Below are 60,948 nucleotides of genomic sequence, written 5' to 3'. Positions count from 1 at the left end.
GATGGATTAGGGTACGTGGTTTGTGTGTTGGGTTTAGCTGGCGTATTCGAACTTGAGTTAAGAAACCAACAGTGATGAAGAAAATTAAGTATTGATCACCTACGGATGGATGCTGATATCAGAAGGTCTAGGGCTGAAGACGAGTAAGACGATGATATTGATCATGATTCCAAGGAGTACGTGAGTTCGAGAAGGAAGAAGTTGAGTGTTGTCATTGTGTTTAGAGAAGAAGATTGTTAATCGCGTGGTTTGATTGATTGGTTGCGAAGATTGGCTTGTTTAGAAGATCCGAACAACACGAGACTTGATGGTTTGTTACAGAGGCCGAGTAGTAAGAGGCAAGACGAGAGTTGTTGTTGCTGCGTTATGGTGCGTATGGAGATGGGAGTGTGCTGATGGCCATTTGCAGTCGATCTAGAGAAGAAAACAGAGATGTTGATCGGTATTTAGAAGTTGATGGATATGAGTTATGGAGGCGACGTTTGCTGGAGATTTGGGGTTTCACAATCCTAAGATCAGCCGATATTATTGCTTGCCGGAAAAAAAAAAAAAGAAAAAAAAATGAACAATCACAGTAATGAACAGTTACAGAAGCGTAACTAAAGAACTGTTACAGTTGAACAATAACAGAAGTGTGAGAGAAGAAAAGGTCACAGTTGTGACAGTAGGTGTGACAAAAGAATCGTGACGGTGCAGAAAATTGTGACAGTTTTGTGGCAGAGGTATTGCAGAAAGCTGTTAAACATGTTAGAAGAAGTGAAGTGTGGTTGAAGAGTTTGTGAGAGAAACTTGGAAAACTTACAAAGTGTGACATACTTTGTGTTAGTTATTGCTTGTGGCAGAAGCGTAACAAGAAAAAGATTGTGAGAGAATCTTTAAGAACAAAGAAGTGTGAAGGTTTCGCAACAATAGCGTGACTGGAATAAGAGAAGAAGAAACAACAACAATGTTGTGAAGAAAGAGAATCGATCATCAAGAGGTGATGAGAGAAAGAACAACAATAGTAGGTTAAAATCCTATGAGTTGTCGAGAGAGTACACAAAGTATTCTATCGAAGAAACCAAGAGTACAAGAAGTATTCTACCAAACTACGAAGAGGACCGAAATGTCCCTAAACTACAACAATGGAACCTGTATGTTCTAAAACTACTATTGGGACCGTAATGTCCTTAAACTACGAAGATGGGACCGAAACGTCCTTAAACTACGAAGAGGACCGAAACGTCCTTAAACTACGAAGAGGACCGAAATGTCCTTAAACTACGAAGATGGGACCATAATGTCCTTAAACTACGAAGAGGACCGTAATGTCCTTAAACTACAAAGAGGGGACCGTAATGTCCTTAAACTACGAAGAGGACCGTAATGTCCTTAAACTACGAAGAGGACCGAAATATCCTTAAACTACGAAGATGGGACCGAAATGTCCTTAAACTACGAAGGGGACCGAAAGTCCTTAAACTATGATTGTGACCGAAACGTCATTAAACTACGGTCTGAAGATTATTTTTTTTCGCAAAAGCGTTGAAAAAAAAGAAAAAAAAAAAAAAAAATGAAGTTAAATTTCTTTTGTCCAAGATGGGCATTCGTGATCTACATGCTCCATCTTGAGGGAGGGTATTAGGAAATAATATATGAGAGTCTATATTTAGGAGATATGCACATTAAGTTGTGAGAGTTATATTAGGAAAGTGTTCTATGTTTAGAGTTTGATTTTATTAGGTAAGTACCTTGAGTGGTCGTCAAGTTTGTGAACAATATAAATAGGCTATTAAGCCATGAGAATTGATACACCGAATTATTATCAATGTAGTCTTTTATGCTTCCGCGTTTATGCTCTCCTCTTTCTTGCTCGATCCTTAACAAAGGGGCTGATTTACCAGCGCACTAGTATGCTTCACTATTAAGAGCGAGCAAAGATGCCTTTGCATAAAATTTTACTGAGATACCAATGATAGTTTTTTCTAATATAGCTAAACATTGATGATAATCTTTCTCATTTTCGCCCAAAAGTTCAAAACGTGAGGCTAAACAAGAAAGCTAGAATAATAAAAGAAGTCAGAAAAGTTATTCGAGCGTTCCAGTATCCATGTTGATTATCCAACATTCGGGACGTACCGAGATGGAACAAAAAAATTCATCTAAGGATCGATTTTGCCGACATGATTAAGGCTCGCTCGATGCAACTACCAGATACAATTATTCATAGATGGCTTATTCTGGGTACACTCAAACACCATATTACTGATTAGGAAGGAACTGGTTCACGACATCTCATTTCCCGTTGGGAACTAGTCAATTGTGCCAAACTACGATTGGTAACACTACGAGGTGGTCATCAATCTAGAGTTGGGGCAGTGGATCGGAAGAATCATTTACTTTCAAATGGTGGAATGGAAGGTTTGATTGTTAACAGCGATGTAAGAATCAGGACATTGTTGAACATACAGAAAGTGGTCGCCATCATCAGGACAACAAGAAAGTGGTGGAAATGACAACCGTCAGCTGCTGCTTCCAATTCTCCTACTCAATGGTTTCGCAGGCTGGACTGCTGCGGTTAGAGCCTTAACTTGCTTGCTTCTGGTGGAGGTGCAGCTGATGGAAGTATTATATTCTGGAATACCCACACTGGAGCTTGCCTGGATTTCATCCATACCGGTCGTTATTGTGGAACAGAAATGAGAGAAAACGTCCGAGTTCCCATGGATAGATTGCTGATCTCACTGGTCATAAATCTATTCATGGCACACAGTCCGGATGGATATAATGTGGAATGTGGATGAATCAAGGCACTGCTCGTTGGAATTGCAGTATCTTTCTACCCTTACCAGTATTTGTGAACCCAGGAGTTGTTGGCATATTTTGGTTCAGTTATCATGATGGAAAACTTAATCTCCTTTCATTCGACTTACAGCCAATGGAAATCAACGTTGACAATGAGGCGATAGAACCATTGCCGAACAGCCATGGTATTGTAGCTCCGCGGTAGAGATTAAACCACGAGGCAGTTCTACCGCCATAAAACCAATCAAAAATTCAAATTCAGATTAAACTGTTTAACTAAGTGGAGGTTCAAATTCAAGAGAAGCCTACATGCTGTCTGCCGAAGACACAGTCTGGTAGTGACCATTACATATCAAGTTAGACATAAATACAACATATCAAGTTAGACATAAATACAGACATAAATATAAGATAAAAACTGCTCAGTATAATGACCATACACTAATCCCACCATTTAAGCACCACTGGTGCATAGACCTGCTCTACAGCATCGCTCCTCATCCAATTATGTCCATTATCACCGTAGTATGTACCATGAGAGTTTAAAAATTCAAACTCTAGAAAGTTTCCAACAGTCCTCCAACCCACCAGTACGACGGCATGAGCTAAATCTCTTCGGTTTTTACCACTCCTCCGTTTAGCTCCCTTCACCTTTGTTCCAGCAGTAGTTAGCACCAGCATCATTGAACAGGGAAGTCTTTATGAATTCAGCTAGCACCCCGCCCAACCTAATAATACACTCTTTCACAGCTGTGTGGAATAAAGTGTGCATATCTGCCTCTGTACCAGCCGCTTCCTCCCTAAAGCTTTCAACGTTGATCCCATAGCTCCAGTGTAGATACAACTTTTCAGCGCCCTGAAAAAAGACGAGATCACGACATCAATGCATGTTAGGAAAATATGATGTACCTAATGTGAAATGTCATAATAGCATGAAACACATAGAATTTGCTGTCCATTATGTGCGAGAATTGGTTGCTGCCAAGGCCCTAGCTCAGTGTCACTAGCTCTCTCTAGACCCTGAACTTGCAGGGGGTGTTAGGAAAATATGATGTACCTATATATGTGAAATGTCTTTGTGCCAATACATGTGCAATGTTGTGAGTGTAGTAACCGGCACCTGACAGTTAGTGTTAGTTAACCACCTGCTGTTCCTATCACAGTTTAGGTGTGCTTAAATATCTGTGTCCGGTATACTGAGTGAGTTTGTAACAAGAAGATTGTCTAACGACATTTAATCTTCTCAACAATGCACAAAACAAGCAGGGGAAGAGTTTGAATTGAAGTTGGAGAACTTAAGCATATAAATTAAAGTTGGATAACTTACCGGATCTGGTATCCCATTATTTGCATTAAACTGTACACCATCAGCAAGGAAACCATTGTCGTTCAAATGATTAAGGAAATTTTCCATAGTCTTATCCCTCAGAAGTCTGCGGCGTGTAGTCAAGTATGGGAGGGAGATCCCCGGTACATTATGAGGCTGTGCTACAACTTCTCCATTCTCATCTAGTCGAACATGAATGTTCATTTGGATTTCGATGATGGCCTTTACCGAGAAAGGTATGCAGTTAGCTATTGAGATAACAAACATATCAAATATTTTCACGTGATCCTCTCTGATCAGCGGCGCGCGCACACACACACACAAAAAAAAAAAGAAACAACTTACGGCCTTCCTGATCTACGGCTATTGGGAATGGACTACCACCAGGTAGTGGCAGACCACTCAATGCCGGGTCTCTCCATGAAAATGTAGGAGAATCGACATCTAAATAGTCATTTTCTTCATCTTCTTCTGCCCTTTCAACCAATCTATCGAGCTTTCTGCAGAGAGATGTTCGCTCATATGACCACTCGTCAGTGTGTGCCAAAGCGGTCCTCCAGGGTTCAGCTCTAGATGGGTCAAGTAAGGGTTCTTCATTGCCTGCCATTGGATATATGTCGCAAGCAGACTAACAGGAAGACATATTAGAGACAGTCCAAATGGCCACTGAGTCAAAAACAACACACAAAATGGAAGATAAATAATGAGACTCCATTAATGGCCGACATTGTTTCTTCTCATTTCTTACAGACACAGGACTTTCATTACAGATTAAATGAGCTGAAGCTCAAGTATTTAAGCAACATTAAAGACCGACTTAACAGTCACTATCAAAAGGCACACGTACAGAAAATATGTGTGAGAACAAGTCACACTTAATACACATGACAGCAGAGAGGGAAAAGTTATTTGAAAAGCTTAACCTGCACTGCAACCTTTGTTATCCTGCACTGCTTCATATCTTGAGCTAATATCCCCCCTCAAGCTCATGGGTGGTGCAACCACTGTGAGCTTGTCACGAAGCATCTTGAAACGAGGACCATGTAACCCTTTGGTAAAAATATCCGCCAGCTGATCAAGAGTATGCACATAAAAGACATCCAAAGCTTTGGCTTGCACAAGTTCCCTGAAAAAGTGATACTCTAGATGGACATGCTTCATTTTTAAGTGCATAACTGGATTTGAGGCCAGATTGATAGAGCTGATGTTGCCACAACCCAGTTTAGGAGCACCAATGAGAGCAAAGTGTAAATCTCTGAGAATAAAGCAAATCCAGACAACTTCAGCTGCACTGTTTGCTAATGTTCTGTACTCAGCTTCAGTACTGGACCTAGCAACTGTAGTTTATTTCTTGGAGGACCAAGATATAGCATTAGAACCTAGGAATATGCAATATCCTCCAGTAGAGCGCCTGTCATCAGGGAAGCCATCCCAATCTGCATCAGAAAAGCCTAGAAGAAAAGAATCTCCTTTGGTGAAATGAAGACCATAACCAACAGTGCCTTTAATGTATCTCAATATTCTTTTTGCTGCAATCAGATGTGGAATTCTTGGATGTTGCACATGCTGACAGACAACATTGACAGCAAAAGAGATTTCTGGCCTTGTCCAGGTGAAATAGTGTAGAGCAACTAAGGACCTAAATTCAGTAGGATTATCCAATAAGTCACCATCAATTTTATTGAGTTTCTCAGAGGCAGCAATAGGTTTCTAACATGGTTTGGCACCCTCCATGTGATATTTGTGAAGTAGATCAACTGCATATTTGGTTTGAGATAGAAAAATTGAATTGGAATTGCTCTTGACTTCAAGTCCTAAGAAATAATGCAGATCTCGTTGGAGATGAGAAATGACAGATTGAAGAAACTTAGTAGAGATGCCTGTCAGTAATATATCATCAACATACACCAATGCAACTGTGAGATGATTTCCCACCTTGTGAACAAAGAGAGAAGGATCTGATGGAGAGTTGACAAACTGTAAAGAAATTAGAGCAGCACTAAGCTTGTCATATCAGGCTCTGGGTGCCTGCTTAAGTCCATAGATGGACTTGTGTAAAAGACAGACATGATTGGGTTTTGATTCATCAATAAATCCTGGTGGTTGTGACATATACACCACTTCCTTCAAATCCCCATGAAGAAATGCATTGCTGACATCAAGTTGGTGGATTTTCCAATTGAACTGCACTGCCATTGAGAGAATGACTCTAATAGTTGTAGGTTTAGCAACAGGACTGAAAGTTTCTTCAAAGTCAACACCTTGTTGTTGATGATAACCCTTGGCCACTAACCTTGCTTTGTGTTTATCAATGAAACCATCTGGTTTGTATTTGATTCTGAAGACCCACTTGCATCCAATGATATTATCAATACCAGTAGGATCAACCAAAGAAAATGTACCTGCATCAACTAAAGCTTTGTATTCTGCAGCAGAAGCAATTCTACAGACTTCTTCCTTGTGAGTTGTACTTATACAAGATGGTATTTTTGGTGGCTTGAGCAAGTAATGCAACATCCAGAGGATGGTAAGTGTGATAATATGATTTATGAGTCTTAATACCATTCTTTCCTCTAGTAATCATTGAATGATCATTCACAGTGATTGAGGATGGAGAATTGGAAGGAATAGATATAGATGGATAAGTGAGTGGAGGAACAGACTCAGAAGAAGATGCAACTGGTAAGATTGAGTCAAGAGAGGGAGGAAATATCTCACTGGAAGACTGAGTGGATGGTAACAGTTTGTAAGGAAAAGAAGTTTCATCAAATGAAACATGCCTGGAGACATAAATTGTACCTGTAAGAGGGCCCAAACATCTATAACCCTTATGTTGAAGGTTGTAGCCTAGAAATATGCATTGTTTACTTCTAGGTTCTAGTTTGTTAGATGTATAAGGTTTAAGCCATGGGTAGCAAGCACAACCAAAAACCTTCAAGAAAGAATAATCAGGCACTTTGTGAAAGAGGTGATAAAATGGAGTAGAAAAAGTTAAGGACTTAGTTGATAGTTTGTTTATAAGAAAATTGGCAGTTTGTAAAGCCTCAACCCAATAAGCATGAGGTAAGCCGATTGAGATAAAAGAGTTGTAGTAATGCCTAATAAATGCTTGTGCTTAACGTCAGCTACACCAATCTGTTCTGGTGTATGAGAGCAAGTAAACTGATGAGTAATTCCTTTTTGAGCACAAAAATGTTCTAGATAATTGTTTAAAAATTCACCTCCATTATCAGTTCTTATGGTGATTACTGAGTGAGAAAGAAGCTTTTCAATTCTAGTGACAAAAGAAGTGAAGGCAAGTTTAAAATCAGATTTAGAATGCAAAGGAAGAATCTAACAGTACTTAGTATAATCATCAATAATATTTGCATAGTACAAACTACCAGAAACTGATTCAATTGAACAGGGCCCCCAAAGATCCATATGTAACAACTCTAGAGGTTGTTTAGATTCATTACAAGAAAGATTAAAAGGCAATTTCTGACTTCTACATAGTTTGCAATCAACACAAGTAAATGGTTTATTGGATATATTTGAGAAATTTAGCAGCCTACAAAGTTTTTGTAATGTTTGAAAAGATGGATGACCAAATCTTCTATGCAGCAGAACATTGTCAGTTATTGTTGAAGTGAGAGCATGAGGTGATGATGTGAATTTGATTGGATATAGGCCATCCCTATGTGGACCTTGGAAGAGAGTCTTCCCAGAGTTCAGAGCCTTCACATTAAAACCATGAGAATCAAGAGTTAAAGAGCAATTGTTATCAGTTGTAAATTTGTGAATGGATAGGAGATTGTGGGATGACTGAGGAACAACAAGAACATCACTAAGTTGAAATGAATGATCATTAACAATTTTACTAGAGTGTCATGTTTGAGAAATAGTCATACCTACACCATTTGTTGTTTGTATAAGTTCAGAACCATCATATGTTGTAGACTCCTGAAGTAGCTGAGGCTGAGAAGTAATGTGACAATTAGCTCCACTACCAGCAATCCATTCTTCTTCATCAAAGATATCAGCAGCAACCAACATAACACTGAGATTTGGTGGAGGAGATCTTCCTTGATAAGAAAAATTGAGCCTCTGAGTACAGTTAGGAGCCAAATGATTTGGAGAATCACAAATTTGGCAAGGTGGTGGTTTATCTTGAACTGAATAGCCTCTACCAGTGGAGTTTCTAAAGAGAGCTGGATTTGGATAACGACCACCATTGTAACTTCTTCCACTATTGTAGCTTCTTCCTCTGTAAGATCCTCTAAAGTGAGAAGATGATCCCCTGTAGTGTTGTCTATTGTTGCTAGCTAGAAAGGCTTTGGCATTAGATTCATTTTGTAGAGTAAGAGCTCTCTCACTAACTACAGTCTCTTTACTGAGCAGGTTGTTATGTAACTCAATACAAGATATAGGAGGATTTTTGTGTCTCATAGAGGTAGCAAATAGAATGTAATCAGAGTTTAAGGCCTTCAAAATGATGACTACTAATTCCTTGTCTGAAACAATTTCTCCAGAAGCAGCTAATTGATATGACAAAAGTTTGATCTCATTAATCAAAGCACCAATTGATTTCTTGTGTTATGGAGAGAAGCTTCGTACGCAATTGAATTGAGTAAGTTGAAGAAGCTCTTTCAAATCTTGCTTCAATACTGCTCCATAGCTCATGAGATGTGGTGGCCTGAGAGAAGTAAGGAATCACTGAGTCTGAATCGTTGAATTGATCCACATAATGATGGTTGAGTCTTCATCTAACCAATCTGTGTACAACGGATTCTCGATTCCATTAAGCTGATTTCTCTGATTTGTATATTGTGGAGGACATGGATGAGAGTCATCAAGAAAACGCAGCAGCTTGAATTTGTGAATCACTGGAGTCATAAGATGCGTCCATGTGATGTAATTATCTTCTTTGAGTTTCAGATGAACAAAGTTATTGAGTTGATTGAGGGGAATGTTCGAAAACGAGTTGGAAGTAGGATTTTCCATTAATCAAATCTTGAAACAAATCACAGATCTGAAATGTAAAAGGTAACAGGAGAAGATTATCAAAGAAGATTTTGAGTAAGACAACTCAAGATCGAAGAATAATGATGATGAAAAGATGAAAATCCTGATGAAAGATTAAGAAAAAACAGTAGATCTGAGAGAGCAATTTCTGAATCTACTGAACTGAAATTTGAGTGATAATTTCAGATTACTAGAAGAAGAAATGAAAAGAAGATGAAATTTAAAAGCAGGATCGAAAAATATTAAACTAACTCAACCGTGTCTGATACCATAATGAGACTCCATTAATGGCCGACATTGTTTCTTCTCATTTCTTACAGACACATGACTTTCATTACAGATTAAATGAGCTGAAGCTCAAGTATTTAAGCAGCATTAAAGACCGACTTAACAGTCACTATCAAAAGGCACACATACAGAAAATATGTGTGAGAACAGGTCACACTTAATACACGTGACAGCAGAGAGGGAAAAGTTATTTGAAAAGCTTAACCTGCACTGCAACCTTTGTTATCCTGCACTGCTTCATATCTTGAGCTAATAATAAAGAGCCAACCATACAAGCATACCATCCAAAAATACAATCATGTCACCAAGTAATATGAGTTATCCACATATATCAACATACTACAAAGGAGAGGGAAGCACCAAAAACACACATTTGCAAATAAATCAATACATGTAGGTCCTTCTTCCGCAACAACAACACTAAAAGGCGCCGATAAAACTACAAGAACATGGATTCAGTCCCAACAATTATAACCTCAACCTTAAAATATAACTATTCAATATCAATTAAGCACCAATAATGAACCAATTCTATCTATATGATAAAATAACTATATTAGCTGGGACGCCTCAGAATTATCCATTGATTTCATGTGAAATGCAATTTCCCTAAAGGATTCTCCCTGTAAACAGGGTCTTAGTTCCACTACATCTCAGGTGATTGGGGGTCATCATCAGCTTTGGCAGTAAACACGAGTAAATAAGAAAGTTATTATAAAGCGTATACCAGCGCCTCAGACAGCCAAGTGTGAAGTGTCCCAATCAGAAACTCTAGTCCACAATAGTGTCATCACTGAGCTTTCAAGCCACTAAAAATAGTATTAGAGTTGTGAAAACTCTGCATAATAAATTCATCAACTCTAAAATTGTAATCAATCAACACTAACTAAACAAACAATCATTTGTTTATAGAATTTGTAAGTGGAGGAGCCTGATAGGACATTTGGGGCAAGTTGATTGATTTACCAAAAGCACACATGATTCTCCCGCACAGCGACGAAATTGGCCTAGACTTTACATTGAAAATGACCTGTCTTTTGGCCTAGACTCTACAATAGTACTTAGAAAATAACCAGAAACAGAAACAAGCTATTGGCATTAACCAGGAACTGCATATAATCTTCAAGATGTTAGTCTTTTGAGCTCATCAGAAAGACTGGAAAGATTTTGCACAACTTTTGAGCTCATCAGGTCTTATGAAAATATTATCCTTATTCTTCATTTATACAACTCCCAGAAAGAAACATAAACAAACAGAACCCAACCTAAGCACCATTTACACTGTACTGTACCAGATGAAGTACATAACAAAAAAAAAATCCAATACATCAACCCTAATCAACCTTTAATAACAACAATGAGACAACGTAGACAACTTACCAGGGGAGATTCCTTTTTTCCCCTTTGTTGCTACTAGTGATTTGGTCCTAGGATGAAGGAATCTCGGTGGGAAAGATTTAGGGTTTTGATTTAAATATATGATCTGATTACTAAATTACCCCTTCGACAATTTTCAATTAACAAGATTACCCTCGTAGAAAGTTGGGCTCAAAATATAGTGTCATAACTTATAAGGGAAGATTGCCAGAGGCCCATAGCAATCCGACGATAGGGTGGGTATGTTATCCGGCTTGTTAAAATATTGAACTTCTGGCTACAATGATTTTGAGAAGGCTAGTTTTGTTTATATCAGTTATGAAATATTAGATTCACATTGGCAAAAAATTATTCATTAGAAAGAGGAGACGTACACATCAAAAGAAGTTTCGTCTGAAATTACTTTAAAAGGAAACACACACCATTCCTTAGTTACATGGTTTTTCCGTGCTAGTCTCGTTAAGAGACCTGCCTGCCGGTTACGTTTACTATTTACAAACACATAACAAGATGTTACAAGAGAAGCTAAGACTACTTTACAGTTATGAACAAAAGAAAATTTCGTCAAATGCAATGATGAAGATGCTCCATTGATTGCATTGACTAGGGATAGATTATCAGACACATATATATATATAACCTTTTACAACTGGATTTGTGAAGACCGGAGAATATCCGAGTACAACGTTTGAGCCTCAGCATTGATTACTGAGTCTGCATAGGATGTCCAGCATCTTGCTGCTCCAAATTGTCGATTGGCTTTGTACCAGATGACCCCGTACCCTGCAATATTAGAGTGGTTAGACATAGAAGCATCCACATACATAACATCACAGTCTGCATAAGTATGCAACGTCTCTGTTGTCAAAACAGAAGATGACTATGGAGGCGTTGAAACAATTGAAGTCCGTTTAAGAGTATCAAACAAAGTCCGAGTTTAATGCAGAGATTTAATTTGGGAGCTTATTCTTTGGATAACTTTCTCAAGGAGTTGTTGCAGGTTCTTTATGTTCGCTTTCCATTTAGCGTTTTGCACCTTCCAAAGAACAATAATACAGTTCTTTCGTTCCCCAAACGAAGCAGTAGTGCATTTATTTGCTAACCAGTTGAAAATCCAATCTTTAATGCTATTAAAAGTTCCAATCACAGAAAGAGCTAGTGGAAAACTGCCAAACCATACCGATCTAGTAAAAGCACAATGAAAACAAAAGATGTTCCATAATTTCATCAACAATGCTACAAAATAGACATTAAAAAATTATCAGTAATTCCTAGGTGAAAAAAATGGCTTTAAAGGTAAAAAATTATGCACACACTTCCACAAAATAATTTAAAATTAGGCAAAATATCTAGATGCCACAATCGCAACCATTGCTTTTGTTCTTGCTCAGAAGCGATGCATTGATCCTTTATGAGCTGAGTATATTACTACAAAACAGGGGCCTTTTGGCGACGGTTTATAAACCGTCACAAATAAAAAATAACCGACACAAATGTTAAAACCGTCACAAAAACACATTTATGACGGTCCATAATTCGTCGTGCTACTGGGCCCCAAATTTCTTTTGTGGCGGTTTGATACCATTTGTGACGTTTAGTTAACCGTCACAAATAGTTATTCTATTTGTGGCGTTTGACCAAACCGTCAAAAAGTGTTTTCTGTCGCCGTCGGAAATTTTCCGACCACCGTCGCCGTTGCCGGTTTTTTCGCCGGTTACTGTTCTCCGGCCCGGATTTTAGATACACAGAATTCTCAGAAATCTTAAGCATTCACACAAAAATAAAAAAGCTTATGCCAGTCGCACTGAACCAGAAACTCGCATCATTCACACTGAGCCAAAAACTTATACCATTCATAATAAAGTTCTACATTGATGCACCATATAAACTTACATATCTGACAGTAAGATGTTTAACTGTTTAAAAAACATAAATCTGGGCAACAGAACAAGACCCAGAGAGTTCAAAAAGCTGGTAAGATTATCAACATCCAAAATGCCTGTGGAAAATTTGGGACATGATAAGAACACACCTGATGGCATGAAAAAAAAAAAGGACCATCCCATTCCCTTATATCCAAAAAAACAAGCACCTGAATTGCCAGGGTTAATATCTATGTGCACCAAGATCTTCCATTCGTGGACTATTCCTGATCTCTGCATCAGTCGACGGGGTAACAGTCTTGTATTTCCTGTAACATATAAATCCATTAAGCATTAGTGTCACAAAAATTTACATGGCATGTTCAAAGCTTTAAAGAAATAACTTAGTGAAGCAACTCAGTTTACCTTAGTTCTGCCTCCAATTCTGCAATCCTAATCAAGGCAGCCTGATAAGCTGTGTTGGCAGTTCCCAGTTCATCATGCGCACGAAGTGCCTCCAAATCAGATATCTGTCGCACTGCTGCTTGATGTTCTGCAACAGAATTCTCCAGTCGTTGTCTAAGGTTCAAAACTTCAGCATTTGGGTCAGTGGTAGGATTGGTGGATGATTCTTCACTCCAATATTTCTTTGGCTTTATACCATTGCCTAGACAGCAAACACGATTCCCTTTATCTCTTCCTCGCACTTGGGAAAAAGCATTATGTCGTCCTTGTAGCACAATATCAGAACCTGGTTGGCCAGCTTGGATCTCTACTCAGCTTGGATCTCTACTCCCTCCATTTCCTTTTACAGAAATATCAAAAAGAATAAGTGGTATTGCAAAAAAACGAAAAGAAACATTTTCCTGATACTGAGAAAAAAAGAATAAATCACATTCAGATTTGTATCAGTCACAGTCCCTACCTAATTCATTATGTAGACAAAATATCTGTGTCAACACATTGTGTGGCCGAGAAAAAAACCCACGGATTGAATTTGTGGTGTTCAAATCAACAACCAATAAGAACCTAGCAGAAGATATTCATGGATAGATATATCTGTGTCAACATACATTGCGGGGCCGAGAAAAAAACCCACAGATCCTATTCGTAATACCACATTGTCCTGAAACGGACCCAATTTGTTAAGCAAGTCATAAGCCACCGTCTCATTTAGATACCATTCAACCCAAGTAAATACGAGTTTTTAAATCTTAAATGGAGGTCTGACAGATTTATTGTGCCCGCTACCACCAAGACACTAAAAAGACTAGCAAAGATCACCACTAGTTAGGCACTATACAAATCTTAGACTTACAAACTCATATACCAAGAGAGTTCTTTTAAATTGTAATTACAGGTATTGACAGCACAAATTAAGGTAATCCATATACCAAGTGACCGACGATCTTCTGAAAAAGGGCAAGCTTATGAGTTTGTTATTATGTAAATGAAAATGAGATTTCCTTCAACTAATTGGACATAATCATAACAAAAGCAATGAAGCATTCAATGGAAATTTAGTTCCTAACTTCTCATGTGCTGCTATCTAATGACCTTCGCATACAATGTCTGGCACAATTGGAACTTTATAATAAAACATTTCGGCAGTTTATCTAAGAAACAAATGGATATCCCCAGTAGCTAGATTGCAACAGTGCATCCCTAATTCACACATCCGTTAGGTATATTGCATTTTATCATATTTAACATACAACCACATGGATGAGTGGGTACAAAAAAACCTTAAAATATCGAATCCAGTGTTTCATCGCTAAAACTAAAGGATAATACTTAATACTACTCATCTAGTCAGTACAACCAATGAAATGCCATCTTTCATCAACACCAGACACAATATACACAGGCATACATTTGAGATTAGACCAAAACCCTTCGTGTACTTCCTTCACTGTGTCTCATTTCCAAGCATACTCCGACACAGGCCAGTTTCAAAACATGATGCATACAGAGCTCAGACAAGCCTCATGAATTCATTTTCATTTCTAGCAAGATCTATATGCTCGCACACTGGCATAAAATACCCACCGACTGCATACAAACAAAATCTAGCACATATAACCCTAGTCCATATTAAATGGCATAATTTTGAGCTTAATATAGATGGTTTCGTACAAAATAAAACTACTTACCACTAGATACACACAAAAAAAAAGAACTTTATTGCACACGATCCATATTTATCTTCTGGCATAAAAAATTTTGGAATTCCAATTTAGTGATAGTGTTTTACCAGTAAAAGGATTAAACAACACGTCCAAGTCCAATTGCCTTCTTCTTTACATCTTCCAGTAAAGGATGATGACCTTTCAAGGATCCAAGCTCCACTGCTCAAGCCACAACAAAAAAAAAAAGCATACATAGTTCAGAAAACTTGGTAAGAATCTAATCAACGTTAAATGGCAAGGTACCAACTGGTAGAGAATCTAGTGGGCATATCAAACATGCTTAAAGCGACAGAGGTAAAGGGAATTAAGGGTGTTATCAACATATACAGCAAGAGAGACTAAAACAAGCTGAGTAATCCGAGCCAGATGAACAAAATTGACATTAAAGAAAAGAATTAAGATTACATACAGCATGTTCATCCACTTCATTTAAGGGCATTACCCTTTTAAAGCATCACTAAGGAGTTGGCGCCCACACTACAGTAAGATATAATGTTTCACAAACTTAATATTTAGATTATTAAAAGTTTATTACCTCGAGCATGACCATGAGACCATGACAGTGCAGCTTTCTCGCTAATAATGCTAGACGAAAACAAAAGCAGGAAGCAGGTTTAACAGTGTGATGTCCCATCGTCAGTCTTACAACCAATAAGACCAGAATATGACATAGTAAACTTCCCATCCAGTCCATTATAAAGGCCTTTCAAAACATTCTTTCCTCCCCCATGAACTGCCTGAAAAGGGAAACAAAGTACAGAACTAAATTGGTATTAGGGCAGTGGGATTGCGCTTTGATAGATGATAATGTCAACTGAACAGGTTACATCTAGTCTACTAATAAACAAGATATAAATATTGAGAGAATTAAATAACTAAATCAGAATGGACCAAAGCTTACTCCTAAATCGACGATCAACGCCAAGAAATCTAACCCAAATACGTTTTTGGGAACCATTAAATCATCAACAAAAATAAGTTTAATCAATCTATGAGTTCGCAAATACATGAGAAACCAAGCTCATTACCGTCACTGAATACATATTAAGTAATTTTGTAACAAACCCATCCAAGTGTTTAACACGAATCAGCCATTGCTAGCACAGAATCATGACAATCCATATCTATTCAATCATGCACAGAATCAGGACAACCCATATCTTATATCCTAACAGAGAAATTTGGGTAGAACATTTTTGCAATCATAAGAAAAAAAATTCCAATAAGGCATTACAGAAACTCAATTATGAACTCTAGTATAGTATGTTGTCATATCAGCCTTTTCTCATGCTTTCCCATTCAATAGAAATCAGAAACTAAGAAATTTCGCAAAACCCCAATATTGGTACAAAACAGATAAAACTCAAACCTAAATCAGAAATTCTTAGCTCAAATCTAAGAAATTGAAAGCTCAAACCACAATATCAAGTTCCATCAACAGAAACCCATATTTAGATTTCGTTTCTAGACCACAAATCCATAACACAAACCCTAAGAAATTAAACAACATGAAATCCATAACACAAACCCTCAGAAATTAAAGAAAATAAAATTTTCCAGTAAACCCTAAGAAATTGAAAATAAAAAAAAAACAAAATCATTTTTTTAAATCACAGAATCAAACCCTAAAACAGCAAGCCAGTCCTTAAACAAAGAATGAAAATTAAAAATAATATTAAGCAAAAATCACCATCGATTGAGTCCTTCAGATCCTGCAAAACAAAGAAACAAATAATGAAAAGTAATAGTAAGCAAAAGAAGAAGACAACCCCATTAATGGATGAGAGTAAGCTCAAGAACGGTGATGGTTACAGACAAGAGAGAAAGAGAAGCAAACCTCTCAGCAAACATCTTCGGCGGAGAAGACAAGAAGGTAAGAGAAGAAGAAAACCAGATCTGGTAAGAAGATAAGAGAAAGAAAGTGATGGAGTTTTGAGAACCGCAGCGGCAAACTTCTTCGGCGGAGAAGACAAGAAGGTAAGAGAAGAAGAAAACCGGATCTGGTAAGAAGATAAGAGAAAGAAAGTGATGGAGTTTAGCGATTGAAAAAAAAAAAATCTTTCTGTCGGACTCATAAAACTGATGGAATTTGTGGTGTCGGATTCTTAAAACTGACAAAGAATATGTTGGACTTTGACTGACTCAAGTACTTGTGACGGTTGGTCCAAAAACCCTCGCAAACTATTCTGTCGGACCCTTTGAAACTAACGAAATTTGAGTTGACTTTGACTAATTTAAGTATTTGTGACGCTTGGCCATAAACCCTCTCAAATAACTCTTATTTGTGACGCCCCTCCGAGAAAAACCCTCACGAATAAGACCTATTATTTTTGTAGTGATAGGTGGATTTGGCAGTAAACTTACCTGAGTTTGTCAAGGACCACCTAATTTGCTCCTTACCATTGATAGGTAACATTATCTTTATTATGGCCCAAATCTGGGATTCGGTAAACAATTCCTGCAAAGATGATTCTTCCCATTCATTATCATAGTGATTAATGAGCTGAGATACATCATTATAATCCTATAAATAATAATCAGTTGGCCTTTCTAATTTAGACTATTTGGATATATCCAGTTATCCTGTAAATAATAATACGATTGAACAAAGTAAGATCTGAACATGCAACTACAGACAAAATAGTTGGGTCTGGCTTCAGAATCCTAATGAAGTCTTTAAGTCGTTAACTTATAATGGTTTTAGAAAAAGCCTAGGTTAAAGGAGAATCGACTCTAGCCGCAACTAGTATCACACATGAGGTGTGGGGATTAGGTTTCCCAATAGCTAGAGTTCTCCCTTATATAGTCTTCAAATCAGGGTTTGATAACTTTAGAACAAAACAATCAATATTCACCGTTAGATGCAACCTGATTCAAGATTCAAGCTAATATCTTTCCCGTTAGATGGGCTTTAGCTTGTTACACACAAATGAAATATACCTTCATTTAGATATGGGTAACCGTACCTGAACGTGTATATTGAGTTGGCTCAATAAAAGTTAATCGAAGTTAGCCATATGAACAATTTTCTCTTAACCTTGTTCATCTTAACACTTCTAGATCAATTGATAATCAAATGAATCTAATTGTGATACTGATAGAGTTGTTCAATTGTTTATATTCTCATATAAGTATACAAGACATAATTGAAGCAAAATCGGATTGATTCAAAAGAAATAGTTCATGAACATTTTAGCCGCGGTTTGCAAAGATTGAATTCCTTAATTTATAAATGTATTTATTCATGAGTACGAAATCATACTTAACCGATTTTATAACTTGAACCACTTAAGTTTGCAAATGGTTACGCAAACTTAAGTTCCGGACATTGGTCACAAGCCGACAGTTTGCAAACGGGTACGCAAACTTTAGCTCCAGACCGAACTCAGTTGAAAGCGTTTGCGAATGAGTACGCAAACTTGGTTCCCGGACTTCAACAGTTAAATCAGTTTGTGAACGGGTATGCAAACTTAAGTACCTGACTTAAACAGTTGAATAAGTTTGCGAACGGGTATGCAAACTTCCGGTCATGAATTCCGTCAAAAAAGTTTGTACTCCAAGTACACAAGCCGTAATGTATCCAGACATGGGCCTTAGATCTTAACTCCCATTTCAATCATTCAAACATTCTTAGAAGATGAAAATAGTTGTCTCACATAAACTGTTAGCTTATAAGCAATTTTCAAGTGATCGAATGATCTATACGAAACATTCCAAGCCTACATCAAATGACTGTCTCACACAAATCATGTAAGATGTTACCAAGTGATTTTCACATTATCATCTTTTGACTTTCGTCAAGAATAATGATGAACGTGGTTAAACCAAAAAGCTTTCCAACACATATTTCGAGAAAGATATAAGCGAGTTAAACTCAACTCGAAATATCAAATGTGTACAATGTAAATTCTATATAGTAATACGATTTTGTCTCAATAGGACATAAAATATAATAGACTTCTGAGTGATAGATAAGTTTTAGTCTCCACATACCTTTTGTTTATGAGGTTCCTCCAAGCTCTCCTTCGTAGATCTTCATCTTCAATTGATGAACGTCGTGAAGTCTAAAGCTTAACTACACATTATATCCTAATCCGCGACATAACTATAAGTAGATTAGAAATCAAGACTAGAATTTTGATCACCTAAACTTGACAAACAAGTTGAGATAACAACGCTTACGAGTTCGATCAAGAAATGCTCTAACAGTTCTACTTTTTCTTGGTCTTTTAATGAACCATACATACAAGTTAAAATCCATTTACCAACTGAAGCATCAGTTTGTACTATGAAAGACACAATATTTCGATTTTCTTGAATTAACTCTATGTGAAAGCCATCTTCCATAAGATCCCAACCCTCTATATAATCCTATTGAACTTTAAATACAAAAGTTAGGATAACAAAATTCTCTTAAAGTAACTTTGATCTTATGAAAACCATGCTTAGTTTTTGATAAAAAAAATGAGATCAGGTGAGTGAGTACTAATTTCGCTTTTTAGATGATTTCTAGTAAGATGATTACCAATCCCTGAACATTCCACGCTAAAATTCTCATAACGAAAGAAACTAGATGATTCAAATATTGAAAGCAACACACCAACACACCAAAATTGATACACTATAATATATTGCCTCCAACTAAATATGAAAATATACAAAATAATCTTAATCACATCACACAGATCGTCAATTAAACCGAAATTAAAACACAGAAGGTAAAGATTGCAAGGAAAATGAAAGAGATGATATAGAACCTGGTCATCAGTAGTTAAGAGGCATGACATGTGTTTCATTAGTATCCATCTCCATAAATGTCTTTGTCATAACACCCTGACCTTCCATCATCAAATACTTCATTCTCAACCGGTTACCACCTCTAGGATCAGGAGTTGTACCCATTACTCTTTTTCCCTTATCCGAAGTAGACTCACTAGAAGTAGTAGCAGAAGTTGTTGGACGAACATGCTCCACCCGAGTACCATTCCTAATGACAAAAGGAACAGTAAAAGGATCCACCTGACTAACATCCCTAATAAGGAGTGGAGCAGCAATAGGTTGAGGAACTAAATTGTTGCCCGGCAAAGTTCTGGGACGTACAAATTTTTGAAACTTATTCAACTCTGCTTGTAATCTGTTAGCGATAGACCAACACTGTCTAGACGTATGATTAGGAACAAAACACTTGGGACAGAGATGAAAAGGTTGATCAACATAAAAGAAAATTATCTTTTCTCTTGTTACATTGAGTCTTTATAATTTAGCAATTATACTTGCATCCTAGTTGTTAATTCCTTCCTGAATATCAACATCGTCATGTACCTCAAAACAACAACAAATTATACGAAGAAAAAAACCAAATAAATTTTAATATGTTATCTCAAGGATAATGTTCAACCTCATGGTCAAATTATTATTCCACATAACGCTCATTGTCAGATTGTATTGTAATTAGTTCAATTTTTGCTTTCTTAATATAATACTATCTCTGTTTCTGGAAAAGTGTTATTTTCACTTTTTCAATTTGGCCGGAGAGTATAAAAGATCCTATGTTTCAATTTTTTTCCTTTAGGTGTGAGTTGTATCCTATACTCCGCCACCCGGTTAAGTATATTTAGTTCATCCACAAGGTGAAATAATTAATTTCTACATATAATTCATTTTCGCTTCTATTTAAATTAAAAAAGTCTACCCTCCAAGTCCGAGCCAGTGTCCGCCCTGGCACAATGCTACCCTTCTATTTAAATTAAAAGCCCAACTTAGCTAAGGGACTTCTATTAAAATTTGCTACAGGAACATGTTTAATGAAGAAATAACAAATTTTAGTGGGAACAGATTGTCTTGGACTACAAATAAAGTTTTTATATGTAGATTCAATTTCTTTCTTGTGTGCACTAGTTCTTATAAAAAAGGATTCTGAATCTAAAACCGTAAACATATTTGATGAAACAGAAATCTACTGATGAACAACATAAATGATCAAATATGATCTTCTTAGATACAATTACTGTTCAGAAGGGTAGGATTTAGTTACTGCATGTATAATTTAGCTAAACACTTACAATTAAAGAGCCAAAAAAGAAAACAACAACAATAACAAAACTATTAATACAGTGCTTAAAACAAAGAAGTGACATCTTTAGGGAAGCAACTCCTATCCTTGTTCTTGTTCTTTTTTTTTTTAGATCAAACAAACAATATTATTACAAAATTAAAGAAATCTGCTAGCTTGCACTTATGAAGATCAACGACAAACCATATATTATGTCGTCCGCTAGCTAAAGGAGGTGCCCTAGCTAACATTAGCAGTGTTCATGCTAACCATCCTGGCATGTAACTCATTGGTGCCCCTTGAGCTACAGTTATTTGATCTTGTTGGTGGTACCTACATATGGACATTGAAATGACTTTAGGCGTTTAACATTGAAGAGAGGTGAAAGAAAAAGAAAAATAGTGTAATTAAGCCTGTGCATACCCGATCTGCAGAGTGGGTTGACACTCAATGGGGTGGAAAAACGGTTCATTTTGATCAGCAGCTTGGTGACCAGATTGCTGCTGTCGACTATACCCCACACCATGCTGCATGTCCCATTGTTGCTGAGTTGCTTGGGCTCCTTCTTCCAACTGGAACACCAAATTATCAGATAAAAGTCATTGCATTGGACTGATAAAAACAGATGCAGGATTGAAATATGTAGTAGAAGATCGGTATGAAAATAGTACCCTTCTTCTCAAGCTCTTATTAGCTTCACTTAGCATTTGCTCCTGTAAGCAAAACAGTCAATTAAGGTAAGATATAGACTAAAGATCCCTTTTCACTGTAAATAACTAAGTAAATAAATGGGCATATATGGGTTATATGCTGATCTTACTCTTCTCTGGAGATCTGTCAGCTGATCAAGCATGTATTGAGTCTGCAGAAATTAAGAGTAAGCACACATATAAGTACTATTAGTTGTATGAACCTAAAATTAATGAGTTATACACAGGTAGTAGTAATAGTATGTACCCGAGTTGATCTTATTTGCTTCAATGATGAATCAAGTTGTTTTTCAAGAAATTCAAGCTCCTTGCCACTTAACGGTCCCAAATCCTCACCTAGAAGATTCCTACAGCATAAAAATAGTACTGTTAACACCTTTCAGGCAGCAATTCGTTATAGTCAATACACAGTCAAGTCTGCAGCCTCATTTGCTGGCAACACAAATTTAGGATGAATTACCTTTGTGATCGTTGTAGCGCCTCAACCCGCGCTTTAAGCTTCAGATATTCCTGGTGGCTACTGTGCTCCTGCCATTAGAAGCAACAAAGATTGGCATCAAAACTCTGTAAACATATCATAGACACCAAAGACTCTAAAATCCCAGAGGTATTGGACACACAACTGTTAAAGTGGGTGAATATCATCCAAAATAGCTAATGGTCCTGATTTTGAATAAATACGAAATATAACAGGTGATTTAAGGGCATTGTAGTCTTTATTCAAATATACATCTGTCTAGAAACTTACTGTACAGAAAAGGAAAGAAATCCCTAATATTTCTGAAGAAACCCTAATCTTATTTTCTGTTGGTATTCACAACAAACCCCTTCTTTGAATATCTCTTAATATTTCTCTAGAATATCTTAGTTAACGGTGATGATAAATGCATTCCAATTAGGAAAGTTAATTAGATGGTTTAGATTAATATTTAACGGTCATAATTTTTTCTTTCCACCTCAATTGAAATAAATTAAATACTAGGTTCCTCACCCATTGATTTCGGCCAAATACATAAAATTAAATAAATAATTATCTGACAATTTGAAAATTTGAAACAAAATTGATAAATATAGAAACTTGTAAGGAAAACAGAAATAATTAGCTTTTACTAACTTTTTTCTTCTTAATTAAGGTAATGCCACTGTGTTTTGTACCTAAAAATGTAAAAATGATACAGAAAACTACCATTTTCATGCAGCACAAAAATCTGTTTATATTTTCATTGCCTTGATTTTCTCAATCTTCTCTGCATGAATAAAATCTTCAATATCATATATTTTTCAAAATCTCTCTAATGTCAGATAAAATATATAGTTCCTCTATCTCTATAAAATGTTTCTCATCAACATTTAGTTTTGTCTGAAAGTTTTTGGTTATCTTCTTCCCTGAAGATCAGTTTTTGCATTCAATGTAAGTTTAATTTCTTATGTGTGTATCTTTATTCATTAAAGATTATTAGGGTTCATTACTTGTAACATTTTTTTGTTGCTGTTATTTAATTTGGGTATTAAATAACAGGCTTCGATTATGTTTTGAATCTGTTTTCTTGGTTTATCTTAGATTTCTTGTTTAATGGAAGAAGAGATGATGCTGAGTATGGTTCCCTATACAGCATTGAATGCTGCTGTAGGAGGAGAAGGTTCGGATTCTAACAGAAGTAATAGCAATAGCCCTCGTGGATTGTCGAACAAACGTCATAGACAACAAGATGGCATAAAACCTTCTGCAAGATTTAAGGGTGTTGTTTGGCAGCCAAACGGCAAATGGGGCGCACAAATTTATTCAAACCATCAGCGTATTTGGATTGGGACATTCAAATCAGAGTCGGATGCGGCTAAGGCTTATGATAGCGCTGCTGTTAAGCTTCGAAGTGGAGATTCACATCGGAACATTCCAGTGACCGCTCAAACCTCACTGGAACCTGATTTTCAGAAACCATACTCAATCGATGAAGTATTGATTATGCTCAAGGATGGAGCATATGAAACAAAGTTGCATGAATTTATGAACTCTTCGGAGAAGCAGGATAGGGAATCTGGTTTTGGTGTGAACTTGTTCAGAGGAAATGCTAACGATGGGTCCATAAAGTGCCAACAGTTGTTTCAGAAAGAACTAACTCCAAGCGATGTTGGGAAACTCAACAGGCTTGTTATTCCTAAAAAGTATGCCGTGACGTACTTCCCAAAGGTTTCAGAAGCACCTTTAGAAGAAGAGGATGGTGGTGTGATAGACGACATTCAACTGCCATTCGTGGACAGGGACATGAAGCTCTGGAAATTCCGATACTGCTATTGGAAATCTAGCCAAAGTTATGTGTTTACCAGAGGTTGGAACCGATTTGTTAAAGACAAGAAATTGAAGAAGAATGACGTGGTTACATTTTATAGGTGCGAGTGTCGAGAATGGTCCCAAAACAAACCCTTTTACTTGATCGATGTAGCGTCTAATGGAGATGAAGATAATAGACTAGATTTACAATTAGGGTTTAGCCGGAATACTATTGAAACTGGACCCTCAGATAGGACTATCAAACTATGGCAAAATAAGGAAGAAGTGATTATGAAAGTTACACCACCACAGCAACAACCAGATGAGGAGAAAAGGCCTTTGATTATGGAAGTTGCACCACCACAGCAACAACCAGATGACGAGAAAAAGGCTTTCAGACTTTTTGGTGTAAACATTAATTAATTACTAGAGGTTTATGTTTTGGTGTTTGCAATTTTTCTGTTTTTAGGTTTTGAGGAATTTAGACAGATATAACATCATGAGCATCTAATTTTGCTTATACCTAATTTTGAACTGTGTATACCAAATTCATTAGTTATTTGCTTCAAATATATTCAGAGATATCTTTGAACTGCATATATAAAAGTGCCTCTATCTTAGAGCTATTGAAACTAGATCAACAGAAGATTTGATGAATAATCAATCATACTAAGATTTTTATGTTAATCATAGGATTTCTTAAATGACAAATATGTCCATCAAATTAATTCTTTTTAGACTTGTCAGAAAATCCATAGAAGGAATATACTGACTTCTAAAAGGATTTCATGGCTTTATATGCATTTCCAAACACAGCCGCACAGATGGTAAAAACTGTGGCTCATGCATGACTCTCCTTTTATTCAGATTATTCAGATAATCTTTTGAGTTTTGACTGCAGATAGTATATAGTAGCTAGATGTATTTCATGAGTTTATGCTCAATAACTGAGCAAGTACAGTGACACACACATTACAAATTGTGAAGGCAAACACACTATATATTATGATAACTACCGTTAAAGAAAACAAGGCAACATGTATGAAGAAGGTTCAAACAAAATTGCTTACCAGGCTCTCCCTAGCAGATACATTTGTTTCTGGTTGTCCATAGTTGCATTTTTGATACCTCTCCAGGGTTTTGAACATGCTAAAAACGGAAACAAGCACCAAATTTTGTAAGATATATGTTGGTGCCGAATTGTGATTGACATGAACAAGTAATATTTGAAATATTTTTAAAACATAATTTCTAAACTGATAATTGACATTTAATCGACTGCTTGGCGATCCTTAAAGAACAACTCCGGAACAAGCAAAATTGAAAATAACGTATGCAAGAAATTAAACAGACACAATCAAGGCATACAATGCTCAATTCTTTACATGCATGTACCATATAATTCGTGTTAATGACTAGATATGCAGCAAACAGTTAGAGCCATTAATATTGTGAAACCAAGCTTTTGGATTAAAAATTTTAGACTACTAGACTAGCCCTACTCTCTTAACAAAATCTGTAGTCTCACATACTCAAGTTTTAGATTGGGTACGCAAGTAACAATGTTATTCTTGTAGAGAGTTCAATTTATTTAGTTGCAGCCGTTAGAACCTCATACACATGACAAGATTGATTCATTTTGTGGCTCAATGAGCCAAGATTATTGTCGAACTATCTGACGTAAATCACTAGTTAACCAAGCTCACCTATGCTAGAAGGGAATAAAAGTTATGTATTAACCAGTGACAAGTTCATGTTCGAAAAGGGAACTAAAAGGGAAAACTGTGGTTCACTAGCAAATGTCCTAACACAACATAAGATGGGAGACCCAGTTGCATACTTCAACGTATAATGATATGACAATTCAAAAATTGTTGAAACACAAAACTAAGGAAGAAGTTCTTTTTTATGATGTCAACAATGGGTACAACTAGTGCATCATGTTTGGAAGGATTCCAACAAAATTTTAAGAACCAAAAGAATATTAAGAAATTATCAAGTCAAAGTTATTTTTTGTGAAATCGTTTTTCTGATTGGGGTTCAGTTGAGTACACATCTCTACAAGGTAATTCATTATTTGATGCTTCCTTTTCTCGAATGAGGATACTAATTAAACACATGCATTTGTTTAGATTGAAAACAGTTAAGCCAAGTTGAAAGATCATTTAAAGCCTACATACATACAAATGAAACTTTGTCTCTTAATTTTCTTTAAAACCTTTGATCTCAGTTGTCAACTAAATCTCACTGATGCAGTCCATATACAATTGAGTACATAAACTATTCTCTAGTATCACCTAACTGTATATTGGATAATAGTCTTTAGTACTAAAGGATCCAAGCAAGAACAAGAATACTAAAAGTAAAGACATGATAGATTTGGCAACACAAGAGGTATGCAGTGGTAGTAGCAATAATATAGTACAGAAGTAGTACTAGTATTAAGAGCTAGAAGTTGCATAGATGGTTGTGTAAAATGGTGGAGGAATGTCTAATCAAACTTTTTGATTCTCCCATCTCAAATCCCTCTTTATTTTTTGGGTAAAGTTGATAAAGAAAAGATTATGTTCATGATGAATTGAAGTAGTACTCTAAAAATCACTGGATAATGGATATATATGAATCTTTCTCTAGTACTCTAAAGATTATGTTCATGATGAATTGAAGTAGTACTCTAAAAATCACTGGATAATGGATATATATGAATCTTTCTCTAGTACTCTAAAGATTATGATCGGACTTCTTACAAAGAAACCTAGTAACATATGAAACCTCGGATCTGACCTATGCAGTACTAATTATTAAATTCTTGAGATCCTTAAAAAAAATCTTTTCAGACATAAACAAAGAAACCTCACATAATCCAATGTACAGGAAACCCTAACACACAAATATCCGGATAAAACAAGTATACTAGCTACTCTCATGTGATCAGAAAGCGAATTGATTGACTTGATGAGACCAAGATAAAATTCATAGAAGAGATAGATTTTATAAAGTACAGAAATCTTCTCTTATTGAGAAGAGAAAACAGATCCAATCAAATTTCATTTCTACGAAACTTCCAAGTGTACTAGTTCCGTTAAATCTTATAATCTATGTTTCGTAGAAGATCGGTTCAAGTTTTATGTTTAATTAAGCAAATGAACCTACTGAAAATGCTTAATTGACTCAAAAAGTAGCTAGAAAAAAAAAATTAATAAGCTTGTTGGACTAAAACTAGTTAGTTTATTAGGTTATTGACAAGATCGCTTAAAATCCTTACGAATGAAGTAATTTTCACTCTAATTCGAGAAAATTTTGTATACTTCGACACTACCATTGTCAGACTCAGATCTAGAATTGTATCATGTGAAGGAAAAAAAAGAACTCGATCGATCAGTACGTAAGCCGCACAAAAAAAAAGAAGAAAAAAATATGTATACTAAAAAAAGCTGAGACAATCCAAACCAAAGAGAAAAAAAAAAGAGGAACAAATACATGAAAAAGAAGTCGAACGATGAGTACCTAATCTTAACTAAACACAAATAAAAGGACTCCAAATCAGAAAACTTTTAGATCTAAAAACAGAATCATCGCCGATCAAACCAAAAGAAGAAGATGAAGATTTTGTTGTTGGTCTATGTACGATAATTTTAATTTACCTGGAGCTACTGCAGAACTCATAGAGTTTGCCTCTATTAGAGAAAATAATAAGAGCAACTTCAGCATCACAGAGAACTGAGAGTTCATAAGCTTTTTTCAATAAACCATTTCTTCTCTTAGCAAATGTTACTTGTCTATTTATCTTATTCTCAATCCTCTTCAGCTCAACTCTCCCTCTCCCCATTTCTCTAAACTGGAACTGGAAGTAGTTTTGGTGATTCTGATGATGATCAGGGAAGCAGAAGCTTTACTGATCAAAAAAATCAAACACCTCTCCTTGTATCTATAACTTTGCCCTAATTCTCCTTCTCCTTCTCTCACTGGAAATCGTTTATTTGTCCCGTTGTCTGTGAAATGAAAGAAGAAGGGCGGGGAATTGATGTGAAAGGGAGGGTAAAGAGGAATAGGATAATAATTATGTAAGGGGAGGAGGGGGTCTATAAGAATTAAATTGAAATTTTCATTTATTATTTGAGGTCCCTAGACTGGACACGTGTCGAGTTATGGATGCGTTCTTACATTATTACCTGATCTTAACTTACCAGCAATCATGTGACCTAACCTTAACTAGGTTCAACAATATTTTCTTATTTGTCTCACTGCTTACGTTTTTTACTGTATTACGCAGATACCCTTTCCTTGTTCTTTTATTTACATTTCTTTTTTCTTTTTCGGTCACTCGAATCACTTGTAATATTCAACGGTCAAGAAGTTCGAAAAATTATCATTATGCCGGTTTTCCTATGAATGATTGAGTATGGGTAGTTCGGTCCACTTTTCAGTTGGTAAGAATAAGTAAATTACCCGGCAATTTATAGATGGGTTTGTATCATCAAATAGTCTAAAAACTCTAAACTATCATGGTTACAAATTAGATAGGTAAACCATTTTTACTCATGTTTTTATTTTATGGATATTCGACAGCCTAAATTTTTTAGGGTCGAAAAAACTAGATAAGTAGTTTTTTCTTCGAAGATATGTAACCTGCATTGTAACTTCGTTTGGTAATTGGTGTGGTCGGTTGGTAGTGTCTATGTCATTGTCATAAAGGGGCTAACTTTTATGGTTGTGAAGGGAGAAGGAATAAAAGCCCGTAAATATTACGTGTTGGAGAAAAAAATTTAAAGAGAAAAAAAAGAGACCCGGAGCTCAATAGATAAATTAAGAAAATCAAAAAAGACAATAAACAAAACGCGTAATGATTTAGCTGCAAAAGAGAAGAGCACGTAATAATTTCACACCAACCCTTGTATTGAGCGCAAAACCAACCAGCGCGGTCTATGTAATTCACAACTCTGTTTCCTACTTTTAAGGAATTCAATAGTGAGCACGGGGTTTTAGCTTCCATTTTTTTACTAGGTAAGTAGTTTTTTCTTCTAAGATATGTAAACGGCACCGTAACTTCGTTTGATAACTAATCCGGTCGGTTGGTAGTGTCTATGTCATTGTCATGAAGGGACTAACTTTTATGTATGTGAAAAGAGAACGAGTGAAAGCCCGTTAATGTTACATGTTAGAGCACAAAAAAATAAAAAATGAAAGAAAAAGAAACCCGAAGCTTACAAGATAAATTAAGAAATAGTTATAAACGAGAAGAGCGCGTCATAATTTCATGTCAACCTTTATTTCCGATTGCAAAACCAATTAGCGCAAACCCTTTAACCCTAATTGTAACCAAGACAAGGATCACTATAGATAGTTCTTGCTCTTATGTGATTAAATTTGATGAGTTCCTCAGCTATTAGTCGGAGTCTTATGGATTCTGACGGACCCAAAAATTTATTTTATGGAAACATGATACCTGCAAAATATCAAAACTAAATTTTCCATTAGACAAGCCTTGGTTACCTACTAGACCGCAGAGAAATTCTCAACCATAATGCTTGCTCTAAACATCTATATATCTAAAGAGTACGGGATAAAGTGTAATTATATTATTGGTTTTGTAAAATCTTATTGTCCCTGAAACTTATATTCTTGGCAATCGTGTGTGACATAGGAATTTAGTTTGGTCAAAGATGGGAGAATTTATAAAGTACCCCCGTTTTATTGACCTCGCTTTTTTGTTACCCTCGTTTTCTACAAATTTTGTAAAGTGCCCCAACTGTTTAGTTTTCCATCCTAGTTAGTCAACACTAGTTTACTTTATTTAAAGTTTACTTATTTACCCTTTACTTGTTAGTACGTTTACCTTCTACATCATTTTTCCAATTTGTCGAGCTTGGTTTAGGATCGTGTCATCATTTTCAGGTTTGTTTCATCATTACCTGAAAGGGTTCATCCTTCCCAAGTGTTGGGGTTTTTGGTTGGTGGAGAATCAATCTTCTACAATATTTTTCCGGTTAGTCAAGCCCGGTTCCGGGTCGTTACACCACTTTCAGGTTCGTCAAGCCTAGTTCAGGATCGTTACACCCTCTTTCAGGATCGTTGAATCATTTATCCTCTCTACCAAGGAGATGTAGTTCAGGGGTAAATATGACTTTTAATTGGAAAAAGAAGTCGAACGATGAGTACCTAATCTTAACTAAACACAAATAAAAGGACTCCAAATCAGAAAACTTTTAGATCTAAAAACAGAATCATCGCCGATCAAACCAAAAGAAGAAGAAGATGAAGATTTTGTTGTTTGTCTATGTACGATAATTTTAATTTACCTGGAGCTACTGCAGAACTCATACAGTTTGCCTCTATTAGAGAAAATAATAAGAGCAACTTCAGCATCACATTAGAACTGAGAGTTCATAAGCTTTTTTCAATAAACCATTTCTTCTCTTAGAAAATGTTACTTGTCTATTTATCTTATTCTCAATCCTCTTCAGCTCAACTCTCCCTCTCCCCATTTCTCTAAACTGGAACTGGAAGTAGTTTTGGTGATTCTGATGATGATCAGGGAAGCAGAAGCTTTACTGATCAAAAAAATCAAACACCTCTCCTTGTATCTATAACTTTGCCCTAATTATCCTTCTCCTTCTCTCATTGGAAATCGTTTATTTGTCCCATTGTCTGTGAAATGAAAGAAGAAGGGCGGGGAATTGATGTGAAAGGGAGGGTAAAGGGGAATAGGTTAATAATTATGTAAGGGGAGGAGGGGGTCTATAAGAATTAAATTGAAATTTTCATTTATTTTTTGAGGTCCCTAGACTGGACGCGTGTCGAGTTATGGATGCGTTCTTACATTATTACCTGATCTTAACTTACCAGCAATCATGTGACCTAATCTTAACCTCGCGTTTTTAGGGGCCACCCGAAAGGATTTAGGGGCCATCAATTTATACCCAGCCAAAGACTCTAGTTAAGGGGTACCCTATATGATATTGAAGTTACATAAATGCCCTTCTGGTAAAACTGTATAAAAACCAAATCAAAAAAAATTCTACTCATTTCAACTCTTCTTCTTCCAGTTTCATATTATCTTCTGATTGTGGAAGAAAAAAAAACTTTCCCTCGTTCTTGTGTTCAACCGAAACATCGCCGCGAATCGTAAAATCAAAACATCGTCGATTCGTTTATAAAACAATGGATAAGGGAAATGAAACCCACAGACCTAGAACCAAAAACGTTGCTCGGGGTATCGATCCAAAGATTGGGATTTTAGCAAGAAATAAAGAAATTGTTGCTGCAAATGAAGAAGAACGCGAAGAAGAAGTACCCGTCGATGTAGTCGGTGGTTGCGATTCCGATAGTCAAACACTTCGTCAACTTCAAATGGCCCCAATTAGGTAAGAATCTATCATTTTGGGGTTTATTTCGCTTTAATTCGACGAATCGAAAAAAAAAATTCTAGGGTTTTCGGTTATTTATCCAGATTCGGGCGATATTCATGCTTATTTACTTCCGAATGTAGTCGTGTTCTTCATTTCTCAAGAACATCGACAGTATTCGGGAGAAATATTTGATGGTTATCGGCCGAATATTGTTGGACATATCTTCCTGGATACAAACTGGTAATAATTGGTAGTTTAATGAATTTTTTGGCTCCCGAATATATTTAAGTAGACACACAGTATTCGGAAGTACACTCACTACCGAATATATATATATATATATTGAAAAAATCTCAAAATTTCTGATATAGGAAAAATCCCATTTTGGGGCCAGTATTTATTCGGAAGACAATATAATGTTTTATACCTCCGATTGTGTAGGATAAAATTTTAGAGTTTCTGAACTCCAGTTGATGAATATTCGGTTGTAAACATGTTTAGTTATATTCCGATTATTTTTCATTCGGGAAAAATATGTGTCTTCTTACTTCCGAATTTGTTTATTCGGGTTATAGTTTTGTACTTTTTCTTCCGATTGTGTAGGATGAAAAATTTAGAGCTTCTGAACTCCAATTGATGCATATTCGTTTGTAAATATGTTTAGTTAGCTTTTGATAGTTTTGTATTCGGGAACAGTATGTGTCTTTTTACGTCCGAATGTGTACATTCGGGTTATATTTCCATACTTTGTCTTCCGATTGTATAGTTTGTAAATATTGTTCCTTTATTTGTTTTTTAGACAAAGTCGAGAAAGGAGGAAGAAAGTGACAGCTAGTGCTAGGAGGGAAAGGAGTGCCAAAGATAATTCAAGTGCTCAACAAAGCTTACAAGAACAAAGCAATCAACAAGGAGTGCAACCAAGTGCTGAACAAAGTGTAGAACAACAAGGCAGTGAACAAGGGGTGCAACCAAGTGTTGAACAAGCCGCTCAACAAAGTGCAGAACCAACTGCTCCACAAGTTACACCCCACCATGAAATTGAACCAGTTGATCCAGTGCCAAGAGTAGAAGAAGAAGGACAACCAAGTGGTACCCAAAAAAGCCAAAAAAGGAAAAGATGGTGTAAAGAAGGATATTGCTAAGAAAGCATCACATCTTGTCCCTCAGCACTTGAAGAAGAAGGGTATTCCAGCAGGCACAATCCTTGGGCTACCGGCGGATGGAGGAAATTTGCTATTTGGATACAAAGACTCATGGGCCAGAGAAATATACGAAACCGAGGTAATAAAATTACTATTTTTTATTAATGTATTGTCTATGTGTTATATCGTAATATTTGTATTAAGGATTTTTTTATGTACTTTAATAGGATCATCAAGATGCGGTCCGTCTACTCAAACCTACCGCCGCACCAACAAAAATGCTTGCGTGGCCTTTATCCGGTGAATGTGAAAGGTTCAAGTCAATTGTTGCCAACTCGGGGTTAGCTAATGCCGCCGAGAATTCATTGTTGGAACATGATCGTGTGGCCATATCGGCGTTCGTGGAGAGAATGTATCCTGAGACCGATACTTTCCATATGCCGTTTGGGGAGATGACGATTACTCCGGATGATGTTGTGCAGATTCTTAACCTTCCCTACCAAGGCACGGCTGTGAAGTTTAACTACACAAAGCAGTTAAGTTGGGCACAACTTTATGCTCTAACTAAAAAGTGCTTAGGTTGGGATGAAGAGACAACAACAGCAGAGTTTAGGAGGCATGCAAGTTACAGAACAAGACAGATCAACATTACAGCTTTGATGAATATGTTCCGAGGCACCTTGGAGAAGGAAAAGAATGGAACGTTAACTGATGAGCAAGTGAACCACGCTGCCACCGCATATCTCCTTTGTGTATTGGGATGTGTCATATTCCCCAATACTTCTGGCAACCGGATCGACGCCAACCTTATACAAATTTTGGATCCTCTCCATGAAGTCGGTGACTATTCTTGGGGCACGGCATGCCTAGCATTCTTGATGGAAGAGTTGAGAAAGGCTTCGAGGATAGGAACCTTCCAAGTTGCCGGGAACGTGGCTCTATTGCAGGTTTTTTCTTTAACTCTATAACTCACTCTATAGTTATTCTGTAGACAATACATATGATGCATATTCATAACTCCAAATGATGCATATTCGGTAGGAAATGATCCATCTCTTTTTCCGAATGTTGGTTATTCGGTGGCTAGGTACTTATTTTGTTTTCCGATTATATATAATAGGAAATATTCTTTTGATATTAGAACCGAAAATACAGACCAGAAAAACTATAGGTTACTGAACTCCAAATGACGCATATTCGGTAGGAAATGATCCATATATTTTTCCGAATGTTGGTTATTCGGTGGCTAGGTACTTAGTTTTATTTCCGATTATATATAATCGGAAATATTCTTTTGATATTACTACTGAATATACAGGCCAGAAAAACTATAGGTTACTGAACTCCAAATGACGCATATTCGTTAGGAAATGATCCATATCTATTTCCGAATGTTGGGTATTCGGTGGATAGGTACTCAGTTTTATTTCTGATTATATATAATCGGAAATAATGTTTGGAAATTACTACCGAATATACACAATCTATTTACTAAAACTTGGTTTCTTATGTATATAGGCATGGATCTATGACCACTTCCCTATCCTGAAGTTGGCCGGAGAGAACCCGGGGTGGTGCAAAGGTACTCCTAGAGGAACAAAGTATATATTTGAAGACAACCGTTCTAGGACAAAAGAGCAGCAGTTGATTCGCATGAGGGAGATTTTGGACCAATTGAAGGCCTCGGACGTATGCTTTGATCCATACAAGGAAGATCGAGCCAGTGGGCATATAAATGTTCGGTCGGACTCGTCCCTTTATTTTGGACCATTGTGGCACCCCACAGGATATATGATGTATAACCCCTCTAGGGTGATGCGACAACACGGGTATATACAACATCAACCTGTGGAGAAAATGGGGGATTACTACAAATTGGAGTTGGAGTTGTGCTCTTCTAGTGGTGATAATCTCACGATTGTTCACACAGGCCCACCTACTGTTCTTGATAACTGGGATAAGAGGAATGACTTCATTATCGACACTGGTAGACGAACCACCTGAGGTGATGAAAATTCTCCAGACTATATGAGTTGGTATAAAAATGTATCACATCCTTTGGTTATCCGTGAAATCAAATCCAACACTACTGCGGCGGGTTCAAGTTATAATTGTATCATCAAAGACAAACCAGCTGGTTATGATAGACTGGTGCGTGTTCTTATATTTTTGTTCATTTTATATTATTCCTATAAATCTTAGGTAATTACCGTTTGATGTTATGTCATTACGTATAAAAAACAGGTGAATAGATTCAAGCGTGTTTCCAAAATGTTAACTGCATGCCTGAAAAGCGGAGATCCCATGTCAGCTGAGAAGATCAAAGAGGCTAGAGACCTAGTTGATAATATGGATAACGAAGATTATGCTGCCCAGTTTGGGGAGAAAGTCACGAAGAGGCATCCGCCCAAGGTGGCAGTATCAAATACGGGTAAAATAACTCGAGCTTCATCGAGCGCTGAAGGTGCTCCAACTGAAGGTGCTCAAACCCGTGGTCGTGCAGGACAGGGAGGTAGTCACGGTCGTAAAGTAAAGAAGAGCAGATAAATGACAAATGATTTGTGTTGTACATTCGGAAGTTTGGGTAACTAAGTTTACTTCCGATTATTGCAAGTTCAAAATTTGAAAAGTATCAGTTTTTCCCAAATTCTGATTTTTGGGCCATCGTACATTCGGGACTTTACAAAAAAAATTATCCTCCGAATATTACAAGTTCAAAACAAACCATGCCATGGCTCTAGGTGGTTCCAAGGTCCAATATATAAGGTTAGACAACCCATATTCGGAAGTTTGGGTAACTAAGTTTACTTCTGATTATTGCAAGTTCAAAATTTGAAAAGTATCATTTTTTCCCAAATTCTGATTTTTGGGCCATCGTACATTCGGGACTTTACAAAAAAAAATTATCCTCCGAATATTACAAGTTCAAAACAAACCATGCCATGGCTCTAGGTGGTTCCAAGGGCCAATATAGAAGGTTAGACAACCCATATTCGGAAGTTTGGGTAACTAAGTTTACTTCCGATTATTGCAAGTTCAAAATTTGAAAAGTATCAGTTTTTCCCAAATTCTGATTTTTGGGCCATCGTAGATTCGGGACTTTAAAAAAAAAATTATCCTCCGAATATTACAAGTTCAAAACAAACCATGCCATGGTTCTAGGTGGTTCCAAGGGCCAATATAGAAGGTTAGACAACCCATATTAGGAAGTTTGGGTAACTAAGTTTACTTCCGATTATAGCAAGTTCAAAATTTGAAAAGTATCAGTTTTTCCCAAATTCTGATTTTTGGGCAATCGTACATTCGGGACTTTACAAAAAAAAATTATCCTCCGAATATTACAAGTTCAAAACAAACCATGCCATGGCTCTAGGTGGTTCCAAGGGCCAATATAGAAGGTTAGAAAACCCATATTCGGAAGTTTGGGTAACTAAGTTTACTTCCGATTATTGTAAGTTCAAAATTTGAAAAGTATCAGTTTTTCCCAAATTCTGATTTTTGGGCCATCGTACATTCGGGACTTTACAAAAAAAATTGTCCTCCGAATAATACAAGTTCAAAATAAACCATGCCATGGCTCTAGGTGGTTCCAAGGGCCAATATAGAAGGTTAGACAACCCATATTCGGAAGTTTGGGTAACTAAGTTTTTTTTTCCGATTATTGCAAGTTCAAAATTTGAAAAGTATCAGTTTTTCCCAAATTCTGATTTTTGGTCCATCGTACATTCGGGACTTTACAAAAAAAAATTATCCTCCAACTATTACAAGTTCAAAACAAACCATGCAGGTTAGACAACCCATATTCGGAAGTTTGGGTAACTAAGTTTACTTCCGATTATTGCAAGTTCAAAATTTGAAAAGTATCAGTTTTTCCCAAATTCTGATTTTTGGGCCATCGTACATTCGGGACTTTACAAAAAAAAATTATCCTCCGAATATTACATGTTCAAAACAAACCATGCCATGGCTCTAGGTGGTTCCAAGGGCCAATATAGAAGGTTAGACAACCCATATTCGGAAGTTTGGGTAACTAAGTTTACTTCCGATTATTGCAAGTTCAAAATTTGAAAAGTATCAGTTTTTCCGAAATTCTGATTTTTGGGCCATCGTACATTCGGGACTTTACAAAAAACCCTTGTAAAAACCCTTGTCCTTTACTAGTTGTACCGCCATCTTATTTCTTAAATATTGGCATTGGGTGACATCTTCGATATCCGCCTCTCTAAAGTAACCCATTTTTTCCGTAACAACGCGAAACCCACAATTTCCATCCCCATCAACATCGTTGGTCGACAAAATAAATGGAATGATAAGTGGAGGGAGTTGTTCCAAATACTCTTTGTATATTGTATATGTGGATCGATTTGGTCTTCCATTAACATCTCTAGGGAAACGAAGAGTACCTTTGTCCTCTATTATAGTAAGAATTTCCATTGGTTGGGTTTGTTGCGAGGCGTTCATTTGCTCAACAACTTCTTCGACAACATTGGGTTGACTTACTTGAGAAGGCTCTGTAGAGATATTTGGCCTTACTTGTCGGGTGGTTGGTCCACTTTGATCATTTCTTAGGTTCCGGCTCATCTTCAAATTCGGCTTCCGAACGCTCGTGCCTAGACAATATTCTTTTATTAGACAAATACTCCTTCAACTCTTTTCTTTGGATGGTCCTCGACACTTCGGTGTTCATCCTACCGGTGTTCTTTTGCTTAATAGGTTCATCAACCTCCCTTAAACAAGGGTGAAGGGCTTCCTCCAAATTATGCATCAATATTTGCTTTTTGGTGCCGTTTGATGTAGCGTAACGCTCGGCTATTCGTGCACACAATTCCGACTCCAAGAAAGACGGACCATCAACTACCGGGGTGTTCGGAGTGAAATTTAATTGCTTCCAAAATGGATGAATATCATTGATGTCAATCACTTCAACATACCTACCCAACTTATGACGACACGGGAGCCCAATACCTATCATATCCTTGCAAACACAAACCGTATTCTCGTCATCATAAGTTTTATATAAATTCAATTGTTTCATCATGCGATTTATTGCCCATCTTGAAACTTTATGAACAACTCCCCTTAGAAGCAATTTTTCCTTAATATGTTCCATCGGGAATTGGTGTACACTAAATTGCATACATTTCCTAATCTTTACGAGATCACGATTGGTGAATTCATGGATTGCTTCTTGGATCGACACAACTCCATTTTGACTACCAATTAGTATTTTCTTTAGTCGACCATGAGACCTCTCCGGAATGCTTGTCGCCTCGTTCTTGAAGTTACGATATTCATATGTCCATGCAAACACAAACCTCTCCTTAATCGTTAACCATTGTTTTTTACAATACTCAACCGGTTTTGGATAGTCCGTGCCGTATTCATCCTCAAATTTCTTCAAGTTACATTCGTAAATTTCCTCGGTCATCGACCAAACGATTTTGTCCCATGCTTTCATGAACATTTTCCAAATAATTCTATCCTCCTTCCACTTTTCTTCAAATAACCTATCCTCTTCCTTACGTTCTTCCACGGTTAATTTACTAATGCGCTCATCCTCTTCCTTTGACCTCTTGGTACCCTTCCTTGGTATTTTAGCTTGGAAATGATGATGGAAATTGGTTTTGAGATTGCATTGAATGTGCCACGTACATTGCAAGTTTTGGGATTCCGGAAAAACTACCGCTATTGCATGCATTAAGGCTTGATCGTTATCCGTTACAATAACCCTTGGAAAATTATCACCGTTATAAATGGACCTCAACGTCTCCAACATCCAAATGAAACTCACATTGTTCTCATGATCTATTAGACCCCGTGCAATCGTAAACGTGTTTTTGTCCGAAGTATGGCAAGCAATGTTCAACAACGGCATGTTATACTTGTTTGTCTTATAAGTAGCATCTATCAACAAAATTTGATGAAAGCATTGAGCCAATTGGATCATTTCGGGATGTGCCAAGAAAATACGAACCACTATACCATCCTTTTCTTCCCTTCTCAAGGTGTAGCCGTGTAACTCCGCTAACCACTCCGATTGTTGCATGACCCCGTTCTACCATCCCATTCAGTCCTTTTGATCGTAGCTAGGGCCGACTTAATTGTATACAAAGAAGACAAGTTGTCGGGTTCGTCCGCCTTTATTTTACTTAAGATCGCACTCGCTTTTTGGATCCGCATAGACCTCACCGTCTGCATTTGATGTGGTTTTAACTTGGCAACCATTACATGTCCAATTAAATCCAACGGATCATCATGGTTGTGACAACCGTTATCAACTTTATACATTTTATACTCTTTACCTTTAATACCATCGGGCTTATAGAAGACAATCTTAAATGGGCATCCTATCTTCTTGGTATTGCTTCGGTATTTCCTATTCGTCTTCCGTACGTACTTACTATTCTTTCCCTCGTGACTCTTTCGCGTCCCACCTTGCTCACAAATCATTTCAAATCGAGTGTCACTAACATGATTATTTTGAACTACCACGCACATGTTATCTTTTTCCTTGTTCATAAGCCATTCCTTTGCCTCCTTCTTACTTCCAAATGTCTAAACGTGCATAAAACAAAACAAATCTAATAAGCATAACCATTTAACATATAAATTTTGAAAAAAAAGAAAAGTAGTAATGAGTATACCAAATCGTTTGCATAGTATAGGGAAGTGTCGGGCCTCAAATAGAAATCATCAACAAACTCTTCAACGGCCTGCATATGAAAGCAACCAATTATTATACAATAATCGGAGGTTATTAAATAAGTCAAACTGCCGAATATACTATATTCGTAATCCTATCGGTTACCCAAAACACCCGATTTATGCAAATGAATGTACACAGTTTACTGAGTGCAAAAAATGATATAATCGGAATCTAAAATATATAGTAAAACAGCCGAATATAAATAACCGGGAGATAATTTTAATCGATAAACATCCGATTTTCAAGTTTTCGGAAATTTTATTTTGAGGCCACTGTTATATTCGGCAGTCAAATAATGTTAAACTATTACCGATTGTAAAGGATAAGAATACTGAATTTTGAAATTTTTTGAGGAATTCGTTTTTGGGGCCATTCGGAGGTAAATAACTCTACATAACTACCGAATGTAGATTTTTTTGGAAAACCAGTTTGGGGTTTTTTCTCATATTCGGAAGTAAACTACTATCTTGGAACTACCGAATATACATATTTGGTACTCAGTGTGTTATATTTGTAAGTTTATTCGAGAAATTATCTACCGAATCTGGGTAGTTCATGGCATTCAATGCATGCAATAATCGGTTTTTCTTGTTTACAAAAGCACACAAACGCATGCAAATCGAGTATTTGAGTTTCTTAACACAATACCTGTGTTTTACATGCATCGTTAGCTTCAATATCAGGCGATTCTCCATTTTCTTCCATGAAAGGGTCGTCTAGGTTTTCCTCTCCACAAAAGTTTGGATCATTCAACATATACCCCAAATCGTCTTCGCCATGATTCTCACCTTCTTCTTCATATCCATCCATTTTTGTAGTGATAAAATGGGTTTTCCCTTTTTTCCTTCACCTTCTTCTCTATAACTCTAACAACTCAAAAATGAAAAAGAAATGGAAAAAATGAAACAGAAATCATTCTAATACTGCACCGACTACAATCGGAAGTCTGGGTAAATTTTTGTCTTCCGATTGAAATCGGAGGATAAAAATGTTATCATATCCTCCGAATATATAAGGGTAATTTTGTCATTACGAATTACGCGAGATAAGGGCTGACTACATTTTCCCTTTGGGTGACCTTTTTTGTTTTATTATTGGCCCCTAAATTCTTTTGAGTGGCCCCTAAAAATGCGAGTAACCTTAACTAGGTTCAACAATATTTTCTTATTCGTCTCCCTGCTTATGTTTTTTACTGTATTACGCAGATACCTTTTCCTTGCTCTTTTATTTACATTTTTTTTTTCTTTTTCGGTCACTCGAATCACTTGTAATATTCAACGGTCAAGAAGTTCGAAAAATTATCATTATGCCGGTTTTCCTATGAATGATTGAGTATGGGTAGTTCGGTCCACTTTTCAGTTGGTAAGAATAAGTAAATTACCCGGCAATTTACAGATGGGTTTGCATCATCAAATAGCCTAAAAACTCTAAACTATCATAGTTACAAAGTAGATAGGTAAACCATTTTTACTCATGTTTTTATTTTATGGATATTCGACAGCCTAAATTTTTTAGGGTCGAAAAGACTAGATAAGTAGTTTTTCCTTCGAAGATATGTAACCTGCATTGTAACTTCGTTCTGTAACTGGTGTGGTCGGTTGGTAGTGTCTATGTCATTGTCATGAAGGGACTAACTTTTATGATTGTGAAGGGAAAAGGAACAAAAGCCCGTAAATATTACGTGTTGGAGAAAAAAATTAAAGAGAAAAAAAAGAGACCCGGAGCTCAATAGATAAATTAAGAAAATCAAAAAAGACAATAAACAAAACGCGTAATGATTTAGCTGCAAAAGAGAAGAGCACGTAATAATTTCACACCAACCCTTGTATTGAGCGCAAAACCAACCAACGCGGTCTATGTAATTCACAACTATGTTTCCTACTTTTAAGGAATTCAATAGTGAGCACGGGGTTTTAGCTTCCAATTTTTTACTAGGTAAGTAGTTTTTTCTTCTAAGATATGTAAACGACACCGTAACTTCGTTTGATAACTAATCCGGTCGGTTGGTAGTGTCTATGTCATTGTCATGAAGGAACTAACTTTTATGTATGTGAAGAGAGAATGAGTGAAATCCCGTTAATGTTACATGTTAGAGCACAAAAAATAAAAGAAAAAGAAACCCGAAGCTTACAAGATAAATTAAGAAATAGTTATAAACGAGAAGAGCGCGTAATAATTTCATGTCAACCTTTATTTCCGATTGCAAAACCAATTAGCGCCAACCCTTTAACCCTAATTGTAACCAAGACAAGGATCACTATAGATAGTTCTTGCTCTTATGTGATTGAATTTGATGAGTTCCTCAGCTATTAGTCGGAGTCTTATGGATTCTGACGGACCCAAAAATTTATTTTATGGAAACATGGTACCTGCAAAATACCAAAACTAAATTTTCCATTAGACAAGCCTTGGTTACCTACTAGATTGCAGAGAAATTCTCAACCATAATGCTTGCTCTAAAAATCTATATATCTAAAGAGTACGGGATAAAGTGTAATTATATTATTGGTTTTGTAAAATCCTATTGTCCCTGAAACTTATACTCTTGGCAATCGTGTGTGACGTAGGAATTTAGTTTGGTCAAAGATGGGAGAATTTATAAAGTACCCCCGTTTTATTGACCTCGCTTTTTTGTTATCCTCGTTTTCTACAAATTTTCTAAAGTGTCCCAACTGTTTAGTTTTCCATCCTACTTAGTCAACACTAGTTTACTTTATTTAAAGTTAACTTCTTTACCCTTTACTTGTTAGTACGTTTACCTTCTACATCATTTTTCCAATTTGTCGAGCTTGGTTCAGGATCGTGTCATCATTTTCAGGTTTGTTTCATCATTACCTGAAAGGGTTCATCCTTCCAAAGTGTTGGGGGTTTTTGGTTGGTGGAGAATCAATCTTCTACAATATTTTTCCGGTTAGTCGAGCCCGGTTCCGGGTCGTTACACCACTTTCAGGTTCGTCAAGCCTAGTTCAGGATCGTTACACCCTCTTTCAGGATCGTCGAATCATTTATCCTCTCTACCAAGGAGATGTAGTTCAGGGGTAAATATGACTTTTAATTAGAAAGATAACTGCCACCTATCACTTAACTGGATGTAATTTTCCTTTTGAATAAAACAGGGTACTTTAAATTTTTTTATAAAAAACAGGATACTTTTGGAGTGTACATTTGAAAATTGGGGTACTTTATAAAATGTCCCGTATAAGATTCCATGGAGAAAGAAACTAAAAGTATTATTACTTACATTAGAGTGGTTTTAGGTAATTATTGGTTTCAACGCCATGTTGATATTCACTTTGGTGCATAGATATAGATGCGATACCAAGGTAAGATAGTGATCTTGACAAAGAATAAGGTATAACATACGAACACCACCATTTGTAATTACAAAGATATCTATCCAAATTCAAGAATAAAGTGATTAGAAGAATGATCCTAAGACTGTACCTCACTTTCATATCATGTCGGTTCCATTCTAGTACCATGATATATTATTCCACGGGCAAGTAAATATGGGTCCTCATCTATACTACCTTCTCCAAAATTCACATGGTCATTTCCATCAAATAATTCAGTTTTCAGCTAAACCAAATACATTTTTGAGAGTTTCAAGAAGTGGTACATAATGCATCATATCACAAGAACCTAAAACATACTTAACTAAGTAACATGAAAGGAGTTATAAATGTCCAAACAATCTTCTTCATTTTCCTTTTCCTTGAGCCTTAAACTCAAATCTTATGTACATTTATATTTGCCCGTAAAAATTTCTTGATTAAACCCATTGAAAGTTAGGTGCAAACATTGATATTTGTTTGTTGAAATAGTTGATTGTAGGCAAATAAATCATTTTCAAGTTTCTAGTTATGGTCATGATCCAAATTAATAGGGAACCAAATTTAGAAAAATTAGATGACCATTAACCATCAAAGTCAAGCATGCACAAAAGAGTACCATTTTTTTTTGAATTTTGTTTCTTGAAGTTGATATTGAACCCACCATTAATATCATAAGTTATCGAAAAATATGTCTAGTTGACAAATTTTTCCTTAACAACCACACATTATTAGGCTACATATCATTTTTCCTTTCATTCGTCGAAAAGATTGATTCGTTCATTACAGAAATCATCACCCCCTAACCTGATCCGATTAAATTTTAAGATAATGTCGTGTCTAAATTGTTAACAACAACAGGCATTGACGATTTGTTAAATAGATATATACACTTCAGAAAAAACCCTCGGATAACCCTAAAACATTGAGTTTTTTTGTTGTTGTTGTTGATCTTTGTTTTCATCATTTTGTTATTGGATTGTGTTGGTCTATAAAAAACAGTGTCTTCTTTGATTCATATAAGGGAGAGCTCATGAAGAGAGAATATAACCCTAAGCTAAAAAAGAAGTAACTAAATTCTGAATATTCATTCTAGGTTTCATCCAAAATTTTCTTTCTCAATGTAAAGAATGAAAAGAGAAGTAATAATAATACTAATAATGATGGGTACAGAATGGGACCACAATGTGTGTCCAAGTAGTACAGACCAAACAAAACATACAAAATCCGATCAGAAGAAGTAAATAATAAAATTAGGGTTTGTATTTACATTCAGTAGATTTTGTACTGAGCTTTTTGTTTCCATTTTTATGAGCGAATGTAATCTTACAGTCTGCAATAGTTATCTTGGATTAGATATCATCTCTTCCCAAACGGTTGTAATGTACTTGTATGTTACTTTTTTATGTATAGTTAGACAACAAAATTAGACGTCTGATCTTTTATCAGACGGCTGCCATGAATTTTTGCCTCAACATTTTTCATCTATTTGGTAAGGACCAATTTAGTCATCCAAATTGACTCTTACGGGGTACATTTGTTCTTTTCCTGATTCTAACTTGGCTGGAAACAGATGCTAGGCATCTTTTCTTTTTTTCCCGCTGTATCTGGATTTTGACTAGTTTTCCACCTTGCATGTTCAGTTATGACTCGGTGTCTAACTCAGGCATCTTTGATTAGTTTTCCACCTTAAAATTTACTGATGTCTTACTCGAGGTTTGACTCAAATCATATATCCGACTTTGACATATTTGATATCAGATGCTATGCTCTTTTTTTCTTCCTCCCCTAATGAGTCTGAGTTGGGATATGTATTTGATTTAACACCTGACTCAATTTGAGTAAGATGTCGGATAGTTTGTTGTTTTTCATTCTTCTAATGTCTGAATCGGGGTTAACTTTGCCTATCCAACTGACTAAGAGGTATTTGGGTCCCGTAGGACTTGACGAATATGCAGTACTTTGACTCGTCCAGCATATATCCGACTGGATGGAAAAAGAATCACAACCAACTACATAAGAATTTTGAGTATCATGTATTAAGTCAAATTATGATATAATGCGATAGTTAAGTCAAATTATGATATAATGAAATAAATTTTGACGAGTCGGTTGAGTTTGAAAAAGAACAATCAATCTGTTACGGCTTAACACTTATCTAACTCAACAAAATCCAATAGCCTACATGTTATGTGTACTTTTTACTCAATTAGTCGAGTCAGATCATGTTTATATTCTAGTTAGATTAGTTAGAATCCGCCTAAATAAGATGAGTCAAAACACTACCAAATTAAGGCTGACCGTGCTAAATTTGATCAGTCACACAAAAAATGCATTTGTATGTGCTTTTCAGTGAAGTTAGATGAATGTCCGTGGAATTAGACATTTTGTAAATCCGAATCAATAATCACTGAAGTGCGCAATGTAATCAATAATCATTGATGATACCAGCGGTCTGAATTCGAAACTCATTAACATTAAAATCCTGATTAAAACTATTTAACTATCTGATTCAAAATTTGCAGTTCGAATCGGCTGGGTTGAACATTTTTACAATTGGGTATATCTGTAAATTGTCAGGCAAGGGTGAAAAAAAAAATCAAAAAAGTAAATAATTCAATGCCACTAGGTAGCATGGCCTTTTTACATCTAGGTCATAAAGATCCTAAAACTTGGATGGGAGAAAGAAAGAAACTAGCTAGATGGATGGAGACACGAGGAAGTGGACCATTTAAGGTCCATATTACCATCAATGAATGAATGTACTTTACTGTTCCCTTTAAAAACTTTTTTTCGAAAAATTTCTTTTATACATTTTTCCGTATCCTTGTGACTAAGTACTTAGATAATATGGCTAAGTAGCCTTTTTACCGAAATTACATGGAAATAGATATATTTTAAGGTCCTTGCTGCTCAGTAGTACCAAAGGTGAAAAAATTATAAAAACAAAAATGTATATATAGTACAAAGCCTTGTTCCGTCTAATCTTGTTAATTTACACTTGAAAAACACTCCTTTGTGTAAAATACTTTTCATTTTGCCAAAACTCTGTTTATATGGCTGGCTATAAGATTCTTTACATTTTGATTCTTGATTATTAGCATGTTTTTACATTTTTGATTGCTCATATATCAAACTAGCTAGACGGATAGCTAGATTCCATATATTATGGATGTGTGTACTTGCATGATAATGAAGAGAGTGAGTGGTCCATGTTAAGCGAAGCTTTCATCGACCAATTTAGTTATCTAGCTCATAACTGAGACAGGAAGTCCAAAAGATGGAAATATCATGGTCCTGCCACAGAGGGATTGTTTAGGCGACGGCCCCATCATCCCATGCATATATAAACAGACACAAACCAGTACTTCTAGAATTCAGAATTTCAAATTGCCAATGTTAACGGTTAACACCATTATTACTGTAGAGAGGCTACCCGAGTTAAAATTTGCTACGAGTAAGAGCTTGTTTGGATACCAGAATCAAAAGTATTTCTGGAGAAGAAGCAGAAATCGGAAACAAAATTACTTTGCTTCGCATAAAGTAAACCATTTTTGCTTCTAAAATTTGTTTTGATATTTTATACTCAAACTCAAACGGACTTCTTGTTTTTCGATTAATAGAAGCCAGAAAGTAAGATCTGAAGTGAGATCCAAACAGACTATAAGGTGAGCTAAGCAAAAGAAGACTCTCGCTTGTTGTAGCCATGTGCAATTCTATCGCATATATAGTGGCTCGTTTGTTGTAGTTTGTTGCCATTATGAATTTTTCTTCTTCTTTTTTTCCCACTTCGGCTTCGTCCACACCTACTCGTGCGGGTGTTTCTGTTAGGATATCGATCCTAAACTCGTCATAAATCCATGGGTAGAACTCAACCCGAAAACCGGTTGACTAGAAGAGGGAACTCATTGACTTATAAACTACCAATTTAGCCTCATCTAACCAATATGAGACTAGGAGTCTAGGATCCCAACATCCTACCACGCTTCCAGACCCAACGTCCTCGTTGGCCCACTCTATCGATACTGACCCGAAAGTAGCCCTTTCTCTTATGCGGCTCACTCCCCTATCAGTATTCAATTTGGGTGACAACTACGCCCATACATAGGTGCCCCAACACTTTAATCTAACCCATAGGTCACCCCTTCCGTGGAACGGGCATGGATCGTGGTGGTTGGCTCTGATACCCAATGTTAAGGTACCGACCATAAACTCATCATAAGCCCAAAACCAGAGCAAGCATTTATAGTTCTACTTTGCTTGATAAATACGTAATAAAACTGAATTAAAAGAAGCTATCTTAAACTAGCAAACATTAACTAAATAAAGTAGTTTTAATTCAAGTAAACCATTGAGCGGAGTTGGTGTCGCAATAGCTTCCCTCTAAGGCAAAACACTCCTCTACTAATGCATTTTTACATCCCACAGCTTTGACAGATCACTTAGCCATGTTCATCTTCGGCGCAAGAGCGCTCGCTCATTAAGCTATTAGGATGCGTGAGTCCAACTTCTGGCTAGAGATCGTCCATGACCCATGTACACGACCCTTTTTCCAATATCCTTTTCTGAAAAGATATGTCATGTGGCTCATGAGCTTTCCTATAGTGGCTCATGAGTTTTCCTATAACCGATGTCACCAGTAGGTAATATGAAAAGAAAGAAAGAAATACAGTACGTACACCGCACAGAGATTTTAATTTTCTTTGTGAAAAGCTAAGTGAGTTGACAACGGTGATGATGGTGATGATGATGGTGGTGGTGGGGTGTGGAAGATGAAAATCATGAAATGGACGTCTGAAATTAAAGGTGGGGTTGGTTCTTTCTAATGAGGTCCACCATTAAAATAATATATCTTCTGAGCGAGCTGAGGGCAAACGACATCAACGTAAACGTCAAACTTTATTTTTGATACTAGGGTTTTGTTTGTGTGCCTGCCTGCCTTCTCTTCTTCTTCTTCAAACGTACAACACCAGCTCTTCTCTTTCTTTAAGGATGTCACATCGATCATAATACATTATGTGTGTTGCATGTGTTGCACCAGCTTACTCGTTTCTTTTTTGTGGATATGGATGGCTAGCAACACTTCTCCCTTTGAGTGCATCACTTAAAATCAGTGCACACTTCCATAGCTTTTTACTTTTTTCTTGAATTAGATTTTAAAACAGTGATTCTACATTAAAACAGTGATTCTACTTCAAGAGAAGTTCCGTGTCCCTCGGACAGTTCCACCACAGAGATTTTTAAAAGTAAAAAGGTAAAGTTCATGTAAAACAACCTTCCTTTTATTTATAATTTCTGGAATTGGTTTTTGCTTCTGGAATTGGAAAGGCAGAGGTATTTTTGTTTCTGGTATTCAAATATGCGCTTAGATCCATTCTTATGCACAAATTAAAAAAATTTGTTTGACGTACTAAGTGGCATGCCAATGACTAGTTTTTGTCGTCTACAAATAGGTAATCTGCAATCAAAAAAATTACACCAAAATTTTTACACAATTTTTTTTTCTTCTAATTCTCTCTTTCACAATCTAATATATTTTTCTTTTATTTTTCCCAAGTGGTACAATTTCAACCCCAACTTGATTTGACAACTTGATTTTTCCGGGGTAGTGCATTAATGTGTTGTTAAGAAGATATGTGACAGTTAAAACGAGATAGGTAAAAAACAAAGAAATCTTCAAGTTTTGGATACTAACCAAGTCAAAACCGCAACTAAAAAAAGGCAAAAAGAAAAGTTCAAGTCAAGGAAAATCAAGACAAAACAAATTTAAAGACAAAGAAGAAGACAAACAAAGGAAACTCAGTTCATGAACACAGTGATTAGAAGTTTTATGAAATGAAGAAGATAAACAAGATGAAAAACATTGTCTCAAATTTTTATTTTTAAAATCTATATCTCAAATTATTATTGTCTAGTTTTATTTCTTGTGAAATGACTCTTAATGATTAATTTGAAGTTAAATGAATACGAAAATTTGACGTGTACTTTTGAAAATTAAGTTCAATTATATTCGATCTTAGATTTTAATTAGAGTTATATTTTAACTTAAACTAAAGTAAGACAAATATTAAAACTTAATTCTTAGACTTAAGTTGACAATTAAGAAATTAAAACATAAATATTGGATTATATATGGGCATCCCTTTTTAAATCTCGAAACAACTTCTAAATTGGAGGTCTTTTCCGTTGATGCAATGATATTCCGTACGATATCTTTGTTCAAGTTCCATCATGGTTTCACCATCCCTCATGTGTTGGATCTTCATGACAAAGTAAAACAAGATACATACGAATTTCTTTATTCATTACAATGAAGCGATGAGACAACCCTGAAACATCACGATTGTTGGGATTCATTGTTTGTTCTTGAAATTTTTCAAATATCCTTTCCCAAAATGTTTGGAGATGGAATGCATCTGCGAATAGAGTCTCAGTTAAGAAAACGTAATTCCTGCAGATACATTCATCTTCCTCAATAGTAAATTTTGGTAATCGCCTTTTAATTCGATTTGCACAATGAAACGATTAGCAACTCTTTGATTTTCGACAACATGTTGGTTTGCTATGAACTCATCTATGCTCTTTGAAGAATTGGAATAGTGATGAAAAGAATTGGAGATTGAAAAATTCTAGAGAGATTTATAAATTCTGGTGTGAGCTGAAATAAGTTTGAAATTAGGTATTCATAGAGGGGGGAAATTATAACTGTTGGGTGAGGCACTGATCAGCGATAATAAACACAGCGAGCAACATCATGACTGCCGCTGGCGTTGGGTTGACCAACGAGCGGTATTATGACCATATAACGGTGGACACTTTATCGCTCGTTAGAGACTCCGTCGTGAATGCCTAAGTTGTATATTTGGCACTTGGGCAGATATGTTGGCCATTTTGACATACTCATAGTGGGTGCTAAAGTGGCAAAAGCAACTGCTTGACATGTACATAGGTATAAGTCTTATAACGTGTTTGGATACCAGAAGCAGAAATGCTATTGCTTTTCCAGAAGCAGAAATCATAAGTAAAGATATTTTGCTTCACAAAAAAGTTAGATTTTTTTTGGTTCTAGTAGTCATTCTAAACTTGTGTGCTCATATATGATTTTTGACTTTTTTACTTTCAGAATTCAAAAGGCAACAATCGTAATTACCCTGAATAGTTATTTGGTCATTTCTGAGGTAGAATTCGGGCACCACAATTACATTGCAAATATGTGAGCCGGTCATTATGTTGTTTACAAGATATCCAATAGCCAACATGAAACTAAAACTACCATAGTACCCCAAAACTTGCATTGGAATGTGCAAAAACGCGGCAGATTTTTCATTGATGGTTGGCATTCATCCTTTGATATGTAAAGGTGATGATCGGCATTGGAGACACTCACCGGTAAGATGTGAGCACTACTCGGGGGCATGCCAAAAGCAAAATCAAAGCAAAATATTTACCAGAATTTTGGCTCTCTCGTTAAGGGCGAAGAAAAATTCGCCAATAACAGAAAGAACATAGGTTTAGGACTAGACATGCATTAATAAAAGATTACGTAAATTGGAAAATTAAGATTAAGGTTATTAGTGTGTCCAGTGCAAAAACATATTTGTGTTTTCTGACCCTACTCATATTTGTCTTGAGACCTTTAAAACTGCACATTTTGCACGTTTTGAATATATCCATAACGTATGCGGTAAGGCTCTATTATCCCAAAACATCCATGTGCTTCCTTCGATTTATTCTCTACGAAACATATCACTTGGCAGTTGCCACATTTTTGTTTCGTTTACTTCATATATGACCAGTGACTTCTAAGCATAACCACATTTGTCTCCAACAATTAAGTTTGGTGTCATAACGATAAAATAATCTGACTTACTGATAGACATCGGTTTCACAGTCAGTGCTGATACAATGATGCCAATGACCAGAACCCAAACCCTTGTAAGTTTGCAACCTAGTTTACCATCAAAGGATAAAAATCGAGAGTTTAAATGGTAATGTCCACACGTTAAGAAATGGTTAAATATATGATAAATACGTTTGATTGCATGAGAAGAAAATCCTTACTGTTTTTCTAACTTAGTTAGTACTGTTTCTCACGACTCGAGTACAACTTCTGATGGATGAGGAGGATGAAGATGACATGTAACATGACTTGTTAGAAGTGTACTTGCTACATGAAAATGAAAGCACCCACATTGTACAGGAATAATGAAGGATATGGTGGTAGTAGTAGCTAGTTAGATTGTTAAACTCTTCCAACCACATATTAATAAATAATACAGTAGGGTACTGTTCATAGGTTTCCTTTTAAAAAAAAATATGATTCAAATGGAGAATTTAATAATTTTTTATGCTTTTTATTTGAGGTTTATGGAAATCTTCATCTGCCCAATAGAAAAGGGTAAGGGGTGTCTAAAAATGGTGGAAGTACTAAGATATCCTCACCATTTTTATCTAATTCTAAACATAATTCTTCTACAATAAAATGTATTCAACTAACACTTCAATAAAATCATGTCTCTCTCAACAATCAAACTTAAAATTAACTACACCTATCAAAATAAATCATTCTCTCATTTGATTTTAATTTTTTTTTTAAACTAAAAATCATCGAGTACACCAATATGATGATGTAATTTTATTAACCCGTTCCTCTTAGTTAGGTTTTTGATTGATTTAACCTTTAAAATTTTAGATATCCAGATTTCATATGTGTAACCAGAATCGGTTGATGACTTGATGTCCATGTCTATATTGACTGATTCCATCTTATCGGTCGATGATCATATACGCATCGACTGATTTCTATTTGTGTTCTTCGAGGTTGAAGAACACAAACCAGAATCGGTTGACGTGGACGCTCATATAAACCGATTCTGTTTTGTGTTGTTCGTGGTTGAAGAACACAACCCAGAATTGGTCGATGTGGACAACGGCATAAGCCGATCTGGTTAAGAGGAATACAAAAAGAATTTATTGATTGTTTTCTATAGAATTGGTCCATATGGATTCCCTCATCCACCGATTTTATTGATTTTTCTGTTGATTTCATACTCATAGTGATGTAGACTCGAACCGAAAATGAGTATTAATGAAAACAATTTTATACCCGAATTGAGAATGAGTATGAGTATGATTCTTGGACTTTTATACCCAAATCGAAAATGAGTATGACTTTGTATCCGTTCTGAAATAGAGTATGATTCATACTTGATGTGAGAATGAGTATGAGATCGTACTCACTCTTAATTCGAGTATATATGGTTCATGGATTTAAATTGTGTCTGACAAATTCTGGGTAAAAGAAAACTTCAAAAAAATTATGTATATTTTGAAGTTACAATAGGTTGATACCAATGTCAATATAAACCATTTCTGGAGTGTAATTTTAAAAATCGGTTGTATGAGCACTTAATATCCATTGATTCTTAGTGTTCTTGGTGGATGAAGAAAACCAACCCAGAATCTGATTCTGGGTCGGTGTTCTTAAAAAAAATCAAATTTTAAAATCTTTTTCATGTTTTAATGATTCATTAACACAAATTAATTTCACATCCAAAACGATTTTTTACAAAAAAAAAATCGACTAAATTAACACTAATTAACCGGGGGCATATTATCCATTAACTAAAATACGTAGATACGGGGTTATTTGAATTACTTCATAATGACTCGTTTTTGTCTTTTAGTGATAGGCCTCAAACTGGGGAGGTTTTTTTTTTTGTTGCAATTATTAACGTCATGTACACTGTTCAATTATGTTAGAGCACTGCTCGGTCGAATTCGCAAGCGTTGCTATCTCAAGCTTGTTTGTCAAGTTTAGTTGTCAAAATTATAAGTCTTGATTTCTAGTCTACTTATACCTATGTCTCGGATTAGGATAGAATGTGTAGTTGAGCTTTAGACTTCACGACGTTCATCGATTGAAGACGAAGAACTACTAAGGGGAGCTTGTGGAACCTCATAAACAAAAGGTATGTGGAGAATGGAACTCATCTATCACTCAAAAGTCTATTCTATTGTATCTCCTATTGAGACAAAGTCGTATAGATATATAGACTTTACATTATACACATTTGATATCTCGAACTGAGTTTAACTCGCTTATATATTTCTCGCTTTAACTACGTTCATCATTATTCTTGACGAAAGTCAAAAGATGATCATGTGAAAATCACATGGTAACATCTTACATGATTTGTGTGAGACAGTCATTTGATGTAGACTCGGAATGTTTCGTATTGATCATTCGATCACTTGAAAATTACTTAATTATAAGCTAATAGTTTGTATGAGACAACTATTATCGTCTTCCAAGAATGTTTCAATGATTGAAATGAGAGTTAAGAGCTAAAACCCATGTCTGGATACATGACGGTTTGTGTATTTAGTGTACGAACTGTTTTGACGTAATTCAGGACCGGAAGTTTGCATACTCGTTCGCAAACTTATTCAACTGTTTAAGTCATGGTACTTAAGTGTGCATACCCATTCGCAAATTGATTTGACTGTTGAAGTCTGAGAACCAAGTTTGCGTTCCCGTTCGTAAACGGTTTCAACTGAGTTTGGTCCTGAGCTAAAGTTTGCGTACCCGTTTGCAAACTGCCGGCTTGTGACCAATGTCCGGAACTTACATTTGCGTACCCGTTTGCAAACTTAAGTGGTTCAAGTTCAAAGATCGGTTAAGTATGATTTCATACTCATGAACAAATATATTTATAAATTAAGGAATGCAATCTTTGCAAACCGTGGCTAAAATGTTCATGAACTGATTCTTTTGAATCAATACGATTTTGGTTCAATTGTGTCTTGTATACTTCTATGAGAATATAAAAAATTGAACAATTCTATGAGTAACACAATTGTTCTAGATTCATTTGATTATCAATTGATCTAGAAATGTTAAGTTGAACATGGTTAAGAGAAAAGTGTTCATATGGCTAACTTTGGTTAACTGGTGTTGAGCCAACTCAATATACACGTTTAGGTACGGTTACCCATATCTAAATGAAGGTATATTTCACTTGTGTGTAACAATCTAAGACCATCTAACGGTAGAAAGATATTAGCTTGAATCTTGAATCAGGTTTCATCTAACGGTGAATATTGATTGCTTTGTTCCAAAGTTATCAAACCCTGATTTGAAGACTATATAAGGGAGAACTCTAGCACCTGGGAAACCTAATCCCCGCACCTCATGTGTGATACCAGTTGCGACTAGAGTCGATTCTCCTTTAACATAGGTTTTTCCTAAAACCATTATAGGTTAACGACTTAAAGACTTCATTGGGATTCTGAAGCCAGACCTAATATTTTCTCTGTAGTTGCGTGTTCTGATCTTACTTGTTCTATCCTATTGAGTACTATCTTCTCTAAGATTTGCTCGAGAAGTAAAATATAAAAATCTCTTCGTCTCATTATCGTATTAACTATATGTTCTTGGGCCGTATTATATATTAATCACAAAGCTCTTCGTCTCATTCTTTGTTATTCCACAATAACTTGTTCTACTACCACATAGTTAAGTTATTATGAGATGATTGATATTTCTAGGCTGTTCTTCGGGAATATAAGGCTAGATTATCAATTGGTTCCTGTTCACCTTGATTTATCAAAACACGGAACAAACTTCGTAGGTATTTCTGTGGGAGATAGATTTATCTATTTAAATAGACTTTTATGTGGGATACAGATTTGTTTATCAAGTCTTCGACTTTCGGTGGTAGCAACTTTTAGTTGTGGGTGAGATCAGCTAAGGGAATCAAGTGCGTAGAGTCCTGCTGGGATTCAGAGGCGTAAGGAACGCGACTGTACCTTAATCAATGTGAGATTGGTTAGGGCTCAACTATATTCCAGTACGAAGTTAACTTGTAGTAGGCTAGAGTCTGTAGCGGCTTAATACAGTGTGGTGTTCAAATCTGGACTAGATCCCGGGGATTTTCTGCATTTGTGGTTTCCTCGTTAACAAAACTTCTGGTGTCTGTGTTATTTCTTTTCTACATTATATTTTCTATATAATTGAAATTTCACAGGTTGTGCGTAGTTCAATCAATTGGTAAATCCAACCTTTGGTTGTTGATTGAAATTGATTGAAGCTTGGATATTTCCCTTTGGTACCATCCAAGTTATTTCTCATATTGATCCGATTCACAGATTTCTACCTGTTCGATTGCAGATTGATTTTAGAAATTGATATATAACTATTGGATACTTTTTCGTGATTGAATCTGACTGTCTAGTTGATTCTCTTGGAATTGTATTGGAGTTGTCCATACAGATTGCCGAACGAAATATTGGGTGTGGTTGTTAGACCCCCAGTTTTTCAATTGGTATCAGAGCAGGCAAACACGTTTAAAACCTCATAAGTTTGTGTTTGTAGCAATATGACTCTATGGACAATTGTGTTATCTCTGAAAAACACATCACCAAAGATTAAAGTTATGTTTCTTTGAAATTTATGAAAGAGAAAGACTTGTCGATCTCGCATATAGATGAACATGTTGTTCACACGAAACAGACAAGTATTGATATGTGTTACCCTAACTATCTTACTGATGAGTCTGACTCTGAAGTAGAAAGGGAAGCATCCCAAGAAACTGCAGTGATTCTAAAACTTGTTAGAATCCAGGCAGTTGAAATCAATAGGCTGAAACACAAGGTCAATACGATGGTTGGTATGGTAAAATATCGTTATTCCCAATTAAGGGTTCTTCGTGAGGAAAATGTTGTAGTTCGTTCTCCCCGAACCTTACTCGAGGTTAAACTCAAAGAAGATACCCTTGAAATAGAACGACTATTGATTAATCTCTCTATTCAAGATAAAGGTTGTTCTGGGGAGTCCACCATACCAATTACCTCTGAACCTGTCGTGATATTAAAAAACCTGACTAGTTTTAATCATGTTTTTCTAATGAAACCAACTTCAGAAGCTAAACTTCAAACCTTTCCTATCGCTAAAGAGGTGCTTGGTTCTTCCACTAGTCAAGGAATTACCACATCTCATGGAAGGAAGAAATCTTCTAACAATGTTACTAATGCTACACACTATAATCACTCTGGTGATCAGAAAGTATGTCTTTTTTTTTGATTTAAAAGAACATGTTCAACGGAAGGGCAAATTGAAGTTGAAATACAATTACTTTGGTCGACTTCAGCACACCTTAGATTTAATACTCAAAGGTGTAACTTACATTAATTCAGATGTCTAAACCTATTGGTTTTAGTACTCACCCTGTGAATTCTTCCAGGAAAATCAGTTCAATATGCTCATCGAACGTTCGAACTAATTGTAGTATTAATACAAATCGGTCAAGGAGATTTCAGAAAGGTCCTTCTCAACCTAAAGTGAAGGATGATGGTCAAGATGTGAGAAAGGTGCCAGTAGGCGGAAACAACAATGGAGATATGAAGGACAACCTTAATCTAATAATTGAAGGATACAAGGATCTTATCAACAAGCTGACAAAATCCTCCATACAAATATCTTCTGGTAATGATTCAAACTTAGTCTCTTATTTTGATGACAGTAAGTTTTATGATACTTTTTCACATCAAAAAGGGTTTCCTCCAAAAATTAGAAAGAAAAAGAGGATTAACCATGTAGAATATTCATTTGGTGAGCATAAAGCTCATAGTTGTGCTAATTAATCACAAATGTTGAATTCTTACTCATAAAAAATCTTGTTGAGTAAGTGAAAAGACGAGGGTGCCCAAATATACCTCAATCTAAAACTTTTCCACCTATAAGTCCTTTTCTGAAAGTGATTGTCCATGGACTGAGTCGAGACAATACAACTAATCGGTTCATACTCCGCGTGATCGTTTATGGATACAACATCGATACAATCAACAACGAAGTATGTTGACTTGATAATAGTTTCAGACTTAACCATACACTAGGGATTGTCTATCAAGTAATATAATAACAACAATTATAATTGCGGAAAATAAAAGTAAATGACACAACAATATTTTGTTAACGAGGAAACCGCAAATGCAGAAAAACCCCGGGACCTAGTCCAGAATTGAATACTCTAAACATTAAGCCGCTATACAAAATCAAACCAACTTCGTATAGTTGAGAACAAGCAACCAAACCTATAGTTCACCTAGTTCCCTCAATATCCCTGCGCCTCCAACTTGTTAATAAGTCACGCACTTGGAACAATTCCTTTGGTTCGTATTCCAAACAGTAAAGGAACAAAAAATCTGTGCGGTAACAACTCTTTTCAAACAACGTGATATGAGTTTGACAGAGGCTCTTCCGTTTAACCAAGAAACTCCTTTTTCGAGTCCGTAGATCAATCTCTCAACAACTACCAAAGTAATTGTTAGACTATGCAATCAATACTGTTAATCACAAATAAGTGTATTGATGCCGATCTACTCAACTAATCAATCAAATTTATCACAAAGATAAACCGATTATAGTTGGATCCCTTTCTAGCCGAAACAAGTATTGTACACACCAAAGATTATGAACCCAAAATGTCTTCTTGTCATCAAATCTTCTTTAATCTTCAATCAGCACCTGCACACAATCAACTTGAATATCTTGTGATCAATCACACACAGAACGGAGTCTGTTAATATTGGATTATCACAAGACGTCTTTAGATTCCCGTCGAAACTTCAATCTAGTTTGAGTGAATCTTATATCAGAAGAGAAGATTCTCAAGCATAAACAAACTAAGTGCAATCAAAGTTCAACAACCGTTAGTCAATCAAATCAGTCGAAACTAAAAATAAACTGCAATTATCTAGTTTCCCACCAATGGTACTAATAGAGCTTCTCAATCCCAAATAAATATTTAAACTGAGTGGCCGTAAAAGATTTCGCCTAATTAGGTTACTTTCCTCTCCGAATAGGCGTCTCCACCAGTAACAACACAACTAGGTAGTTTTGCTGGCTCTGAGGATTAGTTTGCTAGAAATGCAAACTTCAATACTTATAGACAAGGAAGTTTGGACACCAAGAAATTTCCAAAACCGAATATTCTCAAAGATATGCAATAAACACAAAATCGGTTTTCATAAATCCTGGAAATGCAATGTCCAACTATTGACCGAAATCCCAATAGAAAAATCTATAATCAGTAAATGCACACTCCTAATTATTAATTTCTAAAGATATGCATTTAATTGCTGGAGATTAAATAGCATATAAAAACTAAGAAACCTTAATTAAAAGATTCTCAATTTATTTCGATGCTGGGATTCTCCTTTCGCTATTAAGGAATATCTTTGAACAATTAATGATAAGAGTTACTGCACATGTTCAAAGTATGTCGACATCCTTACTTTGCAAGTCTTTTTTCATACTTACAATCTTGGAAACGATTTGCCACACTTCCAAACAAGTTTAGAATTGGTTCGTCGGAATTCCAAGAACTATGTGATTGATTATCCTATAAAATCACCTTTTATGGGTTTCACGGTTCTACCAAAACAAGTTTGGTTCTACCTTTATGTGAGTATTGTGCATAGTCACACTAGTTACCAAAATTCGGTTGACTAGGTACTAGGATCGGTTCCCCACAACTTATGGTAACTACCTGTATTCGGTTGCACATGTCTATAGGATCGGTTCCCCCAAAACTACAAACTTGTTGCACATGTTCATAGGATCGGTTCCCCCATCTACTAGAAACGTGTTGCACCTCTTACAAGGATCGATTCCCTCTTGCAAATTTTTTTCACCTCTTACTCGTATCGGTTCCCCAATGACTAGATAAAAGATTTTATTTACAAGGCATCGATCATACCATCTTGAGTGATTACTTAAGATCGGTTTCACCAATAACAGTCATACCAATACATAAGTCAGGCCTTGTGAATAGTTTTACCAAGATACATAAACAAGTTTATGAGCGGTTATACTAAACACACATATTGGTAATTCAAAATAGATTTGCAATGAATAACAATACCAATAAGCCTAGTGATTTCCCTTTCGATTCACAAAACAAGTTTATGAACTTACTTCCTTTAAACGAATGTAAAACATTGTTTCCTAGGATGAAATCTTCACTCATACCCATATATAATCACAATAGCATTTATATGATCATGTCGATGTCTTATATACAAAGTTTAATGGTTAAGCAATGAACCTCGTATTGCATTCCTTAATACTATGTCTAACTAGAGTTTCATACACAGCTTCGCAGTTATGTTTTCAATATGCACGACTTGAACGATACGTTAGGGAAAGAAACAGTTCAAGTCAAATATTACTAACTTCAAGAGGAAGGATGATGTTGTCGTTGTAGCTCCATACTTCTTCACATTCTTCAAGTCTTCATGTAATACTTGTAAGTCTCATATCCTAACACTTTCAATCTAACCTATACGAAGTTGACTCTAGTATATAATCAAGTGACTTTTGGTGGGTTCAACCGAGCTATGCTCTAACAATCTCCCCCTTTGTCAATTTTAGTGACAAAACTCTTACATCATATGGTTAAACAAATTACATCCATTATACACATACGCTTGATTCCAAGTTCAACAACACAAAACCTGCATTAAATTCAATCCTTAAATGCCGATGCTGACATTATAATAACAAAGCTAATACTCCCCCTAAAGGTAAGATAGGTAGATTTTCAATCCACACGTTTTTGTTATTTCCATGTAGTTCCTCATAACTACATATCATATGGTATGTGACTCCCCCTTAGTCTATGCTTTCACTCTTTTCGTTAGAATAAACGTTTTAGCGCAATGTCATTTCCCTTAGTGATAACAACTCATAACAAGTCAATATCACTTGTTTAATCCATATATTTCTCCCCCTTTTTGCCACAAAATGACAAAGAAATGAAAAAATAAAGGACAAACCGAAAGGATCTTACAAATCTCACAAAGAGAATTTGCAAACCTATAAGAGTTGAGCACGAGGGTTTTACACACCATTTTAGATAACCAATATCAAAACCGAAAATACAAGTAATTTGGTTTTAACATGTTATCTAGGAAACAATTGCCCGAAGCAATTTTCCCTAATAGGTTAGCACATCAAAAATCGACTAAGCACCTTAGTTCTTTTGCTAAACCGATTGTACAAGTACAATCGCTTGTTCGATAAGACCAAAATAAAAATCAGAATTAACTTTATTTTTCTCATCAGGCTCTAATTATTCTCAAAAATAACTTAGACTTTTCACTTTTAAACAAGACAAATACTAGATTAGTTAATTAGTAATTCTTGTTAAGGCATTCAGTTAGACTTGAATAACCAAAACCTTCACATTTGATAAGTCTAACTAAGATCCAAAAAACTTAGTTTCTCTTATCCGGAAATCACTTGGACTAAACAAATGATCCCGAAATAATTTTTTTATGCCATAAACAATCCATACAAACCAAATAAATCAACTTGCATAATCATTTATCTTAACCGGAAGCAATTGAAACAAACATAGACATTATAACACCGCAATTGCACCAAAATTTTGTAAGCCTAAACAATTGATACCAAACAATAACGAAACATAACAATAGTTTTTCTTAACCGAAAACAATTGAATCACAATCAAACATCCATGCACAAATAATAGAATAAACATCAATTGTACCGAAATTTTGTTAAGCAAAAGCAATAAATATACGCAATAAACTCACGCTTTTCTTAAACAGGAAAACGATTAACTAACAAAGTCGTTACCTCAAATTTCACATCCTCTTCTCCAATATGTTTGCATCTTTTTTCCAGGGAGAATTGATACCGAAATATCATTATGTTGTCATCCTTATGTAAAACAAACAAATGACAATAACCAACCTTTACCAGAGAAAGGTTGAAAACCGGTTTTTAACTATTGCAAGCAAAAGTTGAAAACCCCGAAACACTATGCTTTTATGCTAAACCAAAACCGATTTAACATATTGTGACTTTTTCACATATTGTTTCAATCAGAACCCCTCATGATCCTTTGATAAAGCCTACCAACAGGGGATAGAACTTAATCCTGTTAAAACAAAAAGTCACCCAAACCATAAGGGTTCACACATTATGAGATTGAATATCTAGGTAATAAAACCGAAATCAAACATCCCATAAACATACATAGCAATAAGATAAAGCATTCAAGCACAAGCTATATAACCAAAAACTATCACAAGAAAAATTAAAAATCAATAATTTTATCCATAATAAGATAGTTTTATTCATAATAGACTTTACAATTATTGAAAGAATTCAAAAACTGGGGTCTATTTTTCAGAATTTACTCCTTTAAGGTTGAAGCCGGATCTGATAATTTCACAGGATTCCAATCATGTTCTATGATTACTAGTCTTGATTCAAGACTAACAACATTGTCATTGACTTCCTTTACTTCCTTTAGCAGATATTTTTCCATATTCCTTACTTCACATAGGATTAGATCTAGTTTTAATGACAGATTCTTGAGAAAATTGTCATTGAGAGATGAAATTTCTTCATTTGGAACATCTTGATGAAGTTCTGGAGAAGAATCTGAATCACCATTGGAGAATTTGAGACGAAGCTTCTTATTAGAAAACAGAATGGTCCGGACTTTTTCAGTCTTGTGAGA

General features: G+C 35.9%; 2 protein-coding genes, 1 long non-coding RNA gene and 1 other non-coding gene across 4 annotated transcripts; 1 reads left to right on the top strand and 3 right to left on the bottom strand.

Moving 5' to 3' along the window:
- Nucleotides 1-9,970: 9,970 nt before the first annotated feature.
- Nucleotides 9,971-10,082, bottom strand: LOC113284927. The gene has a single exon (XR_003328455.1). It is a non-coding gene; the product is annotated as a small nucleolar RNA Z278 (small nucleolar RNA).
- A 2,523-nt stretch (nt 10,083-12,605) lies between these two features.
- On the bottom strand, nt 12,606-16,862 carry LOC113281039. The gene is made up of 6 exons (XR_003325889.1): nt 16,669-16,862; nt 16,522-16,543; nt 15,367-15,568; nt 14,897-14,990; nt 13,069-13,447; nt 12,606-12,971 (listed from the first exon to the last, which is right to left on the bottom strand). It is a non-coding gene; the product is annotated as an uncharacterized LOC113281039 (long non-coding RNA).
- A 3,913-nt stretch (nt 16,863-20,775) lies between these two features.
- Nucleotides 20,776-27,918, bottom strand: LOC113281038 (agamous-like MADS-box protein AGL9 homolog). The gene is made up of 8 exons (XM_026529677.1): nt 27,507-27,918; nt 24,933-25,011; nt 22,054-22,121; nt 21,841-21,940; nt 21,704-21,745; nt 21,555-21,596; nt 21,307-21,455; nt 20,776-21,216 (listed from the first exon to the last, which is right to left on the bottom strand). Exons 1-8 carry the CDS (start codon nt 27,689-27,691, stop codon nt 21,144-21,146), a joined length of 738 nt encoding a protein of 245 aa, XP_026385462.1. The 5' UTR covers nt 27,692-27,918; the 3' UTR covers nt 20,776-21,143.
- Nucleotides 23,146-24,492, top strand: LOC113281037 (AP2/ERF and B3 domain-containing transcription factor At1g50680-like). The gene has a single exon (XM_026529676.1). It carries the CDS (start codon nt 23,167-23,169, stop codon nt 24,283-24,285), a length of 1,119 nt encoding a protein of 372 aa, XP_026385461.1. The 5' UTR covers nt 23,146-23,166; the 3' UTR covers nt 24,286-24,492.
- Nucleotides 27,919-60,948: the final 33,030 nt, after the last annotated feature.

The sequence above is a fragment of the Papaver somniferum genome, chromosome 5, assembly GCF_003573695.1.
Source record: "Papaver somniferum cultivar HN1 chromosome 5, ASM357369v1, whole genome shotgun sequence".
Lineage (NCBI taxonomy): Eukaryota > Viridiplantae > Streptophyta > Magnoliopsida > Ranunculales > Papaveraceae > Papaver > Papaver somniferum.
This window is presented reverse-complemented; position numbering and strand designations above follow the sequence as displayed.

What these genes read in the sequence shown, in the direction of transcription:
- LOC113281037 (XM_026529676.1), top strand. Translation starts at nt 23,167, where the DNA reads ATGGAAGAAGAGATGATGCTGAGTATGGTTCCCTATACAGCATTGAAT.
- LOC113281038 (XM_026529677.1), bottom strand. Translation starts at nt 27,691, where the DNA reads ATGGGGAGAGGGAGAGTTGAGCTGAAGAGGATTGAGAATAAGATAAAT. An exon ending in GAGTTCTGCAGTAGCTCCAG is followed by an intron (nt 25,012 to 27,506) that starts GTAAATTAAAAT and finishes TTCCGTTTTTAG; the next exon opens with CATGTTCAAAACCCTGGAGA. An exon ending in ATAAGAGCTTGAGAAGAAGG is followed by an intron (nt 21,456 to 21,554) that starts GTACTATTTTCA and finishes TTGGTGTTCCAG; the next exon opens with TTGGAAGAAGGAGCCCAAGC.